This window comes from Mobula hypostoma, chromosome 2 (genome assembly GCF_963921235.1).
Source record: "Mobula hypostoma chromosome 2, sMobHyp1.1, whole genome shotgun sequence".
In the NCBI taxonomy this organism is placed as follows: Eukaryota; Metazoa; Chordata; class Chondrichthyes; order Myliobatiformes; family Myliobatidae; genus Mobula; species Mobula hypostoma.
Genome location: NC_086098.1, coordinates 249924447 through 249996535, shown reverse-complemented (window position 1 = coordinate 249996535; position 72089 = coordinate 249924447). Strand labels below are relative to the sequence as shown.

At 46.1% G+C, this 72089-nt stretch overlaps 7 non-coding genes across 7 annotated transcripts; all 7 read left to right on the top strand.

The window, feature by feature from the left end:
- Positions 1-11679: 11679 nt before the first annotated feature.
- Positions 11680-11751, top strand: trnaw-cca (transfer RNA tryptophan (anticodon CCA)). Its single transcript has one exon. It is a non-coding gene; the product is annotated as a tRNA-Trp (tRNA).
- An 8605-nt stretch (positions 11752-20356) lies between these two features.
- Positions 20357-20428, top strand: trnaw-cca (transfer RNA tryptophan (anticodon CCA)). Its single transcript has one exon. It is a non-coding gene; the product is annotated as a tRNA-Trp (tRNA).
- A 7241-nt stretch (positions 20429-27669) lies between these two features.
- Positions 27670-27741, top strand: trnaw-cca (transfer RNA tryptophan (anticodon CCA)). Its single transcript has one exon. It is a non-coding gene; the product is annotated as a tRNA-Trp (tRNA).
- Positions 27742-34417: 6676 nt separating this feature from the next.
- trnaw-cca (transfer RNA tryptophan (anticodon CCA)) lies at positions 34418-34489 on the top strand. The gene has a single exon. It is a non-coding gene; the product is annotated as a tRNA-Trp (tRNA).
- Positions 34490-49740: 15251 nt separating this feature from the next.
- trnas-cga (transfer RNA serine (anticodon CGA)) lies at positions 49741-49822 on the top strand. The gene has a single exon. It is a non-coding gene; the product is annotated as a tRNA-Ser (tRNA).
- A 16752-nt stretch (positions 49823-66574) lies between these two features.
- trnar-ucu (transfer RNA arginine (anticodon UCU)) lies at positions 66575-66665 on the top strand. Its single transcript is given in 2 exon segments — positions 66575-66611; positions 66630-66665. It is a non-coding gene; the product is annotated as a tRNA-Arg (tRNA).
- A 2574-nt stretch (positions 66666-69239) lies between these two features.
- On the top strand, positions 69240-69330 carry trnar-ucu (transfer RNA arginine (anticodon UCU)). The gene is given in 2 exon segments: positions 69240-69276; positions 69295-69330. It is a non-coding gene; the product is annotated as a tRNA-Arg (tRNA).
- Positions 69331-72089: the final 2759 nt, after the last annotated feature.

Genomic DNA, 72089 nt, shown 5'->3' with positions numbered 1-72089 from the left:
CGAGGATCCCAAGCCAAGCTGAAGACCCAAGATCCCAGCCTGCAGCCATGTCATGTCCTTGCCTGGTTGTGTGGTCCGAGCCCGAGGCAAGACCGAGGTTCTGGGTCCTGGTCCAGTCTTGGGCTCGGAGTTCAAGCCTTGTCTTGTCTCCAATCTCAGGCCTCTAGACCGCAGCCATGTCCTGTCCTGAAGCCATGTCATGTTCTTTCCTGGTTCTGGGGTCCGAACCCGAGGCAAGACCCAGGTTCTGGGTCCTTGTCCAGTCTCGGGCTAGGAGTCGAAGCCTTGCCTCCTAGTCCATGGTTTCTAGTCCTGGCCCCGCTTTCCCTAGCCCAAGTCTGCGTTCTTGTCCCTGCTGCTGGTCTGAGTCCTGTCACATCCCTACTCCAGTTAAGTCCTGTTCCTTGTACTACAGTGTCTTTGTCTTGCATTTGGGTCCGTTCCCAGCACCCCATTGTGACAGATCCAGCTGCGACCATCCGGGAAAAGGTACCGCAACATAAATGCCAGGACCAGTAGGCTCCGGGACATCAAAATGATTAATTCATTCTGATACAATTGTATAGAAACATAGAAAATAGGTGCAGGAGTAGGCCATTCGGCCCTTCGAGCCTGCACCGCCATTTATTATGATCATGGCTGATCATCCAACTCAGAACCCCGTCCCAGCCTTCCCTCCGTACCCCCTGATCCCCGTAGCCACAAGGGCCATATCTAACTCCCTCTTAAATATAGCCAATGAACTGGCCTCAACTGTTTCCTGTGGCAGAGAATTCCACAGATTCACCACTCTGTGTGTGAAGAAGTTTTTCCTAATCTCGGTCCTAAAAGGCTTCCCCTTTATCCTCAAACTGTGACCCCCTGTTCTGGTCTTCCCCAACATCGGGAACAATCTTCCTGCATCTAGCCTGTCCAATCCCTTTAGGATTTTATACGTTTCAATCAGATCCCCCCTCAATCTTCTAAATTCCAACGAGAACAAGCCCAGTTCATCCAGTCTTTCTTCATATGAAAGTCCTGCCATCCCAGGAATCAATCTGGTGAACCTTCTTTGTACTCCCTCTATGGCAAGGATGTCTTTCCTCAGATTAGGGGACCAAAACTGCACACAATACTCCAGGTGTGGTCTCACCAAGGCCTTGTACAACTGCAGCAGTACCCCCCTGCTCCTGTACTCGAATCCTCTCGCTATAAATGCCAGCATACCATTCGCCTTTTTCACCGCCTGCTGTACCTGCATGCCCACTTTCAATGACTGGTGTATAATGACACCCAGGTCTCGTTGCACCTCCCCCTTTCCTAATCGTCACCATTCAGATAATAATCTGTTTTCCTATTTTTGCCACCACAGTGGATAACTTCACATTTATCCACATTAAATTTCATCTGCCATGAATTTGCCCACTCACCCAACCTATCCAAGTCACTCTGCATCCTCTTAGCATCCTCCTCACAGCTAACACTGCCACCCAGCTTCGTGTCATCCGCAAACTTGGAGATGCTGCATTTAATTCCCTCATCCAAGTCATTAATATATATTGTAAACAACTGGGGTCCCAGCACTGAGCCTTGCGGTACCCCACTAGTCACCGCCTGCCATTCTGAAAAGGTCCCGTTTATTCCCACTCTTTGCTTCCTGTCTGCTAACCAATTTTCCATCCACACCAATACCTTACCCCCAATACCGTGTGCTTTAAGTTTGCACACTAATCTCCTGTGTGGGATCTTGTCAAAAGCCTTTTGAAAATCCCAATATACCACATCCACTGGTTCTCCCCTATCCACTCTACTAGTTACATCCTCAAAAAATTCTATGAGATTCGTCAGACATGATTTTCCTTTCACAAATCCATGCTGACTTTGTCCGATGATTTCACCGCTTTCCAAGTGTGCTGTTATCACATCTTTGATAACTGACTCCAGCAGTTTCCCCACCACCGACGTTAGGCTAACCGGTCTATAATTCACCGGTTTCTCTCTTCCTCCTTTTTTAAAAAGTGGGGTTACATTAGCCACCCTCCAATCCTCAGAAACTAGTCCAGAATCTAACGAGTTTTGAAAAATTATCACTAATGCATCCACTATTTCTTGGGCTACTTCCTTAAGCACTCTAGGATGCAGCCCATCTGGCCCTGGGGATTTATCTGCCTTCAATCCCTTCAATTTACCTAAGACCACTTCCCTACTAACATGTATTTCGCTCAGTTCCTCCATCTCACTGGACCCTCTTTCCCCTACTATTTCAGGAAGATTATTTATGTCCTCCTTAGTGAAGACAGAACCAAAGTAATTATTCAATTGGTCTGCCATGTCCTTGCTCCCCATAATCAATTCACCTGTTTCTGTCTGCAGGGGACCTACATTTGTCTTTACCAGTCTTTTCCTTTTTACATATCTATAAAAGCTTTTACAGTCCGTTTTTATGTTCCCTGCCAGTTTTCTCTCATAATCTTTTTTCCCCTTCCTAATTAAGCCCTTTGTCCTCCTCTGCTGAACTCTGAATTTCTCCCAGTCCTCAGGTGAGCCACTTTCTCTGGCTAATTTGTATGCTTCTTCTTTGGAATTGATACTATCCCTAATTCCTCTTATCAGCCACGGGTGCACTACTTTCCTTGATTTATTATTTTGCCAAACTGGGATGAACAATTGTTTTAGTTCATCCTTGCAACCTTTAAATGCTTGCCATTGCATATCCACCGCCAATCCTTTAAGTGTCATTTGCCAGTCTATCTTAGCTAATTCACGTCTCATACCTTCAAAGTTACCCCTCTTTCAGTTCAGAACCTTTGTTTCTGAATTAAATATTTCACACTCCATCTTAATGAAGAATTCCACCATATTATGGTCACTCTTACCCAAGGGGCCTCTCACGACAAGATTGCATAGATTGTATATCTATGTTATATTGATTGTCCTTTTGTATATGCTATTTATTATAAATTGCAATAAATTTCATATTTAGAAGGAGTCATAAGGTAAGGTGTTTCACTCTTTAGGTAGATGAATGAAGGATGCAAGTAATAAAGTCAATGCAATTCAATCTTCCTTCCTAAGGCCGATGGAAGCCACCGCCCGCCCAACAGCAGATTGTTCAATGTAACATAGCACATAGAACAGGACAGCACAGCACAGGCCCTTCGGTCCAAAACGATTAGCTCACATTTGTCCTTTTCTAAGATCAATCGAAGTCTCCCCTCCCACAGAGCCCTCCAATGTTCACAATTTCACCAGATCGAGGAACGGGTTCTGAAAAAATGCAAAATTTGCACTGAGTGAATGAAAAGAAAGATGTACCAACTCCTGTGCCAAATGCATGTTTGCACAGTATTTATCTTCCATGCAGGTATCTTGGTCCCAGACTTCGGGTCCAGTGCTTCATTCATAATGCAACACGTCAAATTGGCTTTAAGGATATATGCGTCGTTCAATGTGTAGCCAGGTAAATTGGGAAGTTTATGGTGAGGATTATGGTGAACCGTCAGAAGAATTTCAGATTTCGGTCAAGATTGGTTAGTTGTTTGATATACCGGAGTAGAAAGAATCCTCACAAAGAAGACAATGGTAAATATTTCAATAAATGTAATAAAAGCAAGTCACAGATTTGTCCAAAGATTGCACTTCAATCTGAAGTAATGCGAAAACAATGCTTACGTGTCGATAATGGAAAATCGAGAGAGGCAAAGAGTCCGAATGCGCGGCCGCACCTCTTGGAAGGGGATGCGAAACGGGTGATTGGTTCAGTAGTCTGACAGCACTGGATTGAAAGCTGTTCTTAAGACTGGTCGTCTGGACTTTCAAGCTCCTGTACATTCTCCCTAAATATATGTGACCCCCCTGGCCGGCCTCAGGGCCGCTCAGCTCGCTGCCGCCTAGGAAAACAACCCTCGGCCCCGCCAAACTGGGTAATAGTTTGTGTGGATGCTGTGTGATGTACCCCACCCCGCCCACATAACAGACAATACACCAGATACGATTAAATGATTTACAGTTTATAGATGTTACCGGAACTATATAATTAATAGAGAATAAAATATAAAAGGCGCCACACTTATCAAACTTCAATCTCTTCGTGCACAAGCAGTTGGAGCTCGGAACGCTCCTTCTTCACCCTGCAAGCCCTCGGATCACCTCGACCTGCCGTCGGGGACCAACAATGGTGGTCGACCAGACGCTCTACACGAGTCCATCTCAGTCTCCTGTCCTCGCTGAACACCCCGGACCTCGGACTCTTATTCGGGGTCCGATCCCGTTAGCGGACTCACAGCACCTGGTCCATCTTCTGTCCCGTTATCCCGCCTTCTCCCCAAAACACCCGCGCGTCAGAATACCTTACAGACGCACAGAAAGCATAGCAACTATTCCAGTCGGTTCGTAACACCCTCTTATCAGTAATATAATCCAAACAAACTGCTAGCGGGAGGACTTTCTCAGCAGTTAACATAACAGCAGGGAGGTACTACTGCAGTTGTACAAGGCCTTGGTGAGACCACATCTGGAGTATTGTGTGCAGTTTTGGTCCCCTAATCTGAGGAAAGACATCTTTGCCATAGAGGGAGTACAAAGAAGGTTCACCAGATTGATTCCTGGGATGGCAGGTCTTTCATATGAAGAAAGACTGGATGAACTGGGCTTGTACTCGTTGGAATTTAGAAGATTGAGGGGGGATCTGATTGAAACGTATAAGATCCTAAAGGGATTGGACAGGCTAGATGCGGGAAGATTGTTCCCGATGTTGGGGAGGTCCAGAACGAGGGGTCACAGTTTGAGGATAGAGGGGAAGCCTTTTAGGACCGAGATTAGGAAAAACTTCTTCACACAGAGAGTGGTGAATCTGTGGAATTCTCTGCCACAGCAAACTGTTGAGGCCGGTTCATTGGCTGTGTTTAAGAGGAAGTTAGATATGGCCCTTGTGGCTACAGGGGTCAGGGGGTATGGAGGGAAGGCTGGGGTGGGGTTCTGAGTTGGATGATCAGCCATGATCATAATAAATAGCGGTGCAGGCTCGAAGGGCCGAATGGCCTACTCCTGCACCTATTTTCTATGTTTCTATGTTTCTATAACAATGAAGCGATTTCAATTATAACATAACAAAGATGCCATTTTAATTAGACTACGCAGTTAACATAAAAGAAGAAACCCCTTACATGTAGAAGAAAAATTGGGATGGCTATATTGGCAGGCATCCTTTAATATCAAAAAGCATACACGAGGAAACGCCGCTCGATAAAATTTGGAGGCATTTATCTTTTCTGACTGTCCTCATTGACGTCGAAGGAGGGTAGGAAAGCGCCACTAGCGCTTAATTAGATTCTGCTTAGGAAACGATACTGTAGGTTGTTTCCCTCTCTCTCCCATAGACGGTGATGACTGTCGATCCGAAAATTCCTATCCACCTCTATGCTATCCAATGGAAAAGATCTTAGAAGGTATGTCATGTAAAGCAGATTCAAAGACAAGCTGGAAGGGATCTCATATGAACCTGGAGCTTGCTATACGAAAGATTATTTTTATTGACAGCAATGTGTTATCTTCTCTAAAAATATTCAAAGTAGGCATAATGCATATATTCTTTTTATCTTGAAATGAACATGTTTAATCTTTGAATCATTTTCTGAGATCCATGCAGAAGCAGTGTCGGAAGATCTTCACTAAGGCAGCTTTGACTATCAGAATTCTCACCCTGTAGATATTCTGCTCTGTCAGAGCGGAGGAGATCTGAGCTTCTGTGGGGTCTTTCATACTGGAGACACACACTGTCGCAGAAATGGTCCTGTGGGAAATATGTCGCTGTCGGAATCGAGTGTCTGAGAGCCCGATGCACTGTCTGAGGGACAGTACTCGGTCATCTATGAGACGTTCCCTCTGCGGAGTGTGCCTGGTCTGTGGGAACTGTGCGAAGCCCTCCTTGGTGCTTACCTATGTTCACATTGCTCCGTGAATAGAACAGAGAAGAAACAGAATCTGCGTCCTTATCAAAGTGCTCCTGCTGTGCTACATTATGACTTCCTCTTTGATGATAGTGACCACAGTTTACTTTTCAATCAATCGCTAATGTAACGTGATGAGGTTTGGGATTTGTGAGCTACTGTCTCCCTGCCCTGACAATCTCTTTCTCCAAATCGGCATCGAACTTGACTGCAGTTCCCAGAGTTCCCCAACTATGCCTGCGTAAATAGCAGTCAAAGGGATGTGACCCCTTCACACTTCCCCATCCCGTCGTCGAGCTGCGTTCTTAGCTGCCTATACCTGGAACGGGTAAAACGATGGGGAATGTCCCCTCTCCCTCCGACCCGACCGCTTCTCCACCGCCTGCCCACACCCAGTACGGCCTGGAAACATCCACTATTGATATTTTTAGTCGCCTTATGTTGGTTTTTAAAAGACTCTCAATTCTCTAACTTTCCACTGATATGCCCTCTCTTTGGCTTTTATGTTGGCTTTGACTTTTCTTATTTAGCACGTTTGTGTCATCTTCCCTTCAGAATATTTCTTCCTGTTTGAGATGTGCCTGTGAATAGCTTCCAGTAATTTCCGCTTGCCATCATCCCTGCCAGTGTTCTTTTCCAATCAATTCTGGCCAACTCTCTCTCATGCGAAAAAAAGGGCCTAGTGTTTCCCAGCATAAATGACAAATAAACTTCTCGGGTTTCTAGCAGGGTACAGGTATCGGTTATCAACAACGTTTCGAAGTCAAACTCTGCCATCTTCTTCAGAGATTATGCGTGGGCATGTCAAGTCCGGTGGTATTTATACACCCGTAGTCCGTCCCTCCTAATTGTTTAGTCCTCATCAAATCAGGTTTACGTTCTTACACCCTGCTTACAAGCGAATTCCAGTTCTTCTCCTCTAGTTTCAATTTCATTGTCTTTCTTTACCAGGTGGACCCTGAAGCCATTGGCGCGACACAGTTGTTTTGCACCGTCGAGGTCAATCCTATGGTCTTTGCGAATGCAACGTTCGGCTACGGCCGATTTCTCCGGTAACCCAAACGGATACACCTCCTGTGCTGCTTGATGCGGATCCCGACGGTGCGTCCCGCCTGGTCTATATATGCTGCTCCGCATTCACGGGGAATCCTGTAAAAGCCAACCGACCTGAGACCAAGGTGATCGTTCACTCGCATAACTTGTGACTTGGGCTCTTTAATGCGATGGTGCTAATCCGGTATTTCTTCATGATCCTCGCGATCCCTCCCGAAACCGTGGAAATATAGGGAAGACAGGCGGTAGCGTCGGGTTCCTTCTCGTTGTTGGGGTTCCTGGTTTTTCTGTCGGCCTTTTTAAGTGTCGGATTGGTTTACTTCACCTTGTACCCATTCTGGAGGAACGTCGTGCGTAATCGTCTTATTCCCTCGGGGAGCCTCTCGGGATCCGAAATAGTTTTCGCTCGGTTAATCAAAGTAGAAAGAACCGCTCTTCGTTACGAGACGTGATGGTGGTTGTTACAGTTGAGGTATATGTCCATGTAACAGAGTTTCCGATAGACGCCATGTCTGAGGCTACCATCCGGTTTCCGGTATTAGAATGTCCAGGAGCGAACGGCAACCATTCTTCTCCATCTCCTTCGTAAACTGAATGTCTTAAATGTATGCTGTACTAATCAATCAGGTAGCAAGGACTACGGGGTGTAAATACCACTTTACCTGACATGCCTAGGCATCATCCTTGAAGAAGATGGCAAAGTTTGTCATCGATACGTCGGTTATGATCGATACCTGCTCCCAGCTGGAAGTCCGAAAAGGGTTTATTCGGCTTCTCTCGTGCCTCAGCAAATTTCTTTACTCCACTGTAATACTGATACATTTGACTTTTGTTTCTCCTTCTCAAATTTCATGGTGAATTCGATCATATTACGATCACTTTCCCCGAAGGGTTCTTTTGCCTGAAGCTCTAATCAACTCTGGTTCATTGCACAACACCAAATCGAAAATAGCTAATCCTCTTGTTGGCTCAACCGCGCCACCTCGTGGGCACTCTCGAAACGCCGCCTCCTGGAATCCAGCACCACCCTGATGTTCGCAATCTACCTGCATACGTCAGTCCCCCGTTACTATTGTAACATTACGATCCTCGGTTGTAATTTGTAGGCCAGATCTTTACAACTTGCCTGTATACAATTTATAAAATTGCAGTTCCTTAGCTCTATCCACAATGGTTTAACAACTTCCGACCACTAACTCTCTAATGATTCGGTTTCATTTTTTTTTAACAGGGAAACATCTCCCCCCTGCACCTCGCTCCCTCTCCGCCTATCTGCCTACCGTTTCGATACATTTGTATCCAAATACAAGAGGCACCTTGTTGACTACGGAGCAAATAGAATCACACGGGAGTCATCAGTGACAGGTTCCAAAATCCTGTGTCTGCCTAAGATGGAAATGATCATTTCGTCATGTGAAAAAATGATGATAACGGCGGGACTGCGAAATCCTGCTGAAATAAACTGGAAAACCAAGACGGAATAGTGGACTGCCACACATTTGTCCATCAGCCGAGCCCGTTTGCACCTACGCATTTGCGTCTGCAGAGGTACAGTATGTACTCCGTCAGTCAGCTCGGATTGGCAACAACAACTCCTCCACAATCTCGTTCAGCACAGTGTACCACAAGGCCGTGTGCTCATCTCCCCGCTCTGCTCGCTTTATATTTATGACTGTGAGACTAAACACAGCTCCAATGCCATATTTATGATTTCCGACGACGTCACTGTCCAATGTAATAATAAATTAACTTCGAACTTCGTTTTGTACGTTCGTAGTGTGCAGACGCGTGTGTGCGTGAGATGATGTCTTGAAATGCATCTGGGTGATTGGACGAGGAGGTGATAGATAAGAGCTATAGGCAAGTAGTCATAGCGGGACCTCCGGAGACAGGTAAGTGGGTAACAGTCAGGAGGTGGAAGGGCAAGAATCAGGTACTAGAGAGTACCCCTGACATTTCCGCTGACAACAATCTTAACAACTCCACCGCAGTTGAACTGCACCAGACATTTCACAGTCCGCTAGTGGTCCTGTGAGTTCCTTCCTGTGTGTGCAAGTAGGAGATGTCAATCCGAAAGGCAAAGGAAAAGAAACGGTACAGTGCAATCTGGGTGAGAGAGAGACAGAGGGAGAGAGAGAGATTGATACGCAAGGGGAGGGGAAGCGCTGATTGTTGGCGGTCTAAAGACTTAGGCACGATGAGAACACAGTGGGATTAATTGTGTACATTTATAATTAATGTATGTGCCTTTGCAATGGTCCAGTACTTCGTCCAGCCAGAGGTGGTCATAGACGTTTGAGAGTTTTTGGGATGTTTTATATTTATGACTGTGAGACTAAACACAGCTCCAATGCCATATTTCAGATTTCAGATACATCAGGACAGTGGTGACACGCGGCGCATGTGGAAGGGTATTCAGGAAATCACCAACTACAGGATAACACCACCTGCGTGTGCTAATGATGCCTCCCTCCCAGATGTGTTGAACAACTTCTACGCTCGTTTTGAGGCGGAAAATGACGTGGCGCCGAGGAAGACCACCCCTCCTCCAAATGACCAGGTGCTGTGTCTGACCGTGGCCGATGTGAGGAGAATCCTGTGCAGGGTCAACCCAGGGAAGGCTGCTGGAGCAGACAATATTCCTGGCAGAGTGCTTAGAGGATGTGCAGACCAGCTAGCAGGTATTCTCACTGACATCTTCAACATCTCCCTGAGCAGCGCTGTCGTTCCAACGTGCTTCAAGGCCGCCACCATTGTCCCCGTGCCGAAGAAGTCTTCAGTGTCCTGCCTCAACGACTACCGTCCCGTTGCACTCACATCCATCATCATGAAGTGTTTCGAGAGGCTCGTCATGAGGCACATCAAGACCCTGCTGCCCCCCTCACTGGACCCCCTGCAGTTCGCGTACCGTCCCAATCGTTCAACAGACGACGCCATTGCCATCACCCTCCACCTGGCCCTAACCCACCTGGACAAAAAAGACATGTACATTCGAATGCTGTTCATAGATTTCAGTTCAGCATTCAACACGATCAATCCTCAGAAACTGATTGGAAAGCTGAGCCTACTGGGCCTGAACACCTCCCTCTGCAACTGGATCCTAGACTTCCTGACTGGGAGACCTCAGTCAGTCCGGACTGGAAGCAGCATCTCCAACACCATCACACTGAGCACGGAGGCACCCCAGGGCTGTGTGTTCAGTCCACTGCTGTTCACTCTGCTGACCCACGACTGTGCTGCAAAACACAGCTCGAACCACATCATCAAGTTCGCCGATGACACGACCGTGGTGGGTCTCATCAGCAAGAACGATGAGTCAGCATACCGAGAGGAGGTGCAGCGGCTAATGGACTGGTGCAGAGCCAACAACCTGTCTCTGAATGTGAACAAAACAAAAGAGATGGCTGTTGACTTCAGGAGGACACGGAGCGACCAATCTTCACTGAACATCGACGACTCCTCCATAGAGATCGTTAAGAGCAACAAATTGCTTGGTGTTCACCTGGCGGAGATTCTCACCTGGTCCCTCAACACCAGCTCCATAGCAAAGAAAGCCCAGCAGCTTCTGTACTTTCTGCGAAGGCTGAGAAAAGTCCATCTCCCACCCCCCATCCTCACCACATTCTACAGAGGTTGTATTGAGGGCATCCTGAGCAACTGCATCACTGCCTGGTTCGAAAATTGCAGCATCTCAGATCGCAAGACCCTGCAGCGGATAGTGAGGTCAGCTGAGAAGATCATCGGGGTCTCTCTTCCCACCATTACAGACATTTACACCACATGCTGCATCCGTAAAGCAAACAGCATTATGAAGTATCCCATACATCCCTCATACAAACTCTTCACCCTCCTGCCATGTGGCAGAAGGCACCGAAGCATTCGGGCTCTCACGACCAGACTATGTAACAGTTTTCCCCCCAAGCCATCAGATTCCTCAATACACAGAGCCTGGACTGACACCAACCTACTGCCCTCTACTGTGCCTATTGTCTTGTTTATTATTTATTGTAATGCCTGAACTGTTTTGTGCACTTTATGAAGTCCTGGGTAGGTCTGCAGTCTAGTGTAGTCTCTGTGTAGTTCTAACGTAGTTCAGTGTACTTCTTCTATTGTTTCATGTAGCACCATGGTCCTGAAAAACGTTGTCTCGTTTTTACTGTGTACTGTACCAGAAGTTATGGTCGAAATGATAATAAAAAGTGACTTGACTTGGCTTCAAACTGTAAGTGTTTTCCCAAGTTCCTGCAGCAAGACTTCGGGCGCTTCTTGACATCCTCTGCTTGGTCAATATCGAACTTGGAAATTTTCGCGTGCAATGGGAAGGTGATAACTACGACACTACGAAGACGGCTATGTAAAGATACAGACCATGGAACCCAGTTCGGTGTAAAGATGGAAGGGAAATATACAATTTCAATCAGCTGATCGAAAGCAGAAGCTGTTAAAAGGTTTGTACACAGTCTCAGATAATGAATTTCTGTTCAATTTGTTCGATTCCGTACCACTTGGAGCTGACGACGCCTGGATGCAGGAATGTACACACATGGAATAATTCTCAGTAGGGGTGCGTCAACTTAAACACAGCAGGCCGGCAACTAAAGTTCTGCAAACCGAGCCGGTGAACTATACACAGCCGCTACCTTCTGCAATTATCAATGCTATATGGCCGGTGAACCTCACTCAATCCGGCGGAACACCCGACCTCGTGGCGCAATGGTAGCGCGTCTGACTCCAGATCAGAAGGTTGCGTGTTCGAATCATGTCGAGGTCACAAGAGCTGCGTCGGATTTTGTCATTAAAATGTTTGCTGCGTGTCCGCTCAGTTGTTCTTTCCGGAATTCAACGCACTTTACCCTTCGGGAAACAGCTGGCAGAACTAGAGCTGTGTGGCTAATTTTAACAATGTCATGTCGTGTCGAAAATGAAATGCTACGTCGAGAAACAAAATCGTCTTTTCTTTTATTGCAAAACCTGCAATTGTTGAGATTTTGAAATAGAAAAAAAAAAGTGGAAACATTCAGTAGGTCATTCAGCATCGGTGGAAAAGAGCTACATTTCCAGCACATTCCACATTCCCACCGTCTCCACGTTATTATAAGAGGTCACAACCCTGACATAGTGGTGTCAAGAAAACAACCTCTCCCTCAATACAAAGGAGCTGGTTTTGTGCTACAGGAGGAATGGGGACAGGTTAACCCCTATTGACATCAATGGATCTGGGGTTGAGAGAGTGAACAGCTTTTAGTTCCTCGGCATCCACATCACCGAGGACCTCACGTGGTTTGTCCACAGCAGCTGTGTGGTGAAAAGGGCACAACAGCCCCTATTCACTTCAGACAATTGAAGAAGTTTGGTATGGGCCAGCAAATCCTAAGAGCTTTCTACAGGGTCACAAATGAGAGCATCCTGACTGGCTGCATCACTGCCTGGTATGGGAACTGTACTTCCCTCAATCGCAGGACTCTGCGGAGAGTGGTACGGACAGCCCAGCACATCTGTAGATGTGAACTTCCCACTATTCAGGACATTTACAACGAGAAAGGGCCTGAAGGGTCATTCCGAACCCGAGTCACCCCAACCACAAACTGTCCCAGCGGCTACCATCCGGGAAACGGTTCCAGCATAAAAGCCAGGCCCAGTAGGCTCCGAGCCATCAGACTGATTAATTCATGCTGATACAACTGCATATCTATGTTATATTGACTGTCCTTTTGTATATGCTATTCATTATAAATTACTATAAATTGCATATTTAGACGGAGTCATAAGGTAAAGAGTTTTACTCTTCATATGTATAAAGAATACATGTAATAAAGTCAGTTCAATTCAATCTTCCTTCCTAAAGCCGATGGAAGCCATCACCTGCCCAATAGCAGATTTTTCAATGTAACATAGCACATAGAACAGTACAGCACAGCACAGGCCCTTCGGTCCAAAACGATCAGCTCAACTTTTATCCTATTCTAAGATCAATCGAAGTCTCCCCTCCCACAGAGCCCTCTAATGTTCACAATTTCACCAGATCAATGAAGGGTTTAAGCTTTCGGCGGAGAGGAACGGGTTCTGAAAAAATGCAAAATTTGCATTGAGTGAATGCAAAGAAAGATGTACCAACTCCTGTGCCAAATGCACAGTATTTATCTTCCATGCAGGTATCTTGGTCCCAGACTTCGGGTCCAGGGCTTCATTCATAATTTAACACGTTAGATTGGCTTTAAGGAAATATACGTCCTTCATCATGTAGCCAGATAAAATGGGTAGTTCATGGCAAGGATAATGGTGAATCGTCAGAAGAATTTCAGATTTCCGTCAAGATTGGTCTATTGTCAGATACGCCGTGGTAGAAAGAATCCTCACAAAGAAGACGGTGTACATGATAACGGTAAATATTTCAATAAATGTAATAAAAGCAAAACAGCAGATTTGTCCAGATATTGCACTGCAATCTGAAGTAATGCGAAAATAATACTAACGTGTCGATAATGGAAAATCGAGAGAGGCAAAGAGTCCAAATGCACGGCCGCACCTCTTGGAAGGGGATGCGAAACGGGTGATTGGTTCAGAAGTCTGACAGCACTGGAGTAAAAGCTGTTCTTAAGACTGGTTGTCTGGGCTTTCAAGCTCCTGTACATTCTCCCTAATGTAGAAGAATAAATGGGATGGCTATATTTGCAGACATCATTTAATATCAAAAAGCACACATAAGGGAATCGCTATAGATCGCATTTGGAGCAATTTCCCTTTTATGACTCTTCTTATTGATGTCGGGTTGAACTGTGGCTGGGTGGACGGAAAGGGAGGTTAGGAGAGCGCCCATAGCGCTCAGCTAGATTCTGCTTAGGAGACGATACTGTAGGTTGTTTCCCTTTCTCTCCCATAGACGGTGATGACTGTCGATCAGGAAATTTTAATCCACCATCTGTGATATCCGGTGGAGGAGATCTTAGAAGGTAAGTCCTGTAAAGTAGATTCAAAGACAAGCTGGAAAGGATCTCATATGAACCTGGAGCTTGTTATACGAAAGTTTATTTTTATTGACAGCAATGTGTTATCTTCTCTAAAACTATTCAAGGTAGTCATAGGAGGTGGGGTGGCGTTGCTGGTTAAAAAAGAGATTAACGCAATAGAAAGGAAGGACATAAGCCGGGAAGATGTGGAATCGATATGGGTAGAGCTGCGTAACACTAAGGGGCAGAAGACGCTGGTGGGAGTTGTGTACAGGCCACCTAACAGTAGTAGTGAGGTCGGAGATGGTATTAAACAGGAAATTAGAAATGTGTGCAATAAAGGAACAGCAGTTATAATGGGTGACTTCAATCTACATGTAGACTGGGTGAACCAAATTGGTAAAGGTGCTGAGGAAGAGGATTTCTTGGAATGTATGCGGGATGGTTTTTTGAACCAACATGTCGAGGAACCGACTAGAGAGCAGGCTATTCTGGACTGGGTTTTGAGCAATGAGGAAGGGTTAATTAGCGATCTTGTCGTGAGAGGCCCCTTGGGTAAGAGTGACCATAATATGGTGGAATTCTTCATTAACATGGAGAGTGACGTAGTTAATTCAGAAACAAAGGTTCTGAACTTAAAGAGGGGTAACTTTGAAGGTATGAGACATGAATTAGCTAAGATAGACTGGCAAATGACACTTCAAGGATTGACGGTGGATATGCAATGGCAGGCATTTAAAGGTTGCATGGATGAACTACAACAATTGTTCATCCCAGTTTGGCAAAAGAATAAATCAAGGAAGGTAGTGCACCCGTGGCTGACAAGAGAAATTAGGGATAGTATCAATTCCAAAGAAGTAGCATACAAATTAGCCAGAGAAAGTGGCTCACCTGAGGACTGGGAGAAATTCAGAGTTCAGCAGAGGAGGACAAAGGGCTTAATTAGGAAGGGGAAAAAAGATTATGAGAGAAAACTGGCAGAGAACATAAAAACGGACTGTAAAAGCTTTTATAGATATGTAAAAAGGAAAAGACTGATAAAGACAAATGTAGGTCCCCTGCAAACAGAAACAGGTGAATTGATTATGGGGAGCAAGGACATGGCAGACCAATTGAATAATTACTTTGGTTCTGTCTTCACTAAGGAGGACATAAATAATCTTCCAGAAATAGTAAGGGACAGAGGGTCCAGTGAGATGGAGGAACTGAGCGAAATACATGTTAGTAGGGAAGTGGTGTTAGGTAAATTGAAGGGATTGAAGGCAGATAAATCCCCAGGGCCAGATGGTCTGCATCCCAGAGTGCTTAAGGAAGTGGCCCAAGAAATAGTGGATGCATTAGTGATAATTTTTCAAAACTCGTTAGATTCTGGACTAGTTCCTGAGGATTGGAGGGTGGCTAATGTAACCCCACTTTTTAAAAAAGGAGGGAGAGAGAAACCGGGGAATTATAGGCCGGTTAGCCTAACGTCGGTGGTGGGGAAACTGCTGGAGTCAGTTATCAAGGATGTGATAACAGCACATTTGGAAAGCGGTGAAATGATCGGACAAAGTCAGCATGGATTTGTGAAAGGAAAATCATGTCTGACGAATCTCATAGAATTTTTTGAGGATGTAACTAGTAGAGTGGATAGGGGAGAACCAGTGGATGTGGTATATTTGGATTTTCAAAAGGCTTTTGACAAGGTCCCACATAGGAGATTAGTGTGCAAACTTAAAGCACACGGTATTGGGGGTAAGGTATTGGTGTGGGTGGAGAATTGGTTAGCAGACAGGAAGCAAAGAGTGGGAATAAACGGGACCTTTTCAGAATGGCAGGCGGTGACTAGTGGGGTACCGCAAGGCTCAGTGCTGGGACCCCAGTTGTTTACAATATATATTAATGACTTGGATGAGGGAATTAAATGCAGCATCTCCAAGTTTGCGGATGACACGAAGCTGGGTGGCAGTGTTAGCAGTGAGGAGGATGCTAAGAGGATGCAGGGTGACTTGGATAGGTTGGGTGAGTGGGCAAACTCATGGCAGATGCAATTTAATGTGGATAAATGTGAAGTTATCCACTTTGGTGGCAAAAATAGGAAAACAGATTATTATCTGAATGGTGGCCGATTAGGAAAAGGGGAGGTGCAACGAGACCTGGGTGTCATTATACACCAGTCATTGAAAGTGGGCATGCAGGTACAGCAGGCGGTGAAAAAGGCGAACGGTATGCTGGCATTTATAGCGAGAGGATTCGAGTACAGGAGCAGGGAGGTACTACTGCAGTTGTACAAGGCCTTGGTGAGACCACACCTGGAGTATTGTGTGCAGTTTTGATCCCCTAATCTGAGGAAAGACATCTTTGCCATAGAGGGAGTACAAAGAAGGTTCACCAGATTGATTCCTGGGATGGCAGGTCTTTCATATGAAGAAAGACTGGATGAACTGGGCTTGTACTCGTTGGAATTTAGAAGATTGAGGGGGGATCTGATTGAAACGTATAAGATCCTAAAGGGATTGGACAGGCTAGATGCAGGAAGATTGTTCCCGATGTTGGGGAGGTCTAGAACGAGGGGTCACAGTTTGAGGATAGAGGGGAAGCCTTTTAGGACCGAGGTTAGGAAAAACTTCTTCACACAGAGAGTGGTGAATCTGTGGAATTCTCTGCCACAGCAAACTGTTGAGGCCAGTTCATTAGCTATGTTTAAAAGGAAGTTAGATATGGCCCTTGTGGCTACAGGGGTCAGGGGGTATGGAGGGAAGGCTGGGTTCTGAGTTGGATGATCAGCCATGATCATAATAAATGGCGGTGCAGGCTCGAAGGGCCGAATGGCCTACTCCTGCACCTATTTTCTATGTTTCTATGTTTCTATAATGCATATATTCCTTTTATCTTGAAATGGACATGTTTAATCTTTGCCATCATTTTCTGAGATCCATGCAGAGGCAGTGTCGGAAGATCTTTACTGAGGCAGCTTTGACTCTCAGAAATCTCACCCTGTGGATTTGCTGCTCTATCAGAGCGGAGGGGATCTAAGCTTCTGTGGGGTCTTTCATAATGGAGACACACACTGTCGCAGAAATGGTGTTGTGGGAAATAGTTCGCTGTCAGAATCGAGTGTCTAAGAGTCCGATGCACTGCCTGAGGGACAGTACTGGATCATCAATAAGACATTCCCTCTGCGGAGTGAACCTGTTCTGTTAGAACTGTGGGAAGCCCTCCTTGGTGTTTACCTATGTTCACATGGCTCCGTGAATAGAAAACAAAACGGAATCTGAGTCCTGTTCACAAGTTTTCCTGCTGTGCTTTACTATGATTTGTTCTTTGATGATAGAGACCATAGTTTACTTTTCAAGCAATCGCTAAAGTAACGTGATGAGATTGGGATCCGTCAGCTACTGTCTCCCTGCTCTGAGAATCTCTTTCTCCAAATTAGCATCTAACTTGACTGCAGTTCCCAGAGTTCTGCAACTACGCCTGCGCAAATAGCAGTCAAATGTATGTGACTTCTTCACACTTTCCCACCCGTCGCCGAGCAGCGTGCTTAGCTGCCCATACCTGGAACGGGAAAAACGATGTGGGATGTCCCCCCTCCCTCCGACCCGATCCCTTCTCCACCGCCAGCTCACCACCATTGCGGCCTGGAATCATCAACTATTGACATTTTTAGTTGTCTTCTGTTGGTTTTTAAAAGACTCTTAATCCTCTAACTTCCCACTATTTTTTGCTCTATTATATGTCCTCTCTTTGGCCTTTATGTTGGATTTGACTTCTCGTGTTAGCCACGGTTGTGTCATCTTCCCTTCAGAATATTTCTTGCTCTGTTAGATGTGCCTTCGAATTGTTTCCAGAAATTTCCGCTATTACTGTTCTACCATCATTCCATCTACAATCAATTTCCAATCAATTTTGGCCAACGCCTCGTGGAGACTCTCGGGTGCGAAACAATTTTCCTTCGGTTTATCAAAGTAGAAAGAATCGCTCTACGTTATGAGACGTGATGGTGGTTGTTATAGTTGAGGTATAAGTTCGTTAGACGCCATGTCCGAGGCTACCATCCGGTTTCCGGTATTAGAATGCCCAGGAACGAAAGGGAACCATTCTTCTCCATCTCTTTCGTAAACTGAACGTTTGGATGTATGCTGTTCAGATGGTCCCGGAACTGTTGGAATGACCGGAATCTATGAGGTCACACAATTTTACCAAAGGAAAAGGTCTCACTCTAATAAGAACTGGAATTCGGTTGTAAACCTCGTGGGAGAGCGGAAGCCTGATTTGATGAGGAGTAACTAATCAGGTAGCACGAACTACGGTGTATAAGTACCACTTGACTGGACATAACCAGGCATCACCCCGAAGAAGATGGCGAAGTTTGTCATCGAAACGTCGGTTATGATCGAGACCTGTACCCAGCTGGATGTACGAGAAGAGTTTATTCGGCCTCTCTCATGTCTCAGCAAATTCCTTTACCCCACTCTAATACTGATACATTTGACTTTTGCTTCTCCTTCTCAAATTTTATGGTGAATTCGATCATATTGTGATCACTTTCCCTTAAATTTCGCCTTAAACACTCTAATCAATTCTGGTTCATTACACAACATCAAATCCACATTCGCTAATCCTCCGGTTGGCTCCATACCTGTAATGAGATGCTGGAAAGCGCCATCTCGTGGGCACTCTCGAAACTCCCTCTCCTGGAATCCAACACCAACTTGATTTTCCCAGTCTACCGCCATATACAAGTCCCCCACGACTATTGTAACATTACAATCCCCTGTTGTAATTTGTAGGCCGCATCCTTACTAGTGTTTGGGGAGCTGTATGCAACTGCCACCAGGGTATTTATACGCTTGCAATTCCTTAGCTCTATCCACAATGATTCAACAACTTCCGACCCAATATCACCTCTTTCTAATGATTAGATTTTCATTTTTTTCAACAGGAAAACGCCTCTCCCCGCTCACCCTCTACCTATCTGCCTACCGTTTCGATATAATTTGTAATCAAATAAAAGAGGCTCCTTGTTGACTACAGAGCAAGCAGAATCAGACGGGGGCCATCAGTGACATGTTCCAAAATCCCCTGTCTGCCTAATATGGAATTGATAATTTCCTCATGTTAAAAAATAATGATAACGGCGGGACTGCGGAATCCTGAGCTGAGAGACCAAGTCGGAACAGTGGACTGCCACAGTCGATCTGCCACCTGTCCATGAGCCGAGCCCGTTTGCACCTGCGCCTTTGCATCTGCAGAGTTATGAACTCGTCAGTCAGCTCGGATTGGCAACAACGACTCCTCCACAATCACGTTCAGCACAGGTGTACCACAAGGCCGTGTACTCATTACCCCGCTCTACTCGGTTTATACTTATGACTGTGAGATTCAACACAGCTCCAATGCCATATTTCAGATTTCCGACGACTCCACTGTCCAATTTAATAATAAATTAACCCCGAACTTCGTTTTGTACGTTCGTAGTGTGCAGACACGTGTGTGCGTGAGATGATGTCTTGAAATGCATCTGGGTGATCTGACGAGGCGGTGATAGATAGGAGCTATAGGCAAGTAGTCACAGCGGGACCTCGGGAGACAAGTAAGTGGGTAACAGTCAGGAGGTGGAAGGGCAAGATTCAGATACTAAAGAGTACCCCTGACATTTCCGCTACAACAACATTAACAATTCCGCCGCAATTGAACTGCATCACATATTTCACTACCCGGTCGCAGTCCTGTGCGTTCGCTCCTGTGTGTGCAAGTTGGAGATTTCAATCCAAAAGGCAAAGGGAGAGAGAGATACTCACGAGGAGACGAAGCGCTGAATGTAGGCGGGTCTAAAGACTCAGGCACGATGGGAACACAGTGGGATTAATTGTGTACATTTCTAATTAATGTATGTGGATTTGCACTGGTCCAGTACTTCGTCTACCAGAGGTGGTCATAGACGTTTGAGAGTTTGTTGGGGTCTTTTCAAACTGTAAGTGTATACGATGATTCTGCAGCAAGGCTTCGGGCACTTGTTTTAACGGCCTGACATCCAGACCTGGTGAATATCGAACTTCGAATCTTTCACATGTAACCGGAATGCGATAACTATGCCACTACGAAGGCGGCTACGTAAATATACAGACCATGGAACCCAGCTGGGTGCAAAATAGGAAAGGGAAATATGCAATTTCAGTCAGCTGATCGGTAGCAGAAGCTGTTGAAAGGTTTTTACACAGTCTCAGCTAATGAATTTCTGTCCAATTTGTTCGCTTCCGTACCACTTGGAGCTGACGACGCCTGGATGCAGGAATGTACACACAAGTAGGGGTGCGTCAACTTAAACACAGCAGGCCGGCCACTAAAGTTCTGCAAACCGAGCCGGGGAACTATAAACGACGGCTACCTTCTGCAATTATCAATGCTATATGACCGGTGAACCTCACTCAATCCGGCGGAACGCCCGACCTCGTGGCGCAATGGTAGCGCGTCTGACTCCAGATCAGAAGGTTGCGTGTTCGAATCATGTCGAGGTCACAAGCGCTGTGTCGCATTTTGTCATCAAAATGTTTGCTGCGTGTCCGCTCAGTTGTTCTTTCCGGATTTCAACGCAATTTACCCTTCGGAAAACAGCGGGCAGAATTTAGAGCTGTGTGGCTACTTTAAACAGTGTAATGTCGTGTCGAAAATGAAGTACTGAACTGTGTCGAAAAACAAAATCGTCTTTTAGTTTATTGCAAAACCTGGGAATTTGAATTAAAAAAGAAAATAGTGGGAACATTCAGTAGATCATTCAGCATCGGTGGAAAGGAGCTACATTTCCAGCACGTTCCATATTCCCACCGTTTCTACGTTGTTATAAGAGGTCACAACCCTGACACAGTGGTGTCAAGAAAACAACCTTTTGCAGAAAGCAATCATTCATAATTGAACACGTCAGACTGGCTTTAAGGATATATGCGCCCTTTAACATGTAGCCAGGAAAAATGGGAAGTTCATGACGAGGATAATGGTGAATCGTCAAAAGAATTTCAGATTTCGGTCACGATTGGTTTATTGTCAGGTATACCGGGATGGAAAGAATCCGCACAAAGAAGACAATGTACATAGAAACATAGAAACATAGAAACATAGAAAATAGGTGCAGGAGTAGGCCATTCGGCCCTTCTACATGATAACGGTAAATATTTCAATAAATGAAATAAAAGCAAAACAGCAGATTTGTCCAAAGATTACACTGCAATCTGAAGTAATGCAAAAACAGTTCTAACGTGTCGATAATGGAATAATCGAGAGAGGCAAAGCGTCCAAAGCGCGGCCGCACCTCTAGGAAGGGGATGCGATACGGGTGATTGGTTCAGAAGTCTGACAGCACTGGAGTGAAAGCTGCCGTTAAGACTGGCCGTTTGGACTTTCAAGGTCTTGCATATTTTCCCTAAATTTAGAAGAAAAATTGGGTTGGCTCTATTGACAGGCATCCTTTATTATCAAAAAGTACACATAAGGGAAACATCATAGATAGAACTTGGAGCGATTTCCGTTATGGAACTCTCGTTATTGACGTAGGGTTGAACTTTGGCTGGGTGGACGGTGAGGGAGGATAGGAGAACGCCACTAGTGCTTAATTAGATTCTACTCAGGAGACGATACTGTAGGTTGTTTCCCTCTCTCTCCCATAGACGGTGATGACTGTCGATCAGGAAATTCCAATTCATTCGCTATGATATCCAGTGGAAGAGATGATAGAAGGTAAGTCCTGTAAGGTAGATTCAAAGATAAGCTGGAAAGGATCTCATATGAACCTGGAGCTTGCTATACGAAAGATTAATTTTATTGACAGCAATGTGCTATCTTCTCTAAAGGTATTCGAGTTAGGGGTAGTGCATATATTCCTTTTATCTTGAAATGAACATGTTTAATCTTTGCCATCATTTTCTGAGATCCATGCAGAGGCAGTGTCAGAAGATCTTTACTGAGGCAGCTTTGACTCTCAGAATTCTCAGCCTGTGGATATGCTGCTCTATCAGAGCGGAGGGGATCTGAGGTTCTGTGGGGTCTTTCATAATGGAGACACACACTGTCGCAGAAATGGTGTTATGGGAAATATTTCACTGTTGGAATCGCGTGTCTGAGAGTCCGATGCATTGCCTGAGGCATACTACTCGGTCATCACTGAGACGTTCCCTCTGCGGAGTGTGCCTGCTCTGTGGGAACTGTGGGAAGCCCTCCTTGGTGTTTACCTATGTTCACATTGCTCCGTGAATAGAAAAGAAACAGAATCTGTGTCCTTATCAAAGTTTTCCTGCTATGCTTCATTATGACTTCTTCTTTGATGATAGTGACCATAGTTTACTTTTCAATCAATCGTTAAAGTAACGTGATGAGATTTGGGATTCATAAGCTACCGTCTCCCTGCCCTAACAATCTCTTTCTCCAAATCAGCATCTAACTTGTCTGCAGTTCCCAGAGTTCCGCAACTAAGCCTGCGCAAGTAGCAGTCAAAGGGCTGTGACCTCTTCACATTCCCTATCCCGTCGCCGAGCTGCGTGCTTAGCTGCCTATACCCGGAACGGGAAAAACGATGGGGAATGTCCCCTCTCCTTCCGATCCGCTCCCTTTTCCACTGCCTGCCCACCACCAGTGCGGCCGGGAAACATCCACTATTGACAGTTGTAGTTGTCTTCTGTTGGTTTGTAAAACACTCTCAATCCTCTAACTTCCCACTAATTTTTGCTCTACTATATGTCCTCTCTTTGGCTTTTATGTTGGCGTGAACACACTTGTTAGCCACGGTTGTGTCATCTTCTCTTCAGAATATCTCTTTCTCTTCCTCTTCGAATTTCTGCCAGAAATTTCCGCTATTGCTGCTCTGCCATTAGCGCGGCCAATGTTCTTTTTCAGATTTATTTTGGCCAGCTCCTCAGGGAGACTCTTGGGGTCCGAGAATTTCGTTCTGTTAATCAAAGTAGAAAGAGCTGCTCTACGTCAGGAGACGTGATGCTGGTTGTTATAGTTGAGGTGTAAGTCCGTGTAAGTAAGTTTCCGATAGACACCATGTTCGAAGCTACCATCCGGTTTCCGGTATTAGAATGTCCCGGAAAGAAAGGGAACAATTCTTCTCCATCTCCTTCGTAAACTGAACGTTTGGATGTATGCTGTTCAGATGGTCCCGGAACTGTTGGAATGACCGGAATCCATGAGGTCACACCATGAAAGCATTTTACTAAAGGAAAAGGTCTCACTCTAAGTAAGAACTGGAATTCCATTGTAAAAATCGTGGGAGAGCAGGAGCCTGATTGGATGAGGACTAACCAATCAGGTAGCACGGACTACAGGGTATAAATACCACTTGACTGGACATAACCAGGCATCACCCTTGAAGAAGATGACAAAGTTTGTCATCGAAAAGGGGAGGTGTAACGAGACCTGGGTGTCATTATACACCAGTCATTGAAAGTGGGCATGCAGGTACAGCAGGCGGTGAAAAAGGCAAATGGTATGCTGGCATTCATAGGAAGAGGATTCGAGTACAGGAGCAGGGAGGTACTACTGCAGTTGTACAAGGCCTTGGTGAGACCACACCTGGAGTATTGTGTGCAGTCTTGGTCCCCTAATCTGAGGAAAGACATTCGTGCCATAGAGGGAGTACAAAGACGGTTCACTAGATTGATTCCTGGGATGGCAGGACTTTCATATGATGAAAGACTGGATCGACTAGGCTTATATTCGTTGGAATTTAGAAGATTGAGGGAGGATCTTATTGAAACGTATAAAATCCTAAAGGGATTGGACAGGCTAGATGCAGGAAGATTGTTCCCGATGTTGGGGAAGTCCAGAACGAGGGGTCACAGTTTGAGGATAAAGGGGAAGCCTTTTAGGACCGAGATTAGGAAAAACGTCTTCACACAGAGAGTGGTGAATCTGAGGAATTCTCTGCCAAAGGAAACAGTTGAGGCCAGTTCATTAGCTATATTTAGGAGGGAGTTAGATATGGCCCTTGTGGCTAAAGGGATCAGGGGGTATGGAGGGAAGGCTGGTACAGGGTTCTGAGTTGGATGATCAGCCATGATTATACTGAATGGCGGTGCAGGCTCGAAGGGCCGAATGGCCTTCTCCTCCAACTATTTTCTATGATTCTATGAAACGTCGGTTATGATCGATACCTGCTCCCAGCTGGAAGTCCGCGAAGAGTTTATTCGGCTTCTGTTGTGCCTCGGCAAATTACTTTACTCCACTGTAATACTGATAGATTTGACTCCTCCTTCTCAGATTTCATGATGAATTCGATCATATTATGATCACTTTTCCCAAGGGTTCTTTTACCTTAAGCACTCTGATCAACTCAGGTTCATTGCACAATATCAAATCCATAATCGCTAACCCTCTGGTTGGCTCAACCACGAGGTGTTCCAAAGCGCCATCTCGTGGGCACTCTCGAAACTCCCCCTCATGAAATCCAGCACCAACCTGATTTTCCCAGTCTACATTACGATCCCCTGTTGTCATTTGTAGGCCACATCCTTACTACTGTTTGAGGATCTGTATATAACTGCCATCAGGGTAGTTATACCCTTGCATTCCTTATCTCTATCCACAATGATTTCACAACTTTCGACCTTATATCACCTATTTCTAATGATTTGATTTCATTTTTTCCAACACGAAAACGTACTCCAATCCCCTGCCGCCTAGCTGTTTACCGTTTCGATACAATTTGTATCCTTCGACATTAAACTGCCAGCTATAATCTTACAGCCACGATATAGTGATGCTTACAACATCATACCTGCCAATATGCAACTCTGCTGCAAGTTCATCTACCTTATTCCGTATACCATGCGCATTCAAACACAACATCTTCTGTTCTGTATTCACCCTTTTCGATTTTGTCCGCCTTTTACGTGGCAACTCATCTTGTGACTGCAATTTTGCCCTATCATCAGCCTCAGTACACATTGCCTCTGTCTGTAAACCGATTACATCATCTTCAACACTATTATCCGCCTTTCCTGCCATAACTTCTTACATTGAAATATAGGCAGCTTAGGACATTAGTCTCAGCACGTTCAATCTTCTTTATTCCTAACTTTGTCTGAGGTCTTACACAAACTCTCCACTAACTGTTCCCGCTCTCATCCCCCTGCAACTCTAATTTAAACCCCACCGTAGAGCGTTAATAAACCTTCCCGCTAGGATATTATCCCCCCTCTAGTTCAGGTGAGAACCGTCCCATCTGTACAGATCCCACCTTCCCTTATATGGCAGTACGCGGTTGGGAAATATCAAGTTGTGAGTTCGATCCTCACCGAGAGCACTATATATATCTTCCTTCTCCTTTCTTTCTCTTTCTCTTTGCTCCAGTAGGTATCACTCTTCGAACTTCAAAATTCTTAACATTTTTACCTCAAGCAGAAAGAATTGATTCCGGTTCTTTTCGTGGCTTGGTGGTACTGTGGCAGAGGGTTTAGGGCGATGGATTTTGGCTCCAGTCTCTGAGGAGATGTGAGTTCAAATCCTACCCTCACCAAGGTAAAGTTTTCCCCAGTGTGTTTTGACAAGCTGATCTTTGGGCGGTGAGTCACAGCCAATTTTTACCTCTTAACTAAAATCCTGATTCCCGCTGACTGTCCCAGTAAAGAACACATCCAGTGATTTTAAAAAGAAAATGCATATTGCGCAGGTACTGTTGCCGCTTAACATCAGGTTTCATGATATATGCTCGTGGTATTACACCGAATTCTCATTCAGTTTTCTACTTCAAAGTGAAACGAGATAAGAGGAATTGCTGACACTGTACAGCAGCCAATGAGCGGCTTTCGCAGAATAAACAACAGAGCGGTGCACCTTGTAATTTGGAAATAGCATGAGTTTAATTCTATCGCAAAGCTGTATGTGGATTTGTGTGCTGGACTTGGTCACTTAAACATACAAGATTCCCAGCAAGGGTTGCGAGTTTCCAGAAGGCCAAAGACTCCGTGTGTAACGGGATATAACGGCAAGATTCCGCAGCCGACTCGCCGCAATCGCCGTGAGGAGAAAATGAAAAAAAAATCTCTCGGGCCCGATTTGAGCTGTCCCCCATCAGCTCAGAACCACTTCCGCTACGGCACAAAGTCAACAGGGTGACGAGAGTCGACGGCAGGTTGTTGCGAAGTAAGAGTCGAGCCGTGTCTCTTTTAACAAGTGCTTGTCGCAAAATCAGCCTTCAAGAGCGTTTCGAAACTTTCAGGCTGCAAACAATCCCGGATTATTCCATAGGGCATATTCAAAGTAATTGCAATAGGCCACTGAACAACCAAATAAAAGAGGCTCCTTGCTGACTACGGAGCAAATAGAATAACATGGGAGCCATCAATAACATGTTCCAAAATCCCGGGTCTGCCTAAAATGGAAATGAAATTTCGTCATGTGAAAAAATGATGATAACGGCGGGACTTTGGAATCCTGCTGAAATTAACTGAAAAACCAAGTGGTTGTGACATTTGTCGATGAGCCGAGCCCGTTTGCACCGACACATTTCCGTCTGCAGAGGTATGTACTCTGTCAGCCAGCTCGGATTGGCAACAACCGCTCCACAATGTCTTTCAGTACAGGTGTACCACAAGGCCGTGTACTCATCCCCCCGCTCTACTCGCTTTATACTTATGACTGTGAGACTCAAACAGCTCCAATGCCATATTTCAGATTTCCGACGACGTCACTGTCCAATTTAATAATAAATTAACCTTGAACCTCGTTCTGTTCGTTCGTAGTGTGCAGGCGGGTGTGTGCGTGAGATGATGTCTTGAAGTGCATCTGGGTGATTGGACGAGGAGGTGACAGATAGGAGCTATAGGCAAGTAGTCATAGCGGGACCTCCAGAGACAAGTAAGTGGGTAACAGTCAGGAGGTGGAAGGGCAAGAGTCAGATACTAGAGAGTACCCCTGACATTTCCGCTACAACAACCTTCACCACTCCGCCGCAATTGAACTGCACCAGACATTTCACATTCCGCTAGTGGTCCTGTGAGTTCCTTCCTGTGTGTGCAGCTCGGAGATTTCAATCCGAAAGGCAAAGGAAAAGAAACAGTACTGTGTAATCGGAAAGAAATAAACGGTGAGAGAGAGAGATACTCAGGAGGAGGGGATGTGCTGACTGTTGGCGGGTCTAAAGACTCGGGCACGATGAGAACACAGTGGGATTAATTGTGTACATTTACAATTAATGTATGTGGCTTTGCACTGGTCCAGTACTTCGTCCAGCCAGAGCTGGTCATCGACTTTTGAGGGTTTGTTGGGGTGTTTTCAAACTGAAAGTGTATTCCCAATTTTCTGCAGCAAGACTTCGGGCACTTGTTGTAACAGCCTGCCATCCTCTGCTTGGTCAATATCGAACTTGGAAAGTTTCGCGTGTAATGGGAAGGTGATAACTACGACACTACGAAGACGGCTATGTAAAGATACAGACCATGGAACCTAGCTGGGCGCAAAAATGAAAGGGAAATGTACAATTTCAGTCAGCTGATCGGAAGCAGAAGTTGTTGAAAGGTTTCTACACAGTCTCAGATAATGAACTTCTGTCCAACTTGTTCGCTTCCGTACCACTTGGAGCTGACGACACCTGGATGCAGGAATGTACACACAAGGAATAATTCTCAGTAGTGGTGTGTCAACTTAAACACAGCAGGCCGGCAACTAAAGTTCTGCAAACCGAGCCGATGAAGTATACACAGCCGCTACCTTCTGCAATTATCAATGCTATATGACCGGCGAACCTCACTCAATCCGGCGGAACGCCCGACCTCGTGGCGCAATGGTAGCGCGTCTGACTCCAGATCAGAAGGTTACGTGTTCGAATCACGTCGAGGTCACAGGTGCTGCCTTCCGATTTTGTCATCAAAATGTTTGCTGCGTGTCCGCTCAGTTGTTCTTTCCGGAATTCAACGCACTTTACCCTTCGGAAAACAGGTGGCGGAAGTCGAGCTGTGTGGCTATTGTTAACAATGAAATGCCGTCTCGAAAATGAAATACTCCGTCGAGAAACAAAATCGTCTTTTCTTTTATTGCAAAACCTGCAGTTGCTGGGATTTTGAAATTTAAAAAAAAGAAAATAGTGGAAGCATGCAGTAGGTCATTCAGCATCGGTGGAAAGGAGCTACATTTCCAGCACATTCCGCATTCCCACCGTCTCTACGTTATAATAAGAGGTCACCACCCTGACACAGTGGTGTCAAGAAAACAACCTCTCCCTCAAAACAAAGAAGCTGGTTTTGTGCTACAGGAGGAATGGGGACAGGCTAACCTCTATTGACATCAATGGATCTGGGGTTGAGAGGGTGAACAGCTTTAGTTCCTCGGCATCCACGTCACCGAGGACCTCACGTGGTTTGTCCACACCAGCTGTGTGGTGAAAGGGGCACAACAGCGCCTTTTCACTTCAGATAGTTGAAGAAGTTTGGTATGGGCCAACAAATCCTAAGAACTTTCTACAGAGTCACAATTGAGAGCATCCTGACTGGCTGCATCACTGCCTGGTATGGGAACTGTACTTCCCTCAATCGCAGGACTCTGCAGAGAGTGGTGTGGACAGCCCAGTACATCTGTAGATGTGAACTTCCCATTATTCAGGACATTTGCACAGAGAAAGGGCCTGAAGGGTCATTCGGAACCCGAGTCACCCCAACCACAAACTGTTCCAGCTGCTACCATCCGGGAAACGGTACCGTAGCAGAAAAGCGAGGACCAGTAGGCCCCGGGCCATCAGACTGCTTAATTCATGCTGATGCAACTGTATATCTATGTTATGTTGACTGTCCTTTTTTGTATCTGCTATTCATTATAAATTACTTTAAACTGCATATTTAGACGGAGTCATAAGGCAAAGAGGTTTACTCCTCATGTATATGAAGAATTCAAGTAATAAAGTCAATTCAATTCAATCTTCCTTCGTAAAGCCAATGGAAGCCATCATGTAACATCACACATAGAGTAGTACAGAACAGCACAGGCCCTTCGGTCCAAAACGATTAGATCAACTTTTATCCTATTCTAAGATCAATCGAAGTATCCCCTCCCACACAGCCCTCCAATGTTCACGTTTCACCAGATCGAGGAAGAGGAACGGGGTCTGAAAAAATGCAAAATTTGTATTGAGTGAATGAAAAGAAAGATGTACCAGCTCCTGTGCCAAATGCACGTTTGCACAGTATTTATCTTCCATGCAGGTATCTTGTGCCCAGCTTTCTGGTCTAGTGCTTCATTCATAATTCAACACGTCAGATTTTCTTTAAGGACATGAGCGTCCTTAATCATGTAGCCAGATAAAATGTGTATTTCAAGGAGAGGATAATGGTGAATCGGCAAAAGAATTTCGGATATCGGTCAAGATTGGTCGATTGTCAAGTATACCGCGGTTGAAAAAATCTTCACAAAGAAGACAATGTACATGATAATGGCAAATATTTCAAAAAATGTAATAAAAGCACAACAGTAGATTTGTCCAAAGATTGCACTGCAACCTGAAGTAATGGAAAAACAATGCTAACGTGTCGATCATGGAAAATCGAAAGAGGCAAAGAGTCCGAAAGCGCGGCCGCACCTCCAGGAAGGGGATGTGAAACGGGTGATTAGTTCAGAATTCTGACGGCACTGGAGTAAAAACTGTTCTTAAGGCTGGTCGTCTGGACGTTCGAGCTCCTGTGCATTCTCCCCAGATGTAGAATAAAAATTGGGATGGCTGTATTGGTAGGTATTCTTTAATATCAACAAGTACACACGAGGGAACCACCATCGATAGAATTCGGAAGGAGTTCCCTTTTAGGGCTCTCCGCATTGACGTCGGGTTGTACTATGGCTGCGTGGACGTTGAGGGAGGACAGGAGAGTGCTCTTCGCGCTTAATTAGATTCTGCACGGGAGACGATACTGTAGGCTGCTTCTCTCTTTCTCCAGTAGACGGTGATGACAGTCGATTAGAAAATTCGAATTCACCATCTGTGATATCCAATGGAGGAGATCTTAGAAGGTAAGTCCTGTAAAGTAAATTCAAAGACAAGCTGGAAAGGATCTCATATAAACCTGGAGCTTGTTATTCGAGAGATTATTTTTATTGACAGCAATGTGTTATCTTCTCTAAAAGTATTCGAGTTAAGGATAGTGCATATATATTCCTTTTATCTTGAAATGAACATGTTTAATCTTTGCCATCATTTTCTGAGATCCATGCAGAGGCAGTGTCGGAAGATCTTTAACAGCTTTGACTATCAGAATTCTCATCCCGTGGATTTGCTGCTCTATCAGAGCGGAGGGGACCTGAGCTTCTGTGGGGACTTTCATAATGGAGACACACACTGTCGCAGAAATGGTGTTGTGTGAAATATTTCACTGTTGGAAACGAGTGTCTGAGAGTCCGATGCACTGCCTGAGGGACAGTACTCGGTCATCGATGAGACGTTCTATGAGGAGTGTGCCTGCTCTGTGGGAACTGTGCGAAGCCCTCCTTGGTGTTTACCTATGTTCACATTGCTCCGGGAATAGAAAAGAAACGGAATCTGAGCCCTTTTCACAATTTTTCCTGCTGTTCTTCATTATGTGTTCCTCTTTGATGATAGTGACTGTAGTTTACTTTTCAAACAGTCGCTAAAGTAACGTGATGAGATTTGGGATCAGTGAGCTGCTCTCTCCCCGCCCTGAGAACCTCTTTCTCCAAATCAGCACTCAACTTGTCTGCAGTTCCGAGTTCCGCAACTATGCCCGCGTAAATAGCAGTCAAAGGGATGTGACCCCCTTCACACTTCCCCATCCCGTCGCCGAGCTGTGTGCTTAGCTGCCTATACCTGGAACGGGAAAAACGATGTGGGATGTCCCCACTCCATCTGACCTGATCCCTTCGCCACGGCCAGCCTACCACAAGTACGGCCTGGAAACATCCACTATTAACATTTTTAGTAGTCTTCTGTTGGTTTGTTAAAGACTCTCAATCCTCTAACTTCCCACTAATTTTTTTTTTTTTTTTTTTTGCTTTATTATATGCCCTCTCTTTGGCTTTTATGTTCGCTTTGACTTTTCTTGTTTGGCACGTTTGTGTCATCTTCCCTTCAGAATATTTCTTCCTCTTTGAGATGTGCGTTCGAATTACTTCCAGAAATTTCCTCTATTGCTGTCCTGCCAGTGTTCTTTTCCAATCAATCCTGGCCAGCTCCTCTCTCATGCGATAAAAGGACCAAGTGCTTTCCCAGCATAAATGACGAATGAACTTCTCGGGTTTCTAGCAGGGTACAGGTATCTACTATCACCAACGTTTCGATGACAAACTCTGCCATCTTCTTCAGAGATTATGCCTGGGCATGTCTAGTCCGGTTGTACTTATCCCCCCGTAGTCCGACCCTCCTGATTGTTTTGTCCTCATCCAGTCAGGTTTCCGCTCTCACACCCTGTTACAATACAATTCCAGTTCTTTTCCTCCAGTTATATTTCATTGTCTTTCCTTACCAGGTGGTGTCTGAAGCCATTGGCGCGGCACAATTGTTTTGCACCGTCGAGGTGAATCCTATGGTCTTTGCGAATGCAACGTTCGGCTACGGCCGATTTCTCCGGTAACCCAAACGGATACACCTCCTTTGCTCCTTGTTGCGGATCCCGACGGTGCGTCCCGCCTGGCCTGTAAATGCTGCTCCGCATTCACAGGGAATCCTGCAAAAAACCAACCGACCTGAGACCAAGGTGATCGGCCACTCGCATAATTTATGACCTGAGCTCCTTAACAGGTTTGCGGATGATGTTAATCCGGTATTTCTTCATGATCCTCGCGATCCCTCCGTAAACGGTGGAAATATAGGGAAGACAGGCGGTAGTGTCGGATTCCTCCTCGTTGTTCAGGTTCCTGGTTTTTCTGTCGGCCCTTTTAAATGTCGAATTGGTTTACTTCATCTTATACCCATTCTGTAGGAGCGTCGTGCGTAATCGTCTTATTTCCTCGGGAAGCCTCTCGGGATCCGAAATAGATTTCGCTCGGTTAATCAAAGTGAAAGTTCCGCCCTTCATTAGGAGACGTGATGATGATTGTTATAGTTGAGGTATAACTCTGTGCAAGTGAGTTTCCGATAGACGCCATGTCCGAGGCTACCATCCGGTTTCCGGTATTAGAATGTCCCGGAACGAAAGGGAACCATTCCTCTCCTTCTCCTTCGTAAACTGAATGTTTGGATGTATGCTGTTCGGATGGTCCCGGAACTGTTGGAATGACCGGAATCTATGAGGTCACAGTATGAAGGCATTTTACCAAAGGAACAGGTCTCACTTTAAGTAAGAACTAGAATTCGATTGTAAACAGGTCTGATTGGATGAGGACTAACCAATCAGATAGCAAGGACTACGGGGTGTAAATACCACTTGACCTGACATGCCCAGGCATCATCCTTGAAAAAGATGCAAACTCTGTCATCGAAACGTCGGTTATGATCGATATATGTACCCAGATGGATGTCCAAGAAGAGTTTATTCAGCTTCTCTCGTGCCTGAGCAAATTCCTTTACCTCACTGTAATACTGATACATTTGACTTTTGTTTCGCCTTCTCAAATTTCATGGTGAATTCGATCATATTACTATCACTTTCCCTTAAGGGTTCTTTTACCTGAAGCACTCTAATCAATTCTGGTTCATTGAACAACATCAAATCCCAAATCGCTAATCCTCAGTTTGGCTCAAACAGGAGATGCTGGAACACGCCATGCCGAGAACACTCCCGAACCTCCCCCCCCCTCCCCCCCCACGCCCTTCCTGGAATCCAGCACCACCCTTTTTTTTTAACAAATCTACCTGCATATCTAAGTCCCCCGTCACTATTGTAACATAGCGATCCCCTGCTGTAATTTGTAGGCCTTATCCTTACTACTGTTTGTGGATCTGTATAGAACTGCCATCAGTGTATTTATACATTTGCAGTTCCTTAGCTCTATCCACAATTATTCAAAAACTTCCGACCCAATACCACCTCTTTCTAATGACTAGATTTTCATTCTTTTCAACAGGAAAACGCCTCTCCCCGCTCACCCTCTGCCTATCTGCCTACCATTTCGATATAATTTGTATTCAAATAAAAGAGGCTCCTTGTTGGCTACAGAGCAAGCAGAATCAGACGGGGGCCATCAGTGACATGTTCCAAAATCCCCTGTCTGCCTAATATGGAATTGATAATTTCGTCATGTTAAAAAATAATGATAACGGCGGGACTGCGGAATCCTGAGCTGAGAGACCAAGTCGGAATAGTGGACTGCCACACTCGATCTGCCACCTGATGATGAGCCGAGCCCGTTTGCACCTGCGCCTTTGCATCTGCAGAGTTATGAACTCGTCAGTCAGCTCCGATTGGCAACAACTCCTCCACAATCTCGTTCAGCACAGGTGTACCACAAGGCCGTGTACTCATTCCCCCGCTCTACTCGCTTTATACTTATGACTGTGAGATTCAACACAGCTCCAATGCCATATTTCAGATTTCCGACGACTCCACTATCCAATTTAATAATAAATTAACCCCGAACTTCGTTTTGTACGTTCGTAGTGTGCAGACACGTGTGTGCGTGAGATGATGTCTTGAAATGCATCTGGGTGATTTGACGAGGCGGTGATAGATAGGAGCTATAGGCAAGTAGTCACAGCGGGACCTCGGGAGACAAGTAAGTGGGTAACAGTCAGGAGATGGAAGGGCAAGAATCAAATACTAAAGAGTACCCCTGACATGTCCGCTAGAACAACCTTAACAATTCCGCCGCAATTGAACTGCATCACATATTTCACTATCCGGTCGTAGTCCTGTGCGTTGCTTCCTGCGTGTGCAAGTTGGAGATTTCAATCCGAAAGGCAAAGGGAGAGAGAGATACTCACGAGGAAGGGATGTGCTGAATGTAGGCGGGTCTAAAGACTCAGGCACGATGAGAACACAGTGGGATTAATTGTGTACATTTACAATTAATGTATGTGGATTTGCACTGGTCCAGTACTTCGTCTAGCCAGAGGTGGTCATAGACGTTTGAGAGTTTGTTGGGGTCTTTTCAAACTGTAAGTGTATACGACGTTTCTGCAGCAAGGCTTCGGGCACTTGTTTTAACGGCCTGACATCCAGACCTGGTGAATATCGAACTTCGAATCTTTCACATGTAACCGGAATGCGATAACTATGCCACTACGAAGGCGGCTACGTAAATATACAGACCATGGAACCCAGCTGGGCGCAAAAAAAGAAAGGGAAATATGCAATTTCAGTCAGCTGATCGGAAGCAGAAGGTGTTGAAAGGTTTGCACACAGTATCATTTAGAATGAATTTCTGTCCCACTGGTTTACTTCCGTACCACTTGGAGCCGACGACACCTGGATGCAGGAATGTACACACAAGGAATAATTCTCAGTAGTGGTGCGTCAACTTAAACACAGCAGGCCGGCAACTAAAGTTCTGCAAACCGAGCCGATGAAGTATACACAGCCGCTACCTTCTGCAATTATCAATGCTATATGACCGGCGAACCTCACTCAATCCGGCGGAAAGCCCGGCCTCGTGGCGCAATGGTAGCGCGTCTGACTCCAGATCAGAAGGTTACGTGTTCGAATCGCGTCGAGGTCACAAGCGCTGTGTAGCATTTTGTCATCAAAATGTTTGCTGTGTGTCCGCTCAGTTGTTCTTTCCGGATTTCAACGCAATTTACCCCTCCGGGAACAGCTGGCAGAAGTAGAGCCGCGTGGCTACTTTTAACAATGAAATGCCGTGTCGAAAATGAAGTACTGAACTGTGTCGAAAAACAAAATCGTCTTTTAGTTTATTGCAAAACCTGGGAATTTGAATTAAAAAAGAAAATAGTGGGGACATTCAGTAGATCATTCAGCATCGGTGGAAAGGAGCTACATTTCCAGCACGTTCCATATTCCCACCGTTTCTACGTTGTTATAAGAGGTCGCAACCCTGACACAGTGGTGTCAAGAAAACAACCTTTAGCAGAAAGCAATCATTCATAATTGAATACGTCAGACTGGCTTTAAGGATATATGCGCCCTTTAACATGTAGCCAGGAAAAATGGGAAGTTCATGGCGCAGATAATGGTGAATCGTCAGAAGAATTTCAGATTTCGGTCACGATTGGTTTATTGTCAGGTATACCGGGTTCGAAAGAATCCGCACAAAGAAGACAATGTACATGATAACGGTAAATATTTCGATAAATGTAATAAAAGCAAAACAGCAGATTTGTCCACATACTGCACTGCAATCTGAAGTAATGCATAAACAGGTCTAACGTGTCGATAATGGAATAATCAAGAGAGGCAAAGCGTCCGAAAGCGCGGCCGCACCTTGAGGAAGGGTATGTGAAACTGGTAATTGGTTCAGAAGTCTGACAACACTGGAGTGAAAGTTTCCCTTAAGGCTGGCCGTCTGGACTTTCAAGCTCTTGCACATTCTCCCTAAATTTAGAAGAAAAATTGGGATGACTATATTGGCAGGCATCCTTTAATATCAAGAAGTACATATGAGGGAAACACCATAGATAGAATTTAGAGCGATTTCCGTTATAGGACTCTCCTTATTGACACCGGGTTGAACTTTGGCTGGGTGGACGGTGAGGGAGGATAGGAGAACGCCACTAGTGCTTAATTAGATTCTGCTCAGGAGTTGATACTGTAGGTTGTTTCCCTCTCTCTCCCATAGACGGTAATGACTGTCGATCAGGAAATTCCAATTCATTCGCTATGATATCCAGTGGAAGAGATGATAGAAGGTAAGTCCTGTAAGGTAGATTCAAAGATAAGCTGGAGAGGATCTCATATGAACCTGGAGCTTGCTATACGAAAGATCATTTTTATTGACAGCAATGTGCTATCTTCTCTAAAGGTATTCGAGTTAGGGGCAGTGCATATATTCCTTTTGTCTTGAAATGAACATGTTTACTCTTTGCCATCATTTCCTGAGATCCATGCAGAGGCAGTGTCGGAAGATCTTTACTGAGGCAGCTTTGACTATCAGAATTCTTACCCTGTGGATATTCTGCTCTATCAGCGCGGAGGGGCTCTGAACATCTGTGGGGTCTTTCATATTGGAGACACACACTGTCGCAGAAATGGTGTTTTGGTAAATATCTCACCGTCGGAACCGAGTGTGTGAGAGTCCGATGCACTGTCTGAGGGACAGTACTCGGTGATTGATGAGACGGTCCATCTGTGGAGTGTGCTTGCTCTGTCGGAACTGTGGGAAGCCCTCCTTGGTGTTTACCTATGGTCACATTGCTCCGTGAATTGGAAAGAAACAGAATCTGTGTCTTATCAAAGTTTTCCTGCTGTGCTTCACTATGACTTCCTCTTTGATGATATTGACCACAGTTTACTTTTCAATCAATCGCTAATATAATGTGATGAGATTAGGGATTCATGAGCTACTGTCTTCCTGCCCTGGGAATCTCTTTCTCCAAATCAGCACCCAACTTGTCTGCAGTTCCTAGAGTGTCGCAACTATGCCTGTGGAAATAGCAGTCAAAGGGCTGTGACCTCTTCACATTCCCTATCCCGTCGCCGAGCTGCGTGCTTAGCTGCCTATACCCGGAACGGGAAAAACGATGGGGAATGTCCCCTCTCCTTCCGATCCGCTCCCTTTTCCACTGCCTGCCTACCACCAGTGCGGCCGGGAAACATCCACTATTGACAGTTGTAGTTGTCTTCTGTTGGTTTGTAAAACACTCTCAATCCTCTAACTTCCCACTAATTTTTGCTCTACTATATGTCCTCTCTTTGGCTTTTATGTTGGCGTGAACACTCTTGTTAGCCACGTTTGCGTCATCTTCTCTTCATAATATCTCTTTCTCTTCCAGTTTCCTCTTCGAATTTCTGCCAGAAATTTCCGCTATTGCTGCTCTGCCATTATCGCTGCCAATGTTCTTTTCCAGATTAATTTTGGCCAGCTCCTCAGGGAGACTCTTGGGGTCCGATAATTTCGTTCTGTTAATCAAAGTAGAAAGAGCTGCTCTACGTTAGGAGACGTGATGGTGGTTGTTATAGTTGAGGTATAAGTCCGTTGGACGCCATGTCCGAGGCTACCATCCGGTTTCCGGTATTAGAATGTCCAGGAGCGAAAGGGAACAATTCTTCTCCATCTCTTTCATATACTGAACGTTTGGATGTATGCTGTTCAGATGGTCCCGGAACTGTTGGAATGACCGGAATCTATGAGGTCACACTATGAAAGCATTTTACCAAAGGAAAAGGTATCACTCTAAGTAAGAACTGGAATTCCATTGTAAAAATCGCGGGAGAGCGGAAGCCTGATTGGATGAGGACTAACCAATCAGGTAGCACGGACTACGGTGTATAAATATCACTTGACTGGACATAACCAGGCATCACCCTTGAAGAAGATGGCGAAGTTTGTCATCGAAACGTCGGTTATAATCGAGACCTGTACCCAGCTGGAAGTCCGCGAAGAGTTTATTCGGCTTCTCTCATGCCTCAGCAAATTCCTTTACCCCACTCTAATACTGATACCTTTGACTTTTGTTTCTCAGATTTCATGGTGAATTCGATCATATTGTGAGCACTTTCCCTTAAGGGTTCTTTTACGTTAAGCACTCTAATCAAATCAGGTCCGTTGCACAATATCAAATCCATAATCGCTAACCCTCTGGTTGGCTCAACCACGAGGTGTTCCAAAGCGCCATCTCGTGGGCACTCTCGAAACTCCCCCTTGTGAAATCCAGCACCAACCTGATTTTCCCAGTCTACCTGCACATGTAAGTCCCCCATGACTATTGTAACATTACGATCCCCTGTTGTCATTTGTAGGCCACATCCTTACTACTGTTTGGGGATCTGTATATAACTGCCATCAGGGTTTTTATACCCTTGCAGTTCCTTATCTCAGCCACAATGATTTCACAACTTTCGACCCTATACCACCTCTTTCTAATGATTTGATTTCATTATTTCCAACAGGAAAACGCTCCACCCCACCCCCCCACCCCGCCTAGCTGCCTACCGTTATGATACAATTTATATCCTTGGACATTAAGTTCCGAGCTATAAACTTACAACCACGATTTAGTGATGCTTACAACATCATAGCTGCCAATATGCAATTCTGATGCAAGTTCATCTACCTTATTCCGTATACCATGCGCATTCAAATAAAACACCTTCAGTTCTGTATTCACCTTTTCCGATTTTGTCAGCCTTTTACGTTGCAACTCATGTTGTGACTGCAATTTTGCCCTGTCATCAGTCGCTCCTTAGTACACATTGCCCCTGTCTGTAAACCAATTACATCATCTTCAACAATATTATCCGCCTTTCCTGCCACACTTCTTGCATTGAAATATTGTCATAAGGAGGTGGGCGCTGGGAACGGACCCAAGTGCAAGACACAGACACTGAAGTAGTTGGGACAGGACTAGGATATAGGGTAAGGGCTAGGACATGGACACGAAAACCGGGAACCCGGAACAGGACTGGACAAGAGAGCTAGGAGCCCGGGCTTGGACTCTGAGCCAGAGACTGGACAAGGACCCAGAACCTGGGTCTTGCCTCTGGCTCGGACCCCAGAACTAGGTAAGTACGAGACTTGGCTGGCAGGCAGGACGAGGCTTGAGATTAGAGACTTAAGGCGAGGCCTGAGACTAGAGACTTGAGGCGAGGCTTGAGACTTGACTTGGGGCGAGGCTTGAGGCTTGGGGTCTTGAGGCTTGGCTTGGGGCAAGGTTCGAGGCGAGGCTGGAGGCTGGAGGTCTTGAGGCGAGGCTGGAGGCTGGAGTCTTGAGGCGAGGCTGGAGGCTGGAGGTCTTGAGGCAGGGCTGGAGGCTGGAGTATTGAGGCGAGGCTGGAGGCTGGAAACTAGAGGCGAGGCTGGAGGATAGAGACTAGAGGCGAGGCAGGAGGCTGGACACTAGAGGCGAGGATGGAGGCTGGAGACTAGAGGCGAGGCTGGAGGCTGGAGACTAGTGGCGAAGCTTGGCTAGAGACCTGAGGCGTGGCTTGGGGTCTTGAAGTTTGGTTTGGGGCGCGGATCGAGGCTTGGGGTCTTGAAGCTCCTCCTCGGCAGGGCGCATATCACCTGGGCAGGGCGCGGATCACATGGGCAGGGTGAGGATCTCCACCCGACGGAGGCAAGGGACAGGAAGGGACAGAACCAACTGCAGGGTAACGGCAAGACGGCCGGACTTACCCGGCGGAGGCAAGGGACAGGAAGGGACAGATCCGACCGCAGGGTAACGGCAAGACGGCCTGACTTACCCGGCGGAGGCAAGAGACAGGAAGGAAGCTAGGAAAAGAGTGGCTCGAAGACAAGACTGCAGGCGAGGTGAGGCGAGAGTTACCAGCAAGACAAAGCAGGGCTTCAGGCAAGGAAGCAGAAGGCAGGGGAAGGGATACAAGCAGTAAGGACAAGAACAATCCAGCAGCCACGCCCTGGTCTCCGGAGGTATTTATGCAGCCAACCCCAACGAGAATCAGCTGCCTCAATTAGTGCTCAACAGGAACAGAAACAGGGTAGATAGGAAAACCGTGAACCGGAATGCGGACTTCATGGACCGGACCATGATAAATATAGGCAGCTTAGGCCACTTGTCGCAGCATGTTTAATGTTTTGATTCCTAACTTTGTCTGAGATCTTACCAACAACTGTCTCCACAGCCTCTTCACTGTTCCGGTTTCCATCCGCTTGCAACTAGCTTAAACCCAACCGTGGAGCATTAATAAACCTTCCCGCTAGGATATTTTCCCCGCTCTAGTTCAGGTGAAAACCGTCTCATCTGTACAGGTCCCACCTTCCCTTATATGGCAGTACACGGTTAGGAAATATCAAAGTCGCGACTTCGATCGTCACCGAGAGCACATGTAGTTTTGTTGGCTTTTTACGATGGAAACATAGAAACTTAGAAAATAGGTGCAGGGGTAGGCCATTCGGCCCTTCGAGCCTGCACCGCCATTTATTATGATCATGGCTGATCATCCAACTCAGAACCCTGCACCAGCCTTCCCTCCATACCCCCTGATCCCCGTAGCTACAAGGGCCATATCTAACTCCATCTTAAATATAGTCAATGAACCGGCCTCAACTCTTTCCTGTGGCAGAGAATTCCACAGATTCACCACTCCCTGTGTGAAGAAGTTTTTCCTTATCTCGGTCCTAAAAGGCTTCCCCTTTATCCTCAAACTGTGACCCCTCGTTCTGGACTTCCCCAACATCGGGAACAATCTTCCTGCATCTAGCCTGTCCAATCCCTTTAGGATTTTATACGTTTCAATCAGATCCCCCCTCAATCTTCTAAATTCCAACGAGTACAAGCGCAGTTCATCCAATCTTTCTTCATATGAAAGTCCTGCCATCCCAGGAATCAATCTGGTGAACCTTCTTTGTACTCCCTCTATGGCAAGGATGTCTTTCCTCAGATTAGGGGACCAAAACTGCACACAATACTCCAGGTGTGGTCTCACCAAGGCCTTGTACAACTGCAGTAGTACCTCCCTGCTCCTGTACTCAAATCCTCTCGCTATAATTGCCAGCATACCATTCGCCTTTTTCACCGCCTGCTGTACCTGCATGCCCACTTTCAATGACTGGTGTATAATGACACCCAGGTCTCGTTGCACCTCCCCTTTTCCTAATCGGCCACCATTCCGATAATAATCTGTTTTCCTATTTTTGCCACCAAAGTGGATAACTTCACATTTATCCACATTAAATTGCATCTGCCATGAATTTGCCCACTCACCCAACCTATCCAAGTCACCCTGCATCCTCTGAGCATCCTCCTCACAGCTAACACTGCCGCCCAGCTTCGTGCCATCCACAAACTTGGAGATGCTGCACTTAATTCCCTCATCCAAGTCATTAATATATGTTGGAAACAGCTGGGGTACCAGCACTGAGCCTTGCGGTACCCCACTAGTCACTGCCTGCCATTCTGAAAAGGTCCCGTGTATTCCCACTCTTTGCTTCCTGTCTGCTAACCAATTCTCTATCCACATCAATACCTTACCCCCAATACCGTGTGCTTTAAGTTTGCACACTAATCTCCTGTGTGGGACCTTGTCAAAAGCCTTTTCAAAATCCAAATATACCATATCCACTGGTTCTCCCCTATCCACTCTACTAGTTACATCCTCAAAAACTTCTATGAGATTCGTCAGACATGATTTTCCTTTCACAAATCCATGCTGACTTTGTCTGATCATTTCACCGCTTTCCAAATGTGCTGTTATCACATCTTTGATAACTGACTCCAGCAGTTTCCCCACCACCGACGTTAGGCTAACCGGTCTATAATTCCCCGGTTTCTCTCTCCCTCCTTTTTTAAAAAGTGGAGTTACATTAGCCACCCTCCAATCCTCAGGAACTAGTCCAGAATCTAACGAGTTTGAAAAATTATCACTAATGCATCCATTATTTCTTGGGCTACTTTCTTAAGTACTCTGGGATGCAGACCACCTGGCCCTGGGGATTTATCTGCCTTTAATCCCTTCAATTTACCTAACACCACTTCCCTACTAACATGTATTTCGCTCAGTTCCTCCATCTCACTGGACCCTCTGTCCCCTACTATTTCTGGAAGGTTATTTATGTCCTCCTTAGTGAAGACAGAACCAAAGTAATTATTCAATTGGTCTGCCATGTCCTTGCTCCCCATAATCAATTCACCTGTTTCTGTCTGTAGGGGACCTACATTTGTCTTTACCAGTCTTTTCCTTTTTACATATCTATAAAAGCTTTTACAGTCAGTTTTTATGTTCCCTGCCAGTTTTCTCTCATAATCTTTTTTCCCCTTCCTCATTTAGCCCTTTGTCCTCCTCTGCTGAACTCTGAATTTCTCCCAGTCAGGTGAGCCACTTTTTCTGGCTAATTTGTATGCTTCTTCTTTGGAATTGATACTATCCCTAATTTCCCTTGTCAGCCACGGGTGCACTACCTTCCTTGATTTATTCTTTTGCCAAACTGGGATGAACAATTGTTGTAGTTCATCCATGCAATCTTTAAATGCTTGCCATTGAATATCCACCGTCAATCTTTTAAGTGTCATTTGCCAGTCTATCTTAGCTAATTCACGACTCATACCTTCAAAGTTACCCCTCTTTAAGTTGAGAACCTTTGTTTCTGAATTAACTATGTCACTCTCCATCTTAATGAAGAATTCCACCATATTATGGTCACTCTTACCCAAGGGGCTTCTCACGACAAGATTGCTAATTAACCTTTCCTCATTGCTCAAAACCCAGTCTAGAATAGCCTGCTCTCTAGTTGGTTCCTCGACATGTTGGTTCAAAAAATCATCCCGCATACATTCCAAGAAATCCTGTTCCTCAGCACCTTTACCAATTTGGTTGACCCAATGTACATGTAGATTGAAGTCACCCATTATAACTGCTGTTCCTTTATTGCACACATTTCTAATTTCCTGTTTAATACCATTCCGACCTCACTACTACTGTTAGGTGGCCTACACAACTCCCACCAGCGTTTTCTGCCCCTTAGTGTTATGCAGTTCTACCCATATCGATTCCACATCTTCCCGGCTTATGTCCTTCCTTTCTATTGCGTTAATCTCATCTTTAACCAGCAACGCCACCCCACCTCCCCTTCCTTCATGTCTATCCCTCCTGAATATTGAATATCCCTGAACGTTGAGCTCCCATCCTTGGTCACACTGGAGCCATGTCTCTGTGATCCCAACTATATTATAATCATTAATAACAATCTGCATTTTCAATTCATTCACCTTGTTACGAATGCTCCTTGCATTGACACACAAAGCCTTCAGGCGCTCTTTTACAACTCTCTTAGCCCTTATACAATTATGTTGAAAAGTGGCCCTTTTTGATGCTTGCTCTGGATTTGTCGGCCTGCCACTTTTACTTCTCTCCTAATTACTTTTTGCTTCTACCCTCACTTTACACCCCTCTGTCTCTCTGCACTGGTTCCCATCCCCCTGTTGTGAACTAACCTCCTCTCGCCTAGCCTCTTTAATTTGATTCCCACCCCCCAACCATTCTAGTTTAAAGTTACCTCAGTAGCCCTCGCTAATCTCCCTGCCAGGATATCGGTCCCCCTAGGATTCAAGTGTAACCCGTCCTTTTTGTACAGGTCACGCCTGCGCCAAAAGAGGTCCCAATGATCCAAAAACGAATCCCTGCTTCCTGCTCCAATCCCTCAGCCACGCATTTATCCTCCACCTCATCGTATTCCTACTCTCACTGTCGCGTGGCACAGGCAGTAACCCCGAGATTACTACCTTTGCAGTCCTTTTTCTCAACTCCCTTCCTAGCTCCCTATATTCTCCTTTCAGGACCTCTTCTCTTTTCCTACCATTGTCATTGGTACCTATATGTACCACGACCTCTGGCTCCTCACCCTCCCACTTCAGGATATCTTGAACACGATCAGAAATATCCCGGACCCTGGCAGACTACCAGCAGAAATAGCATTCATCTACATTCTATTTTCTATTTCATATTGTTCGTACAATGCATTGCGTTATTTGTTTCCAATTTATTGATAAACGTCGGACCACTCCATTCACGTTTCTCTGAGCAAGAGAATGTGTTAACAAATGAAACCGCTTTTTACTAACAACCTGGTTGTGGGGGTAGAAGAGTGGGTTGGAAAGTTTGCAGACGACACAAAGGTTGGTGGAGTTCTGGATGTCATAGTCCGGTCCGTGAGGTCCGTTTTCCGCTTCACGGTCCGGTCCATGGTTCCTTGTTCCAGGATTTCTGGTTTTCCCCAGTTTCTGTTGTGAGCACATGTTTCTCGTTTTGGGGGCGGAGACATAAATACCTCTGCAAATCAGGAATTCCCTGCTGGACTGTTCTGTTCCCCTCCCTGTCTCCCCCCCCTCGCCTAACTCTCTGCCTGCCCTCCTAGCCTGGATACCCCGCCTGTATACCCTGCCTGTATCACTGAAGTTTTACCGCCAGAACAAGACCGGAGCCTTGTTTGGTCAAGATAAGGAACTGTGTTTCGTTGTGTGGAATTGTCTCGCTGTGACCACGCCTCCGCTAGGTAGGTCCGGCCGTTTGCCACTACCTAGTGTTGAGATCTGTCTCTGTGTCCATGCCTCCGCTAGGTGGGTCCGGCCGTTTGCCGCCACCTTGTGTTGGGATCCGTCTCTTCTTGTGCAGTGTTCTGTGTATGAGTCCCGACCTTACGTCCTGTTCCAAAGGAGGGGTCCCGGCTCTGATTTATGTGTGTGAGTCCCGGCCTTACGTCTTATTCCCAAGAGGGGTCCCAGATCTGTGTTTCGTGCTCCTGTCTCTTCTAATCCAAGGCTCCGTGCTCCTGAAGACCCTTGTCCAGTCCGTGCCTAGACCATTCTTATCCGAGACCTGTCCATGTGTCTTGTCTCCCTTTCTCTTCAACATTTACACCTCGGACTTCAACTACTGCACAGAGTCTTGTCATCATCAGAAGTTTTCGGATAACTCTGCAAGGATGCATTAGCAAGTTAGATGAGGCTGAGTACAGGGCTACGGTAGGAAACTTTGTCACATGTGTGAGCAGAATTATCTGCAGCTTAATGTGAAAAAGACTAAGGAGCTGGTGGTAGACCTGAGGTACCAGTGACCCTTGTTTCCAACCAGGGGGTCAGTGTGGACATGGTGGAGGATTACAAATACCTGGGGATACGAATTGACAATAAACTGGACTGGTCAAAGAACACTGAGGCTGTCTACAAGAAGGGTCAGAGCCATCTCTATTTTCTGACGAGACTGAGGTCCTTTAACATCTGCCGGGCGATGCTGAGAATGTTCTACGAGTCTGTGGTGGCCAGTGCTATCATATTTGCTGTTGTGTGCTGGGCCAGCAGGCTGAGGGTAGCAGACACCAACAGAATCAACAAACTCATTCGTAAGGCCAGTGATGTTGTAGGGATGGAACTGGACTCTCTGACGGTGGTGTCTGAAAAGAGGATGCTGTCTAATTTGCATGCCATCTTGGACAATGTCTCCCATCCACTACATAATGTACTGGGTGGGCACTGGAGTACATTCAGCAGAGACTCATTCCTCCGAGATGCAGTACACAGCGTCATAGGAAGTCATTCCTGCCTGTGGCCATCAAATTTACAACTCCTCCCTTGGAGGGTCAGACACTCTGAGTCAATAGGCTGGTCTTGAACTTATTTCGTAATTTACTGGCATAATTTACATATTACTATTTAACTATTTATGGTTCTATCACTATTTATAATTTATGGTGCAACTGTAACGAAAACTAATTTCCCCCGGATCAATAAAGTATGACTATGACTATGACTATTTACCTGTCCTTATGTCCCGCCCTACCCAGGAGTTCTACACCCAAGCCATCTCCAGTCCTGTAGCCTCGTCTTGTCCTCGCCTAGTTCTGGATTCCGAGCCCGAGCCAAGTCCCAGGTTCTGGGTACTTGCTCAGTTTCTGGCTGGGGATCCATACCCAAGCCTCCGCATTTCAACACCCAAGACCCCGCCTGCAAGCCTCAAGACCAAGACCCCAGCCTGCAGGCCTCAAGACGAAGACCCTAGACTCAAGCCACAAGACCCCAAGCCTGTCTCCAAGCTCAAGCCTCAAGACCCCAAGCCTGTCTCCAAGCTCAAACCTCAAGACCCCAGCCACCAGTGCTGCAGTCATGTCATGACCTTGCCTAGTTCTGGGGCCCAAGCCCGAGGCAACCCAGGTTCTGGATCCTTGTCCAGTGTCTGGCTCGTGGTCGAAGCCCAAGTCTGCGTTCTTGCCCCTGCGCCTTGTCTGTATCCTGTCACGTCCCTACTCTAGTCAAGTCCTGTTCCTTGTATTTCAGTGTCTGTGTCTTGCTTTTGGATCTGTTCCCAATGCCCCCATTGTGACAGCGGATAGCGTAAAGTATTATCGGAGATTGCAGAGACATTGATAGAATGCAGAAGTGGGCTGAGAAGTGGCAGATGGAGTCCAACCCGGAGAAGTGTGAGGTGGTACACTTTGGAAGGACAAACTCCAAGGCAGAGTACAAAGTAAATGGCGGGATACTTGGTAGTGTGGAGGAGCAGAGGGATCTGGGGGTACATGTTCAGAGATCCCTGAAAGTCGTCTCACAGGTAGATAGGGTAGTTAGGAAAGATTATGGGGTGTTAGTTTTCATAAGTCGAGGGATAGAGTTTAAGAGTCGCAAGGCAATGATGCAGCTCTATAAAACTCTGGTTAGGCCACACTTGGAGTACTGTGTCCATTTCTGGTCGCCTCACTATAGGAAAGATGTGGAAGCATTGGAAAGGGTACAGAGGAGATTTACCAGGATGCTGCCTGGTTTAGAAAGTATGCATTATGATCAGAGATTAAGGAAGCTAGGGCTTTACTCTTTGGCGAGAAGGAGAATGAGAGGAGACATGATAGAGGTGTAGAAGATATTAAGAGCAATAGATATAGTGGATAGCCAGCGCCTCTTCCCCAGGGCACCTCTGCTCAATACAAGAGGACATGGCTTTAAGGTAAGGGGTGGGAAGTTCAAGGGGGATATTAGAGGAAGGTTTTTTACTCAGAGAGTGGTTGGTGCGTGGAATGCACTGCCTGAGTCAGTGGTGGAGGCAGATACACTAGTGAAGTTTAAGAGTCTACTGGACAGGTATCAGTGTCAAATTGCCGATGGGTGAGTCCCTTGGCTCTAATAAAATTAACCGTTTTGATCACTACATCCATGACATTGTCCATTTTCAGGCTGCTGCTACATAACGCCTCTTGGTGTATAATACAATGGAAATTCCAGAATTCCTGCTCTGGATTTTCTGTTTGAACTTTCTCTCTGAGTTTCACAACAACACCTGCCTTTTTCCCGACCGTGGACGGTGCGCCATCTGTTGCCACGCTGACTGCGTGACTCCAGTCAACCCCCAGTCTGTCCAAGGCCTCGACTAGGCTGGAGAAAACGTCGTTCGCCGTTGTGGTGTTTGTTATGGGCACCATCTCGACAAACTCCTCGGTGACGGTCAAAGATGCATCAACACCACGAATAAATATTCCCAATTGAGCTACATCAGTCACGTCGGTGTTCTCATCAATTGCAATAGAGAAGGCAATGAGTGACTTCACTTTTTCTTTTAGTTGACTCTTCAAATCTCCTGCAAGTTCCCCGACTTTTTCTGCCACAGTATTTCTTGACAAGCTGATATTTCCAAAAGCCTGTCTCTTCTCAAGGCACGCCAGCTCAGCCGCCGTCAGCATGCATGCTTTGATGAACTCCCCCTCTGAGTATAGCTTCGATGCAGCAGCTATTTTGTTGACAATCATATAGCTGGCCTTGACAGCTACATCATGAGTCTCTCGACTTTTGGTGAAAACTGATTGCTATTTATTTAGAGCTGTTTCAAGCTCGTTTACCTTTTGCGTTCTGAGTCGTCCTGAGTACTTGTCATATTTTTATCCGTGTGACGTCTCATAGTGTCATTTGATATTGTACTCTTTTGCCACAGCCACTTGCTGCGAGCATATTAGACACACAGGTGTGCCGTTGACCTCACAGAAGTAAAAACGATCTTTCTTTCCAATTATCGTTGAATATCCGACCTTCGATGTCAACCTTTCTTTTCTTGGGGAGCATTTTGAACCATAGCAGCAAGCAATCTCAGTCTTGCTACAGGTGTTGCTTATCTGAGTACTCTGTGTGTTGATACTGTGTCTGACGACGGGAGTGGGGCCCTAGCGGTCTTCAGTGCAGGGTGGTTGGTGTTTACGCACAGCGGGAGGTTAACTGCCGCCGACGTCCACACTACGCCGGATAATTTTAAAAACGCCGGTTTCGAGTGAAAACGACAGGCGTACACACTAAGCGTTTTTCAAAATATCTCTGTCCCCACTAACACAGATATTTGGGAGAATCTCCTCTAATGCGCACGCGCAGGACATAGAAAACAAGCGAAGAGGAAACGGTATACTTAGTGCGCGTTTGTCCAGTTACAGAGTAGAAAAACTTCAAAGGAATTGCTCTTGGCTCTCGCGCAGGAGGACTTAAAACTAAAAATAAACAATACTGGAGCGTATGGAGGCAACCGGCAGGGAGTTCACGGACTGTATGACCCGGCTGACGAGTCAGAAAAACTGACTAACTCTGTTGCATTAATAAAGCACCTTGTTAAATGTATAAAACATGTCTGCATCAGTGTTATCTTGTATTTCCATACAATGTTACATTAGGCTGTTACACATCTATTGTCAGAGAAGTACTTGCATAAAGAGGTAAACCACCTTCATACAAGCAAGGACAGAAAACAGGGAAAAGTGAGTATACTTATTTATTCAGTAAGCTATGGGCCAACTGGCTTCAGTCTCGTCCGTCTGTTCTGAAATTGTTACATTGTGTGGGGGGTTGCGTTCAAGAAAACAACGAAATGCCGTGCTGCGGCTATCTGTTCCGGCACGTCATGTCAGCGTTTTTAAATAGTCAAAAAAGCTCACTTTACTATTTAACTCTCACGCCGTTCACACCGACTGCGCGTTATAACAGCTTGCGCAGTGCCAAGCAGAAGCCGAAAAAGCATTGCTGTTGTGATGTTGTCATGACAACGTTTTTAAATCTCTCCGGTTACTCCGTACACACTACAACAGATATTAGGCGTTTTCAGATTTATTCACTCTGGAGACCGTTTCTGAAAATCTCCGTTTTCGGGGGATGAAATCGCCGCTTTAATGTGGACGGAGAGTCAAAACGAAGAGAAAAAGCTTCGTTTTCAAAATTATCCGGCTTAGTGTGGACGTAGCACTACGTCCTTAAAAAGTACACACAACAAGCTGCCGGCGCAGCAGGTAGCACTGACAGCGGTGGGAGAGAGAGCGGCTGCCGTACAGATACATTATAAATGGTCGGGAATATACTTTTCCCCCAAATCATCCCGCGGGCCGGACTGGATCCCTTCGCGGGCCGGTAGTTTGACACCCCCGATTTATAATAACGACATTGGAAAGGACGGACTACCTCCTCGTCGGAAAGTCTAGTTAGGGGCGAGTTCCGGAACCACCGTCATGACATTGTCTACTGTGCTGTTACATTGTCCCGGGCCGTGCGCCAAAAACTACTCTCCGCAGCTTTCCATTGGGCCCGGTGCTGGTCAACTTCTCCTCGGAATCTCGGTGCTTTATTTCTACTTCCAGCTCCTCCAAACCCCCGAACTGTTGTTCCACTGTGCGATATCCATAATCCTACACTACTCCAGCAGCACTTTCGAGTACTGTAGTGCAGGGTTCGAAATTCCTCACGGATTTGAACATCTTCTCCGAATTACTTGCTTGCCCAGGTGCTCTAACGGGAGTCTCACCATCTGAGCAAATTAAAGGCGCAAATATCCCCAAGAACAATCTGAATATGACAATTTCACTAATGGTCCCAACAAGTCTGTATCTGGGGCCTGGAAAGCCTTTCCCGGTTTTACCGCTGAATGAACAAGTAAAGACACTTCACGTAAAGCAAACATGTTTTCATGAATAACACGATGAATGGCATCATTAACGCCAACGGTTCAGCGAGACATCCCTAGACTCTGCAAGCTGTGCTTACTTGTTCGACCACATGCGTTAAATATTTAACTCCCTTATAAATCCGGCTGATTCCCTGTTAAAGACCAAAGTGGCTTCGCTGTTCTGTGGCGCCGAGTACATCACACTGTTCCTGTGACTGAATTACTCGCCTCATTTCTGGAAAGGTAAATATCCAATTCCTAATACAGATTTTCTAATAGGTTGTATGTAAGTTCGTTCTTTTATCTTGCGCCTTCATCCACGTTCAAGAATCATTTCGAAAATAATTTCGCTTTTAATTTCGGCCAATTAAAAATTAAATTACTCTGAATTCTTCTCCGTCCCTTGATATGTGACATGAACAGGGCATTCTAACACTTCAAAGAAAAGCTGCGATGGCCGAGTGGTTAAGGCGTTGGATTCGAAATCCAATGGAGTTTCTCCGCGCAGGTTCGAACCCTGCTCGCAGCGGATACTGTTTACCTGATTCCTGACACAGAGGATACGGCCGGAAAAGTATCTGGTTTTGCCATTGAACTGAATGCCAACCGGACTAGTATCGCGCGGGAGAGTCCGCGAGGGTATCAGAATTTTTAACAGATCCCACAACACTTAAAGGGATTGAGCATTTGTAAACATTTCTGATCATTGGTTAACTGGCGACGAATGACGTGTCCCTGCAATGGGTTAACGGCGTTTCTCCCACACCGATGCTGTTAATTTTTAATTGGCTTTCCAATTACTGTCTTTCACATGAATTTGCGATGCAGTTCTTAACATCGGAACCATCATACAATTTTTGATTAAGCTAACAATTGGACAGGGTAGTTGAATGCTCCTCTTGCAGGCTGTGGCTATGCAGGGAGATTTCTAGTGTCCCTGACGACTGCATCTGCGAGAAGTGTATCCAGCTACAGCTTCCAACAATCAACGTTAAGGAGTTAGAGCTGGAACTGGATGAACTGCGGATCATTCGGGAGGCTGAGTGGGTGATAGACAGGACATACAGACAGATAGTTAAACCCAAGGTTAGGATTCAGAAAATTGGCTGATGGTCAAGAAAGGGAAAACGATTAAGGAGCCAGTGCAAAGTGCCGTTATGGTCATCCCCCTCAGCGGCAGATATATCACTTTGGGTACTATCGTGGGCGAGGCGGATTATCTAACAGAAGGAAGGTCACAGTGGTCGGGTCTCTGGCACTGTCTGCCTCTGTTAGGGGAAAGGACAGGAGATTTTCTGGTCGAGATTGAGCTTCCAGGATGGTATGTTGCCTCCCGGGTGCCAGGGTCCGGAATATCTCGGATCTAGACCATAGCGTTCTACAGTGGGAGGGTGAACAGCCAGAAGTCGTGGTCCTTGTAGGTACCAATGACGGGGGAAGCACGAGTGCCGAGGGTCTGCATAGGAAGCACAGAGAATTAGGTATCAGAGCATGGTCTCCAGGGCTGCGGTGTCAAGATTTTACCCGTTCTTCGTGCGAGCGAGGCCAGCATTAGGAAGTTTATTCAGTTTCATACCTGGCTAAGGAGTTGGTGTAGGAGGGAGGGCAGAAGATTTTTGGATAATTAGGCTCTCTTCCAGGGATGGTGGGACCTGTACAGAGGGGACGGATTGCACCTCAACTGGAGCGGAAATGATATCTTATCGGGAAGGTTTGTTAATGCTGCACGGTGGGGTTTAAACTGGAGTTGCAGGGGGATTGGAGCCAAAGTGCCCGAACAGCTTGTGGAGAGGTTCCTGAGGCAGATGTTTGTAAGACGTCAAACAAAGTTAGGAATCAAAAGGTTGAGCATGGTGTTATTAATGTCCTGAACAGCATGTAGTTCAATGCAAGAAGTATAGTAAGAAAAGCGGGTAATAGTGATGAAGACGAGGTAGCTGGTTTACAAATAGAGGTAATGTGTACTGAGGAGAGGCTGTTAACAGGGCGAAATTGCAGTCAACAGGATGAATTACAAAGTGAATGGCGGACAAAATCGAAATGGGTGAATACAAGGACTAAGGGTGTTTACAGAGGCATGCAAAAGTTTGGGCACCCTTGGTCAAAATTTTTGTTACTGTGAATAGCTAAGCGAGTAAAAGATTAACTGATTTCCAAAAGGCACAAACTTAAAGATGGCACATTTCTTTAATATTTTAAGCGAGACAACTTTTTTATTTTCATCTTTTACATTTTCAAAATAACAAAAAAGGAAAAGGGCCCGAAACAAAAGTTTGGGCAACCTGCATGGCAGGTTGGATGTTGTCGTTTAAAGTTAAATTGGATAGATATATGGACAGGAAGGGAATGGAGGGTTATGGACCAAGTGCAGGTCGGTGGGGCTAGGTGAGAGTAGGACTTCGGCACGGACTAGAAGGGCCGAGATGGCCTGTTTCCGTGCTGTAATTGTTATATGGTTATATGGTTACTTAGTATCACCCCCTTTCGCAAGTACCACAGCTTGTAAACGCTTTTTGTAGCCAGCTAAGAGTCTTTCAATTCTTGTTGAAACAAGTCCTGTGGATTGATGAAGTTAAGATAGAACTTGGCCGCAATGAGCAGAAGTATGTTTGGAGAAAAAAGGGTGCAGGATTTCATGAAAAGAACACCTCTCCAACTGTTAAGCACGGGGGTGGATCGATCATGCATTGGGCTTGTGTTGCAGCCAGTGGCACGGGGAACATTTTCTGGTAGAGGGAAGCAAACATCACACCGTCTGTAAAAAAGCAAAAGATGATAACAGGATAGCTTCTGTAACAGGATAATGAACCTAAGCACACATAATAATCCACAATGGACTACCTTAAGAGGGGCAAGCTGAAGGTTTTGCCATGGCCCTCACAGGCCCCTGACCTAAACATCATCGAGAATCTGTGGATAGACCTCAAAAGAGCAGTGCATGCAAGACGGCCCAAGAATCTCACAGAAGCCTTTTGCAAGAAAAAATGGGCGGAAATCTCCCAAACAAGAACTGAAAGACTCTTAGCTGGCTACAAAAAAAGCGTTTACAAGCTGTGATACTTGCCAAAGGGGGTGTTACTAAGTACTGAAATGCAGGGTGCCCAAACTTTTGCTTCGGGTTCCTTTTCTTTTTAGTTAGTTTTGAAACTGTAAAAGATGGAAATAAAACTACTTTTCTTGCTTAAAATATTAAAGAGATGTGTCATCTTTAACTTCTATGCCTTTTGGAAATCAGCTCATAGTAACAGAAATTTTGACCAGGGGTGCCCAAACTTTTGCATGCCACTGTATATTTGGATGAGCGCAGTATGCGGACTAAGGTAGATGAACTTGTAGCACATTTGCAGATCGTCAGCTACGAAAATCAGGTACGTGCTGGATTCCAGGAGGGGGAATTTCTGGAGTGCCTGTGAGATGGCTATTAACGCAGCTCGTGGTTGAATCCACCAGGGGAATCAACTATTCTGGATTGAGTGTTGTGCAATGAACCAGACTTGACTAGAGAGCGTAAATAGACCACTGGCAGGGATGACGGCAGAGCAGAAGTGGCTTGAATTTCTGGAAGCAATTCTGAAGGCGCGAGATATATACAACCCAAAGCGGAAGATGTCTTCTAAAGGAAATGTAACACCCTGGGAAACGTTTCGTTGTTAATGTAATAGTCTTTCCGTAGAAGCATTTGGGTTATAGTAGAGACAACGGGTGTTTTGGAATTCAAACTGCGTCTTTTGCTCGGCGGGAGTTGAAGGCAGAAGACTTGGAGAGAACCGGTCTTAGGGTACGACCCAGTGGGGACCGCGGTTTGATGGGAGTCAGGCGCCGAGATCGACTGAGGATCGGTGAATAGGAATTTTGGGAAGAGTTGAGCGGCAACTTGTGTACATTTGACTGTTTAATTATATTGGACCTTTTTTTTTCTTTTCTTTGCTAACCTTCTAGTTAAATTAAGACTTATTTATATAAATCATTTAATCGTATGCAGTGTGCAGTCTGTTATTTCTTGGCACTGAGTTGTAACAGGGTAGCAAATTACACACCATCCACACAAACTGGGATTTGGGATGGGGGAGACGTCTCAATCGCATGGGTTTGGCGGGACCGGGGGGAGTATTCCCGAGACTTACGTAGCCAATGAAACCAGCGGACTTTCACTCGTGGGGATATCGTCCCGGATCGATTCCTTTGGACGCTGTGTGATTACCATGAACATTGATTCATTGGGTTGTGTGTTTACGCATGTGTTAAACTATTGTCCAGTAAAATGAGTAAGATACGTGGTTGTGGATTCTGCAGGGATTGAGCGTTAGTGAGACTCCACGGGGTTACACAGAAACGTAACAACATAGAAAACCTACAGCACAATGCAAGCCCCTCGGCCTACAAAGCTGTGCCGAACATGTCCTTACCTTAGAAATTACCTCGGGTTACGCATAGCCCTCTATTTTTCTAAACTCCATGTATCCATCCAGGAGTCTCTTAAAAGACCCTATCGTATTCGACTTCACCACCATCGCCGGCAGCCCATTCGACGCACTCACCGCTCTCTGCGTAAAAAAAAACCCTGACATCTCCTTTGTACCTGCTTCCAAGCACCTTAAAACGGTACCCTTTCGTGTTAGCCATTTCAGCCCTAGGAGAAAGCCTCTGACTATCCACACAATCAATGCTTCTCATCATCTTATACACCTCTGTCAGGTCTCCTCTCATTCTCCGTCGCTCCAAGGAGAAATCGCCGAGTTCATTCAACTTATTCTCATAAGTCATGCTCCCCAATCCCGCCAACATCCTTGTAAATCTCCCCTGCACCCTTTCAATGGTTTCCACATCCTTCCTGTAATGAGGCGACCAGAACTGAGCACAGAACTCCAAGTGGGGTCTGACCAGGGTCCTATATAGCTGCAACATTACCTCTCGGCTCCTAAACTCCATCCCACAATTGATGAAGGTCAATGCACCGTATGCCTTCTTTACCACAGAGTCAACCTGCACAGCAGCTTTGAGCGTCCTATGTGCTCGGACCCCAAGATCCCTCTGATCTTCCGCACTGCCAAGAGTCCTAACATTAATATTATAATCTGCCATCATATTTGACCTACCAAAATGAACCACCTCACACCTATCTGGGTTGAACTCCATCTGCCATTTCTCAGACCAGATTTGCATCCTATCAGTGCCCCGCTGTAACCTCTGACTATCCACACTATCCACAACACCTCCAACCTGGGTGTCATCAGCAAATTTACTAACCCATCCCCCACTTCCTCATCCAGGTCATTTATAAAAATCACGAAGAGTGGGGGTCAAAGAACAGATCCCTGAGGCAGACCACTGGTCACTGACTTCCATGCAAAATATGACCAGTTTACAACCACCCTTTGACTTCCGTGGGCAAGACAATTCTGGATCCACAAAGCAATGTAGCCTTGAATCTCATGCCTCCTTACTTTCTCAAGAAGCCTTGCATGGGGCACCTTATCAAATGTCTTGCTGAAATCCATATACACTACATCTACTGCTCTACCTTCATCAATGTGTTTAGTCACATCCTCAAAAATATCAATCAGGCTCCTAAGGCACGACCTGCCTTTGACAAAACCATGCTGACTATTCCAAATGTTCATAAATCCTGCCTCTCAGGATCTTCTCCATCAGTTTACCAACCACTGAAGTAAGACTCACTGGTCTATAATTTCCAGGGCTATCTCTACTCCCTTTCTTGAATAAGGGAGGAACAACATCCGCCAACCTACAATACTCAGTAACCTCTCCAGTCCCTATTGATGATGCAAAGATCGTCGCCAGAGGTTCATCACTCTCCTCTCTCACCTTCTACAGTAGCTTGGGGTACATCTCGTACGGTCACGGTGACTTATCCAACTTGATGCTTCCCAAAAGCACATCCTCTTCCATAATATCTACATGCTCACGCTTTTTAGTCCGCTGTAAGTAATCCGTACAATCGCTAAGGTCCTTTCACGAATGCGTGTGTATTTAATGGGGTAGACATTCGTAGCTCCAATAAATTGTTAATTCCAAATTTAAGTACCGCTAAAGCATTGGGATCAGTTACGATCATGAAATGCATTTTTTGACAAAACCGCGGGCAAAGACTGTATTTTAGTTCAGACTAGCGCTGAACTGGGGCCCCAAGAGAGGTGGCGGGGGGTGGGGGTGGGGGGAGGGGTGGTGCATGGGCTGACAACACTTTCCGGAAGGTGGGGAGTGTAGGCGAGGGTGTCGAATCAGAAGCTGAGTTTGCCGTAGCTGGCGGCGGAGACTTAGAGAAAAGTTGCTCTCGTTTCCGCGGAGCGAGGGGAAGGAGAAGTCTGATGTAGAAGGTCTAAAGCGTCCTCCAGCGAGGGGTGAGGATTCTGAGTTGGTTCCGGCACTTACACCTCTGGCGAATAAATAGCGACGTGCCCAGTTTAAAAGTCCCTGTTTTCGTAGGCTCAGCAAATTCTCAGGAATATTGCCCACCCCGAGGAGAAGGAGGAATTTGAGACTTGGGCGGCGCACACTGGCTGAGTGGCTGTGCTCTGATGACGTGAAAGGACATCGATTGGTAGATAGTCTGAGGGGGCGGCTGCTGACGTATTGAGAACCTTAAAGGCAGAAAATCCCCTTGCAACTTCTGCGGGTCACATGCAAGCGCGAGAAAATGTCTTTGACGCGACGGGAAGGCCAGTGGAACTTATGACGGGTTTTCAGGACATGTTTCAGGAAAAGGGGGAGAAACTTCCCGCCTACATTTTTCGGCTGGAGAGGCAGCTGAGCTGCTTGCGGCGTAGGGGGAGGGGCGCAATTCAAACAGCTGAAGTGACTCAGTTATGAATGGACCATGTGGCGAAAGGCGCACAGTCACAGGCCAAGATCTCGTGGGGTCTCCGAATGTCTCGTAAGACGCGCCCCCTCCCTCGTTGGTCGAGCTGATCAAAGAAGTAAGAATGGAGGAGAATGCGACGGAAGCGCGGGTGGCCTCCGTCAGCTGGGTACAGTCCTCGGTAGTAGCCCCCTCGGCTGAAGTGGCCACTGATAGTCCACCCCGGGGAGTGGTAAATGAGCACGTGGCAGAGTTCAGAACTGAGATGTCCGGGTTGTTACCGCGGGTGCGGCCACTCCCCACGACTAAGCAACAGGAAGTAGGACCACCTCAGAGCTGCTCGTGAACGGGATCCCGCGAGAAGAGGAGCGACTGGTGCAGGCGACATTTATACCAGCGACTGTCATTGAACCTGGGTTTATCGGAGGCAGATGTGAGAGTAGCTCAGGCCCTTGATACATTCCTGTTGGATTGTCCGGACCCGGTCGAGAAGGGCGTAGCATCAATTCTTGTGGGGATAAATACTCCTATTGTGAGGAGGCTGGAGGGAGCCTGCAAGGAGAAAGTTGGAGAGAGCTTTCTGAGACCATTGTCCATTCACCCGGTGTTCCGAGCCGCTTTTGAGAAAGTTCATGACCGTACTGGGCTGAACGATGAGCATAAATAAGGAACCGTGTTGTACACCCAGTCCAAACCAGTCGGACTATGGCCAGTGGAAGTAGCTAGCGTGACGGGAAACCCCAAATTTCCCGGAATGCCTGATACCGAGGCCCTTTGTCGGATGCTCCGGACGACCACGACAAGGAGTCATGCTTACTTGCTGGGGTACTGGCCCGAAGTGCAGACGCCGTCGTTTGTACAGGTGAACAGAATGAAAGTGATCGTCAGGAACACTGCAGAAAGGGAACTCACCCTCAGGCAGGGGATGCCAATGGTGCACCTCTTTCCGGTGACGGTAATGACTAATGCCTCTGTGAGACAAGCCGGGGAGACACTCCGTCCGAAAAAGGGAAGTGAGAAGATGTTGAAGCTGGAAGATGTCTTTTCTACTGACGGGTTTGATGTGGGTTGTTCCAAGACCACTCAGCACACCATCCAGGTGACAGAGGGCACCCCGTTCAGAGAAAGTCCGCGCCGGCCGGCTCCTGCAGAAGTGGAAGACGTTCGGCGGCATCTGCGGAAGCTGAAGGAAATCAGGATCATCACTTAATTCAGAAGTCCCTATACGTAATAGTGGTGGACAGCATGAAGAATGGGAAGGTACGAATGTGTGTGGACCATCCGACTGTAAACCGGCGCGCAGTCCCTGATCGAGAACGTGCTGGCCTCTCTAGGTGGTGCGAAGTGGGTCAGTGTACTGGACTTGAGAAGTGGATATTATCAGATCCCCATGAGTGAAGCCGACAAGGAGAAGACGGCATTCATTTGTCCATTGGGATTCCTCCAGTTGGGAATGATGCCCCAGGGCATATCGTGTTTCCCGGGGACTTTCCAGCGCGTCATGGAGAAAACGGTGGTGGATATGAACTTGCTTGAGGTGTTGGTGTACCTGGATGATCTCATAATGTTCGGGTCCACCTTGGAGGAAGATGAAGCGAGGCTACTGAACGTGCTGGGCCGCCTGAAAGGTGAAGGGATAAAACTTCCCTGGACAAGTGCCAGTTTTGCAAGACGCCTGTCAACTATGTTGGGCACATAGTCTCACGAAATTGAAGAGCTACAGTTCCGTCTAAGATAGAGGCGTTGGCCACTTGACCAAGGCCCGAGACTGTGAACGTCCTGCGCTCGTTCCTTGGGTTCTGTAAATGCAATCGGAGGTTCGTTAAGGACTAGTCTCAAGCGAGTCACCCTTTAAATCAGATTCTGTGCCGTTACCCTCCCTCGGGGGAGAAAATGACAGGAGGGTAAAGAGTATCGTAGCCTTTCGGGGCCTTTTTGACCCAGGCGGAATGCAAAATGTGAAGAGGCCTTTCAGGTGGTGAAGGAGCTGCTGACGAAAGTGTTATAGTGGCTTTTACAGACCCCCGGTTGCCGTATGTATTGCATATAGATGCCAGCAGAGAGAGCTTAGGGGATGTATCAGGACCAGGGCATAGGGTAAGACCTGTCGCTTTTGTCAGCAGGAGTCTTTCACCCTCTGAGTGAAACTACCCCAAGCAGAAATTGGAGTTCCTGACATTGAAATGGGCTGTGGTGGATAAGCTAATTGATGATCTATATGGTATCATGTTCGAGGTGAGGACGGACAACAACCCATTAACTTATATCCTGACCTCGGCGAAACTGGATGCCACAGGCCATCGGTGGTTGGCGGCGTTGTCTGCCTGTGATTTCAGCCTGAAGCACCGGCCGGGGAGTCGAAACATTGATGACGATACTTTGTCCCGACGGGCACATGAAGGGCTGGACAGGGGCAGAGAGTGGGAGAGCGCTCCTGGCGTTAAAGTAATGTGCCAGTCTTCCGTCATGCATACGGCACAGGAAAGGCAAGGGCAGAATCAAGCTGTAGATCATTTGTGAGCTTTCGATGGTGCCATTCCAACAGCTTACTACAACCAGACTGCTCTGAAGACAAAGCAGTTGCTGGAATTGAGTCCTGGGGAAATGGCAGCGGTTCAGCGAGATAACCCATGCATCGTTCCTTTTGTCAGCGGTTGCGAAAGAGGATATGGACGAAACGCACAAAATGAAACATTGAGAGGTGTCTGAGTGAGTGGCCCAGATTGGAGTTCAGGAACCAGATTCTATATCGGGTCACTTCGCCACTAGACAGGCCTCGGCTTTCCCAGTTGGTTCTTCCTGAGAAGTATCGGTGGATTGTGTTGAAGGCACTTCATGATCATTCCGGCCACTTGGGGTTGACAAGACTTATCGATTTCTCAGAAGTCGGTTCTACAAGCCGGAGGTCGAACAATACTGCAAATCGTGTATCCGATGTACACGGAAGAAGACGCTGCCTACGCAGGCAGCTCCGTTATCGCATTGGCAGAGTGCTGGGCCACTTGATCTGGTGTGTATGGATTTCGTATCAATAGAGCCTGATGTCAGCAATGTCTTGGCTTTTGCTGATTACTACAGATATGTTCAAGCCTTTCCAGCCAAGGATCAGAGGACGTCCACCGGTACCGAAGTGTTATGGGTCGGTGTTTAGTCTATTATGGCCTCCCCTGGCGCATACATGAAGACCAGGGATGGAATTTCTAGAGTAGGCTCAGACATGTGCTACTGAGCACGCTTGGAGTAGAGAAGTCGAGGATTATGCCTTATCACTAGCAGGATGATACGCAGCCCGAAAGATTCAATCAGACTTCACCAGATATGCTCAGAACCTTGGAGATCACTGAAAAAATAAAACAAGTGGAGTCAACACTCTGGATATCTGGTCCACTGCTAGAAGTATACACAGAATGAAAATACCGGGTACTCCCCGTATTATCTGATGTTTGGGCACGAAGCGAGGTTAACCATTGACCTCTGGTTTGCGACTGGTACGGAAGATCTACTACAGAAGACTTATCTGAAATTTATGGCTGATATTGGAAGGGAGCTGCAAAATGCTGATGAACTAGCTGAGATCACTGCTACGAAGCAGGATCCAGAAAATAAGAGAAGGTATAATTAAAAGGTTAGGTTCTCCCAGGTAATTCCTGGGTACCGAGTTCTCGTAAAGAATTTGGGGCTACCTGGGAAGTATAAGTTGGCTAACTGCTGGGCGGCTACGCACTATGTCGTGGAGAGTTACATGACAAAGGAAGCCGTTTTCCGGGTGAAACCAGAGGATGGGAATGGCCTGCTAAGATTGGCCATCGGACCCACCTTCTACCTCTAGAACAAAAGGTACGTGTTGACCCAGAGCCTGACTCGGACTCTACGCTGACGTGGGGGAACCGAAGCACCAGCAGCCGGAAGGACTACACCAGACCTTCACCCTGAATGTGATACGGCCTCTGAGGATGAGGAGATGGTGGTGTGGTATCTGCTGCCCTTCGCAAACTCCCCAATAATTGATGAACAGATTCCCAACCCTTCTCTTGCTGAGGCAGGTGAAATGGGGGGGGGGGGGTGGCGGGGGAATGGGGAACTATAGTGGACAGGTGGACTTACGGTTAGAAAATGACGAGAGGCTGGAGTCTAGAGTAATTGGGCATGAAGGCAGGCTCAGTCAAGTGACAAGGAACCTGAATTGTCGGGAGGCACAAGTACTGGACAAGGGGGACACCCAGGTAGACATGAAAGAGCCCAAGGACTATCTGAAGCTGGAAAAGGAGATGATGGTGTAAGAAGGTCCCAAAGAGTCAGCAGAACCCCAGACAGGCTGCCCCATGTGGAACCCGGGGAATAGAGTGTGGCAGCTATCCCCTAGGTGAGCATTATACTGTCATTTACACCTGGGTTGGAGTTGGTGCTTTGTATGAAGTTGTGACAAATTCTTTCAATGTTATGAGAACATGACTAATTTTACCGGGGGGAGAGTAGAACACCCTGGGAAAGGTTTCACTGCTAACGTCATTGTCTTACTGTAGAAGCTGTTTTTCGGTTATACTAGAGATAACGGGCGCTTTGGGATACGAGCTGAGTAGTTTGTTAGGCGGGATATGAAGAGAGAAGACCCGGTAAGGAACCCGTCGTAAGTTACGCCCCGGTATGGGACTGTGATTCGATAGAGCCAGGTGTCAAGCTCGACTGAGGATCGGTGAATATGAATTTTGCTCCAGCTTGTGCACATTTGACTCTTCAATTATAATGGGCCCTTTTTAGTTTATTTTTCTTCACTAACCCTTTAGTACAATCCCTTTAATCCCATGCAGTGTGCCGTCTGTTGTTTCGTGGCACTGAGTTGTAACACCGTGGAAAATTACGCAGCATCCACACTGTTCCCCCGTCCAAGGCGTCATTTAGTAGGTGAAAGAATGCGTTTTATCACTTAACCCTGATTTCTGATACTTCTGTAACGCTGATTCTCTCTCCCTCCACAGTGGCTGTCCGTGTTGCTTTTTTATTTTTATTTTAGTACAATTCTCCATTTGACCATGAGTATATCGCTAGAGTATATCTTCCACCTCTTCACTGCCTTCCGCACTGACCGGCTTCTGTATAACCACGTAATACAACGCCTGTTGCCCAAACAGTGAACGCAGTACCTGACAGCCGTTCGGTCAGCTTTCAGCATGGAATATACACAGTGCTATGCAACTAGAACAGGAAAATACCAATATCTCGCACACATTGGGAATTCAGTTTCTTAAGGATAACACATCTCGGATAGTCCAGCGATGACTTCCGTCTTCCAAACTCTCCTCCCTTCTCTTCATTCCAGCCATGACTCCAGTGGGACGACTCATTAGGAACAAGTGCACATGGTGATATAGAGCACATGTTTTAAGAGGCGGAGTTAAGAAGGCGCTAAACGACGGCTCCTTTGCTTGCTTCTTCGGAAACAGCTCTATTTCCATCTTTAATATCTTTATTTTTCCCTTTCGGTGTTATTTTGAAGAGTCTGACCTGAAGTTACAGTCTGACTTCAGTTCTTCGCGGGAATGGGACCCGTTCTAGAGGGTTCAGGACCGGCCGTTGTTCGGCACACCAAGGGTTAGGCCTGAGAGGAGGCCTAGTGTTTAGAAGCCTAAGGTCTCGGGGCTCTGGAGACGGGCGGATCGAGGGTCGGTGTCACGGCAGGAGCCTCGTGTGTCGTCGGGAAGGCCGGAAAATCTTCCGCTGTGGGCCCGAAGACCCGAGAACTTTCCCATCTTTGGGCACAGAGCTCGTAAAAAGGGACAAAACGGACTTTTTAACGTTGTTGTCAAGTCTCCCGTTCGGTGTGAAAATGGGGGACACCTCCCTCTCCCTTATTAGGGAGAGAGAGAACCTGGGGGTTGGTTTATGCCGGATGAATTGCGGTAGGCTTTGGGGTAACTGTAACGCCTGTGTCTTTGCTAACGCTCGGCTCAAGCTTGGGCTCGGTAGCGGGTGCGCTTTTTGTTTGCCGGTGGGGGGAGGGTGGATTGCCGCTCGCCGCCGCTTACGCGCGGAAGGGAGAGCTGGGGTGGGGGAACTTTGCGGTTCTCACGTCTAACTGTCGTTCATGTTTTGGGGAACCTCTCTGTTTCCGTGGATGTTTTGCGAAGAAGAAAAAGTATTTCAGGATGTATATTGTATGTATTTCTTTGACATTACATTGAACCTTTGATCCTCGCGGTGGGGACAGGAACACTCACAAGCCAAGAAACAATTTACACTCCAAACTACGCGTGTTTGTAACACAGAGCGAGTCAGAGAATGAGTCGAAACAGAACTCTGTTCCGTAGGTGCCGCTCTGAGGCTGTCCCATCAGAATGCCGGATTCTTGCCGATCAGCTGCGGACACAGGAAACATTGACGCGGCAGAATAAATAAAGAGGCGTTCCTCTCTTTTGCCTCTTCCATTTCCGACTCTGGGCCCCTTCTTAACTCCTCTCCTCCTCAACTGCCTTCTCACATTCCCCTGGTGCTCCACCTCCTCCCCTTTCTCCCATGATCCACTCTCATGTACTATTAGATTCCTTCTTCTCTAGCTCTTTACGTTTTCACCTATAGCCTCGCAACTTCCTGCACGAGGACCACGCCCATGTAGTGGGCTGGAGGCTTCTGTGCCTGAATTACCCTGGGAACATTGCTGGCTGGTGAAGGGCTTACAGTTTGGCTCTTGGAAAGGTCACCATGCCAAACAGGTTAAAGGACAGAGGCCAGACTAAGAGTGGTGTACCAGTCATCTGGGATTGGGGGTTCAGCTCAGGGCGACCGATCCTGACTGGTCAAACAAAATCGTTATGAAAACAGCAATGGAGAATTCTTCTCCACCTGTGTGCGGCATTATCCCAGAGTATACACCCGGGCCCCCGAAGCGCAGAGGAAAAATGGAAAACCAAAGGCAGTTTAGTGCCGTACCAAGGACAGAGATGGAAGACCTTCATTGCTGCCCTAAACATCAACAGCGCAACGTGCAGTAAGAAAGCAAGTAGCTCTCAGATTCTTACTTCATCCCCTTTGCCCCTCCGACCTGGCTTCACCCATTCGCCTTTTAGCTTGTACTCCTCGCCCCTCTCCCCACACCTTCTTAACCTGGATTATTGCCCCTTTCTGTCCAATCAGGATGAAGGATCTCGGACAGAAATGTCGACTGCTGATCCACTTGCATAAATGCCTGAACAGCTGAATTCCAACAGCATTTTATGTGTGTTGCTTCCCCAGTGTCTAACTTGCGAGCAATGAAACGGTGGGAAGCGGGTGACGGAATCCGGCCGGTTGTGGAATGTTCGCCTGCTGTATTTAACTGAACAAACACCTGATTGTGTCCCTTTCCCACTGATTGACTGAAAAAATGTCTATGCCCGGTTTCCACCCAGGGACCTCCCACGATTGAGGTGAACGTCAAAACCACTACTTTACAGAGACGGGGGCCGTTTATTAGTATGTACAGCCCAACCCTCCGTAAAATGCACATTGCCAAATAATTATTCAGGTCAGTATCAGAGAGTAGAGGCGAAAACGTGTTTTTTGAAAAATATTCTCGTTAAAATTAAATCCAGGGAGCGTTTCCGTTGGCAACAACCCCGCCGCAATTGAATATTGCCGTTTGATCTGTACCACAGATTTCACATTCTGCCTGTGGACCTGTGAGTTCATTCGTGTGTGCAGGAGACGGAGTTTTCCATCTGTAAGGTAAAGAAAAAGAAACAGTAAATAAACAATGACGGCGGGTACTGAGTAAACGCGGTGACAGAAACGGAGAGAGAGGGTATTGAAAATAGGTGGTACTAGAGACCGCTTTCCCTCCGGCAGTGCGGTCTGAAAGCGGCCGCCATTGGTAGGCGGAACTTCCCGATCAACGGACGGCGATGGCCCCGGCAATGAGATAGGCTGCCGTTCTCCGGGAGGACGAAGTCAGGCCGCAGTGGCAGCCCTAAGCTCACAGCTAAATGTCGAAGCGTGTGCATCGGGTGAGAGAGAAAGGCGGGGGGGGGGGGGGTGGAATCCACGGGTGACGTCTTTTATATAGTCCATTGTTTCAGTTTTTCTTCGTCTTCTGCTTATACTTGTTATTTTCATTTTATTTCTGTAACTGTTGGAGCACGTGACATAAAATCTGTAGTTTGATCGTGTGAGCCAACGCTCTGATGTCTTCGAAAAAGCTCCAGGAAAAAAAAATGAAAACCGAGACGAGACGAATGGCCACGATCGACGATATTTAGAAACATGGAAACATAGAAAACCTACAGCACAATACAGGCCCTTCGGCCCATAGGGCTGTGCCGAACATATCCTAACCTTAAAACTACCCATATCCCTCTATTTTTCTAAGCTCCATGTACCTATCCAGGAATCTCATAAAATACTCTGTCGTTTCTCGCCGATTAAAGATTCGAGGTAGATTAAGACATCAAGGCAAATGCGGAGCAGAGCGAGGGGTTTTCGGAGAGGCTGGTTCCAGTCGCTTCCCTCGAAAGAGCCGCTAGTTCGTGCCGTTTCCCCTGGAGGGGCCGGTTGGTTCCGATGCTCTTGGAGATGTCCAAATTATATTGACCTTGTTCCGTTCTATAGGTTTTTCGTGTTCTTGCCCATTCTCTATTATCGATTGGCGGGCTGAGGGATTGGGTGATCTGTTTCTTTGTGTGAGGGAGGGGTTGAGGGGTTGGGATTTGCAAGCTTTGCTATTTTTTTCTTTCTGTGTGAGGGAGATTAACGCCTTTCTTTCAACCACTTCTTTGGTTGACTGTATTTTATGGCTGTCTGGAGAACACAAATCGTAGGGTTGTATTCTGCATACAATGAAAATAAAATAAAACCTTTGATATTTGACCTTTGACTTTTGTCCATAGATGATGTTTGACTTGTTGATCTCCTCGCACATTTCCAGCATCTATGGATTCTCTTGTGTTCTTGAGTTCCTCCAGTATTTTGTGTTTGTTGCTGCATAAAATATTGATCGGGCAGAACGGAGGGGCCGGAAGTCGAAATGAATTCCACTCACTGAATTCATTTTATATATATCACTGAATATCACTTATATATATCACTGAATCCAGACTGTCTGTCGGCTGTGAGGGAAAGCGGAAGCTCGTGAAATATTTCAACGCGTTTCTCCTGGTTTCAGTTGTGAATTCCTGTCACGAAACGCACAGAATTCTAGACCAACTCAGTGTTCAGCAGTAGAGCACCGAATTTGCTGTTGGTGCTGAGGGAACATTGAGGGAACGCATCCGAGTAGCGGCACTCTCACTGTAAATTCTCAGTGCGTGGTGACAGTCAGTTTGAACAAAACAGGCCGGTTGCTGAAGTTCCGCCAGTCGAACCGGTGATCTATAAACAGCCGCCACCTTCAGTATCAGTGCAAATAAAGTACTGATGAAATGTCTTGGCTCGAAACATTAACTTTTTAAACGTCCATAGATGCTCCCATATTTGATAAGTTCCCCCTGTACTTTCTGTACGTCACTTAAAATGGAAGTAGATCTCTTTTGTAAAATGGGCCTCGGTAATCTCTGCTCCGGATTTTTCGAGGTGAATTACAGCGCAATAGTTTTAGCAACGATCTCAAAAAATCAACAGTTGTTCTAGCTTCAAACATTTTCTCGTATTTTCCGTCTTTGCACTGATAATTGTTATCGGGATGCCAATTGAAGTGATAAATTCGTGGAAGTACTTCCATGCAGAGAGGTTAACTGAGGTTTCAGCAAACAATCAATCAATCAAACTCCAGCAGAGACCGGGACCATAAGGAGCGATGCCTTCAGTGTTCCGTTCCAAATGTTATCCTGCGGAGTTTGAAGTGATTCCCGAATTATGTCGTCTAAGTGCAGGAGAGCAGTGTGCTGATAGTAACGTTAATCGGAGTGCCCCGGTCTGTTCTCACCCGGAAATATGCTGATTCTGGAGATTTTCAGCGCGGCTCCCTCGGTAGGAGAAGAAGTGTTGCAGGTCTGTCGAAATAGAAATTCATGGCGTACATTTGCTTTCAAATGTTATTTTTTATCGTCTAGAGATACATCACGTCCTTCTTCCCCAACGAGCCGCGCCGCTCAATTCACCCAGGTGACCTATTAATACAATATCTAACCCTGCGACTTAGAATCGTGGGAGGAAACCGAAGACGACGCAGTCACGGGGAGAACGTACAATGGCCTTACAGACCGCGGCGGAACTGAACATCAGTCGGTAGCGCTGGACGAGACCGTGCCACCCACAGGTAATGCCCAAAACAAGGTCTTTCGACGAGGGTGGCATTGCTATCCACGCGTTTTAACCAATCCGTCAAATCATCTGGACTAAATGTCCTTGAGAAATCTTCTGCTGTAATATGATGGGTACTGATGGACTGGTTTTGTCGGTTCTTCAATTAAAGAACGATTTGAGAGTGGACAAATGCCTACGTTTGTCAATTTGCAATTGTTTGTGAAATAATTTTCCCCAACAGTACCAACTACAGGCTCTGTGGCGCAATGGTTAGCGTATTGGACTTCTAAGAATGTGTGAAGAAGTAATTCAAAGGTTGTGGGTTCGAGTCCCACCAGAGTCGGTGTTGTGTCTGCATTCAATTTTCTGGCGATATAGAGGGTCAGGTATAGATAGTCCGAATTCCAGTAAACGATGGCGGAGAAAGTAGGAAAAAGCGCATTGTTTCAAATACTTAACCCATTACACAACACGTGAATCAGTTATACTATATAATCAGTTACAGTTTAAACATATATATTATGTATTGCAATATACACCTGACGCAAAACAATAAATTGCAGACACATACGAGTGCTATTAAACATAAATTTAGATTCTGATTCTAATTTGACAGTCTTAACAAAGCGCACGGATGTTTGTCTTTAGTTATATATATATATAGACTCTCTGACGGTGGTGTCTGAAAAGAGGATGCTGTCCAATTTGCATGCCATCTTGGACAATGTCTCCCATCCACTACATAATGTACTGGGTGGGCACAGGAGTACATTCAGCCAGAGACTCATTCCACCGACTTGCAACACAGAGCGTCATAGGAAGTCATTCCTGCCTGTGACCATCAAACTTTACAACTCCTCCCTTGGAGGGTCAGACACCCTGAGACAATAGGCTGGTCCTGGACTTATTTCCTGGCATAATTTTCATATTATTACTATTTAACTATTTATGGTTTTATTACTATTTAATTTTTTATGGTGCAACTAATGAAAACCAATTTCTCCCGGGATCAATAAAGTACGACTATGACTATGACTATATTTCATACTATGGTTGCCTTCAAATTCCTTAAATTCTTCCATTACTTTAATGTCCTAATTGTGACAAACCCTTTGTATCATGTTCATGTAACTCAACCATTCCCTGAACAAAGATCTATAAGTTTGTATTCTATATTTCTGAAATAATGTCACTTTTCTACCCGGAATCTGTCGTCTCAATCTATAAGCAAGAGTCTATTCAACTGGTATCTGGATCCCGCATAAAACTCTCTTGGAAATGGTAGTATTTATTACTTCAAGTGACAAGTCTGCTCTTGATATATGACATCCTTTCGAGTAGTTCAACAGAAAGCCGTCACAGCCAACTGATGCGAAATCCAGTGCAGTTGCTGCGCGCAGGTTCAAAATCCTGCTCGCAGCTGGTTTCCATTTAACTTAAACTGAAGATTTGGGCTGACAAGTAACAGCTTTTGCCTTTGAGCTGAGTGTCTTCATCTACGACAGTGACGTGAAGGAGAGTGTGCATATGAATCACTGTGTTATTTCAGGAGTGGTACCCTGGAGAAGAGGCGCTGGCTGTCCACTCTCTCTATTCCTCTTATTATCGTGTACACCTCTATCATGTCTCCTCTCATCCTCCTTCTCTCCAAAGAGTAAAGCCCTAGCTCCCTTAATCTCTGATCATAATGCATACTTTCTAAACCAGGCAGTATCCTGGTAAATCTCCTCTGTACCCTTTCCAATGCTTCCACATCCTTCCTATAGTGAGGTGAGCAGAACTGGACACAATACTCCAAGCGTGGCCTAACCAGAGTTTTATAGAGCTGCATCATTACATCACGACCCTTAAACTCTATCCCTCGACTTATGAAAGCAAACACCCCATAAGCTTTCTTAACTACCCTATCCAACTGTGAGGCAACTTTCAGGGATCTGTGGACACGTACTCCGAGATCCCTCTGCTCCTCCACACTACCAAGTATCCTACCATTTACTTTGTACTCTGCCTTGGAGTTGTCCTTACAAAGTGCACCACCTCACACTTCTCCGGGTTCAACTCCATCTGCCACTTATCAGCCCACTTCTGCATCCTATCGATGTCTCTCTGCAATCTTTGGCAATCCTCTACACTATCTACAATACCACCATCCTTCGTGTCGTCTGCAAACACAATGCGGGTTCTTTTTTAACACTTAAGAATAAATAGGACAGATACATGGATGAGAGAAGTATGGAGGGATATAGTCAGTATGCAGATCAGTGGGACTAGGAAGAAAATGGTTCGGCACAGACAGGAAGGGCCAAAAGGCCTGTTTCTGTGTTGTAGTTTTTCTATGGTTTCTATGAAAGAGGAGATAGTAAGAGATTTGAAATAGGAGGGGAAGGGGTGATCCGAAGTAATAGGAGAAGACAGGAGGGGGACAGATGACACCAAGAGCTGGATAGTTGTTTCGCAAAAAGGATACAGAGCTGGAGAAGGGGGAGGAGCATGGGACGGGAGGCCTGGGGAGAAAGAAAGGGGGAGGGGAGCACAGAGGAAGATGGAGAGCAGACAAGGATTAATTGTGAGAGGGGCAGAGAGAGATGAAGAGAGAGAGAGAAGGAAAAAAGGGGCTGAATAATAAATACATAAATAAGGGATGGGGCAAGACGGAACATAAGGTGTTTCCCCCTGCCTGAGTGTGGCTTCATCTTGACAGTAGAGGAGGCCATGGATTGACATATCAGAATGGGAGTGGGACGTGGAATTAAAATGTGTAGTCACTGGGAGATCCTATTTTCTCTGGTGGACGGAGCGTAGGTGTTCAGAGGAACCGTCTCTCCGTCTGCGTCGGGACTCACCAGTATATAGAAGGCCTCCAGTTGACAAATTGCAATTTCTTGTGAAATAATTTTCCCCAACAGTATCGACTACAGGCTCTGTGGCGCAATGGATAGCGTGTTGGACTTCTAAAAATGTGTGAAGAAGTAATTCAAATGTTGTGGGTTCGAGTCCCACCAGAGCCGGTGTTGCGTCTGAGTTCAATTTTCTGGAGGTACAGAACGTCAGGTATAGATAGTCCGAATTCCAGTACACGATGGCGGAGAAAGTGGGGAAAATATTTCATTGTTTGAAATACTGAACTCCTTCACTCAATACATGAAACAATTATAGTATTTAATCAGTTACAGTTTAAAAATAAGAATCTCCGGAAGAGAAGGCCCCGAGTCCTCGGCTTTGCTTGTTTCTCGGCGGCCAAGACGGGGTAGAAGAGCTCGGCAGAGATGGTGCTCGCTGCTCGGTGTCGGTAAACTGGTCGGAGGCTCGATGTTTTTGGACGGATTCAGAGTCGGCTGTGGTCGGGTGCTTGCAATGCATCGGCAAGTTGTAGGCGCCTGGAGGTTTATGCAGGGAGATATTTCTCCCTTTTGCCGCCTGCTATCGGGACTACCGGGAGTCGATCGGAAATTTGAGACTTTTTTTTTACCGTGCCCATGGTCCGCTCTTTATCAAATTATGCCATGGCTTTGCACTGCTGTAACTATATGTTATCATTATGTGGTCTTGTCAGTGTTAGTCTTTGGTTTGTCCTGTTCTTTCTGTGATATCACTCCGAAGGAATATTGTATCATTTCTTAATGCACGCATTTCTAAATAACAATAAACGAGGTCTGAGTGTCCTCATAATATAATAATCTAATACATGCTGTATTATGTATTGCAATATACAGCTGACGCAAAACAACAAAATGCAGACATATGCGAGTGCTATTAAACCTAATTTAGATTTTTATTCTGATTTGTCAGTCCCTGCAAAGCGCACGGACGTATGTCTGCAGGTATATAATTTATACCTCTGGTTGCCTTCAAATTCCTTAAATTCTTCCATTAGTTTAATGTCCGAATTGTGAAAAGCACTTTGTATCATGTTCATCTAACTCATCCATTCTCTGAATAAAGATCTATAAGTCCGTATTCTATATTTCAGCAATGATGACACTTTTCTACTGGAATCTGTCGCCTCAATATATATGCAAGAGTCTATTTAACTAGTATCTGGATCCCGCATAAACCTCGCTTGGAAATGGTAATATTTATTACTTCAAGTGACAAGTCTGCTCTTGATATATGACATCCTTTCGAGTAGTTCAACAGAAAAAGAGTCACAGCCAACTGACGCGAAATCCACTGGAGTTTCTGCGCACAGATTCAAAACGCTGCTCACAGCAAGTTTCCACTTATCTTACACTCAAGATTTAGGCTGATAAGTAGCAGCTTTTGCCTTTGAACTGAGTGTCTTCGTCTGCGACCGTGACGTGGGGAGAGTGCGCAACACGGCTTGTGTGAACGATCATTGGGGACCCGAGTCATCCCAACCACAACCTGTTCCAGCTTGAAAATGTACCGCAGCATAAAAGCCAGGACCAACAGGTTCCGGGACATCTTTTTCCACCAGCCCAACAGACTGATTAAATCACACTGATAAAATTGTATTTCTATGCTACATTAACTGTCGTGTTGAACATACTATTTATTACAATTCAATCCGACAGAAAACTATTAAATGAAACACCCTACACCATTAGCTGGAAAAACAAACATTCATTTCCGTTGCATATTTTCAGATAGGTTATATTCAAATTCATTCCTTCACTTTGGCTTTCTTCTATATTATTCTAGCTTCGTTCTGGAATTAGTTTCGGGTTTAACTTCGCCTAAATTACAAATTAAAATACGCACACCTCTCCCGTTGCCTCCATAAGGAAGCACCACTTCCATCATGGTATGTGACCTCCATTTCAACATTTCATTGCCACGCTGTGATGGCCGAGTGTTTAAGGCGCTGGACTCGAAATCCGACTGAGCAGGTTCGAACCCTGTTTGTAGCCGGGTTCCATTTACTTGGGGAATTGCACTGACGGAATAAGCTGGAAAACTTCAATTTTTGCCATTAATCCTCTTGCTTCCTTCTGTTCCCGTGGCGTGAAGGGGAGTGTGCGGTAGGAAATACGGCCTGCAGATGATCAGACTCTGAGATTATATTAATATATTAAGAGGAATAGGATAACCAGGGAGAGATGGTTACCCGACAAGGAGCATCGCAGACCTCTTTATGTGGAGCTCAGGAGAAGGGACGAAATCCAAAGAATGAAAGGAAACGGGATATACACTTGTTTCCTGACACCGAAAGAAAACGAGGAATATGATATTTTTCATTAGGTTAAAGACAGTGATTTATCACATAATCACGATCTCCGATAGTTCAGTAACGCAAAAACAATTTGTATTTCCACAGTGGCTGCCCGTCTGTGACCGTATTGTACTTCAATTTTTATTTCAGTGCAATTCCACATTTCATCTGGCATATATGGCTGGTTGTTCCTTAAGGGTGTGCTAACCAGCGGAGGTAGTCGGGCCAAGCTCTCACTACCTGCTGAATGCATCTCAAATAGCCTCTGTCAACCAAGTGCAGCTCCCGCTCTTCACGCGTGGTTTAACAACACCCAACGGAACTGTTTCTACGCACAGGAGAAGGGGCAAATGCGGAATACTGGCGCCTTAAAACCTATTGCTTCGGGAAGATAAGGCTCGAAGGGCGGGGTTGGCAGCTCATCTAGGAGAAGGCAAATTCTGATCTCAGTCCTTCTCTGCCTTGCGGATACATGCAGTAATGGGAAAGGCTTCGGGACTAAACCCCGAGGAAAGATCCGGAGAAATGCCTCACGTGCGCGCACTGAAACGGCGGGAAGTCGGTGAAGAAACGTTGATGGTAGTGGAAGGATCA